This window comes from Diplotaxodon limnothrissa, linkage group LG22 (assembly GCF_057381915.1).
Source record: "Diplotaxodon limnothrissa isolate DT_005_m linkage group LG22, D_limnothrissa_male_GT1.1, whole genome shotgun sequence".
NCBI classification, from domain to species: domain Eukaryota; kingdom Metazoa; phylum Chordata; class Actinopteri; order Cichliformes; family Cichlidae; genus Diplotaxodon; species Diplotaxodon limnothrissa.
In genome coordinates this window covers 16,363,481-16,430,430 of record NC_140616.1, presented here as the reverse complement: position 1 = coordinate 16,430,430, position 66,950 = coordinate 16,363,481, and the positions used below count along the sequence as shown (strand labels likewise).

Below are 66,950 nucleotides of genomic sequence, written 5' to 3'. Positions count from 1 at the left end.
AAGTGTCCTTTCGCCTGTTAAGTATGGAACTCCAAAGTGTTCAAAATTAAATAAATAAATAGGTCAAGATGAAATAAATAACTATGTGAATAAATAAGACACAGATATGTAATGTGAGAATGATATTGTGAAATAATGGAACACATTTTGAAAACAATGCTCATTATTGTGAAACATATTACATTCTGCTATATATATTTTCTTATTATTGTGAAATATTATTTCATGGTCATTATTTTTCACAATAACAGAGATTATCCTGAGGCATTTTATTTATTTCCAGCCGTTTATATTCCAAAATGACCTTTTTTCAAAGTCAGTCTTTATTTCAAAATCCCGTTTTTCCCGATGGTCTATTTATTTCATAATGCGACTTTTCAGCAGAATGACTTTGTCTGTCAATCAAGAAAGACAGGGCGGAGCCAGTTGTGTGATTGGTTGCTCCTTTACTCAGACGTAAGTAATAGCACATGAATTGTCGATTTAGGTTTAATGGTGCAATGCATCTCCTATGCAGCTGGCGGCAGTATGCAGCTCAAAATAAACTTAAGGCACCGACAAATGCAAAACACTGGGCGCGAATAACGTTACAGGTGTATCAATTCTTGTGAAGGGCATGGCTGCAGGAAACAAGTCCGTTTCTGAGTTACTCAGAGAACTTGCTAACCGCTTAGATTGAACGTCTTCACCTCAGTCTGCGTATTGCAGCAGTGTACTGGAGATGAAGTGGTCCCTGGTCCAAGTTCTCATCACAACCGCACAGTGTTAACGTTAGCAAATGCTAACGCTATCACAGCTAGCTCCACTCCACGAAACGCTGTTCAGGGTAAGTAACGATATGTTATTATTGCTTGGTTAGTCTGTCTGTCTGCCAAATATGAGCTTTTTAAACAGTTTAGTCACAGATTTTTTTTAATACTGTTTTTTATCATAGCAAAGAATTCTATAAATTAGGTAAGAGAAAATAATTGTCTTCTGGGTTAATGTCTGTATTACTATTTACATTGTTGTAGGTAATAGTTATTCATGACTGTTTTAAAGTGGCTTATCTTCTGTGCTAATATGGAAGACAAGTAATCTATGTGAAAGAAAAGAAAGCAATTTTAGTTCAACGTAGTGATTTTGTAAGTGGGTATAATTTGAAAATGCTTTTACTAGTACAGTGGATGTTCTTTAAATATTTAACATTTAAAGTGTGTGTCACTTTACAGACTCCAACTTCAGTTTTGGTTTGGTCTCACCGTTGTAGGTCATAACACAAACAAGTCGTCAAGTCAAGCAGCTGAGGAAAGGGCTTAAGGAAACCATGGTATGGCCGCTTCTGACAGAAAGATCAGACATCATTCCTCCTTTCTTACCAAGGGAATCAGAGACTGCTCCCTGTTGTGAGGTAAGGTCAGGTCACATCTTTTAACATCTGAATAGTAAAGCTATTTGGTTAATTTATGAAGGATGAACATTAATTGTTGACACAAAACACCAATATACTGTTTTGTATGCGTGGGTTAGTTGAACAGCTGGGTTACATGTAATAAAAATACACCTAATGTTGCTGATGCTCTTAAGACTACAAGATAAGTAAAGCTATAAAATGACTGTGGCCTGCCACAGAAGATGAAGATGAGGAAGAAGAGGAATGCTCTCGAGGATAAATGCAGAGTGGCAGGTTACCTTCGGTCCTTCATTGAAAATGGTAAGTCTGCTGCGATAGGTATTTTGCCATTGGTTTTCTCTGATTATACTTTGGTAAATTACATACAGTCCAGTGATCTTGGGTCATTAACAAAGTACACTATAGTAGAGCTGGGCGATATGAGATTTTTTCATATCACGATATTTATTTTTATTTATTTTTTTATAAAAAGGACAAGAGCGGTGAGGTCTATCGCAATAGTTTAATTTTTCTATTGAGAAAAAGTTATTTCGCAATACATATCGTTATCGTTCTATCGCCCAGCTCTACGCTATAGTATAATTTTGTTTTGTTATTTGCTCCATGCAATACATAAGAGTGGTGGCATTATCAGTTGCACTAGAATTGTATGTAGACTACTTTTAGCTTTGTTAACATAAAAATATCTATAAAAGCTACAACAGCAATTTGAGTGGGGCAAAAATGTCTGGTGCCCTGTATGTAAGTGGTCATCTTTTATGGTATTTCTCCATAAAAGATTCAAAATAATGAATATAGGATGTCATTATAGTTTAAAACAATCTTCTGTTGCAGCATCTTGTGCACAACAAAAAGCCCTCATCAAGTTTTGGACAGGATGGGAAGTCTTGCCGAGAAATGACTGTGGAAGTGGTCAACAGCAATCTTCCAAAGTCTTCCACCGGTTTTGAAGTACTACGTCTTCCTGCACACTACTGTACCTATGAGTCATTTCTAATGGACATTCAGGTGTGTCTCAACTCTACTGACTCAGGTTTTGGTCTGGTTTACGATTGATTCCATAACCACATGGTAAAATTAGACCATTTCTTCTTTCTTGCATCACATTACTGTACTCGGTGTTCAAAGAAACGGACAATCTAGTGAGTTCTAGTTCTTTTTAATACACTTGACAGTGAAAAATACAGAGTACAGGTGTGCATTTATGGCTTTTTTAATATAAACTGATGAAGAGTTCAGATATCAAAATCAGTTGTTCACTGTACATTATAAATTACACAATATGTTTTGTTTATACTCGCTACTGATACAAAAAAAATTTCTAGAAAAAATTATTTGAATTAAGATGTTACACTACTCTACTGTGTTCATTGTATTAAATCTGCTCAGAGTTGACATGTACTGTATATCCAACCAAGAAATGAATATCATTAAAGTGACAGCTGTATAAAACAAATCCTGTTTTATAGCCACTCACTGTTTTGTTGAAAATGAAATTGGTTATGCTGTTTTGAGTCAGTATTAGCTACAAAGCTGTAGAAATTAAAAAAAAAAAAAAATCCTCCTGACATAGAAACTGATTAAATGTAATAATGTCTTTCTACAAGTGATTTTGAAGTATTGGTAGCACAGCAGGGTCTTGTTCATTCAGTGCATCTGGGAGCTGAATCTCAGGAATGGTGATCTCATTTGATGGGCAGCGATTATGTTGTCCTGTCCAGTCCACACCATAATCCTCATCAACCTGAAAGAGCATGCACATGTTTTAAATCTAAACTGAAGAGGTGTTTCCTGCAGCTGTTCCTAGATGGACTTATTGAGTCTGCCAGGGCCTATGTGAGTTGCTTAGGCATTGGCTACCAACTAATTATTCATTCACCCATTCTAGGTCAGGATTGGTTCTCTTCAGGTATAACAAATTTAACTTTGTTTAAAGTATTGCCATCTATACCTGACAGGTGGGATAAAAGAGAATGGCTTGGGAGGCGCACAGCAAATCTCAAAGTTTTCCAATTAATGCTGAAAGAACCAAGGATGTAAATGTATTCTTGTTTTAGCTTTACCGAAGACACCAGAGAAAGTATATCTATAATGCTGCTGAAATAGACAAAACCATTTCAATAAACTCGCTATTTAACATCAACCTTGTTATGCGTTATCAGAGAACAATCAACTGCAAACAGCAATGAAACATTCAACTATGTACTATTTAAAGCACTAATGACCCTGTTGTCTAACAAGATGTGATAAGTAAGTAGACTGTGGAAAGCTGGTGGGTCTACTCTCTGTGTAAGAGGTTCCTACAGGCTCCACTGACCCCAGTCTCCGAGTTAACACACTAACAGCTAACACTGCTAAACGTGTCTCAACGCCGAGATGGCGCCGATAGCTTTAGCCGTAGCTGCCCCACTTAGTTTAGACCGTAACAAAAAAAAGTAAGCGATAATAATTCATTGTCAAACGTCATAATTAAGGTCAACACCTAAACAATGCTGTGTACAGAATCACACAGGTGCTCAATTACAGCATAAACTTACCTTAGACCATCCTCCGTCATTTTCCTCCTAATTGTGCCCGGAGACACAGAAAATGTATCGGCAATTACCCCGACGGTTATCCCGGACAGCACTAAAGTCCTGAGTGCTGCACCGGGATTTCTAGACGTGGACGGCCAACATTTGAAGACTGTTCTTCCTCGGCGTATTCCAAACGAACACGGTGCTGAATTGATCTTAAACCTTTGACAATGCTGTCATCGATGCGAACATCTTGAAGAGCAATTATCATCCCAAGCATTTCAGAAACATCTAAACGACTCAAAACAGTATCTACAGGTAAATGATCCCTCTCTATCTGATTTGCTTAAATGAGCAGAACTGGCTGAAGTTCACACCAGTCCGCCATCCTCCGTGACTTTTGACCTAGCACGCTGTTGCTAGCTGCAGTAGCCGTCCGCGGAGCCGGTATCCAGGAAAACTAGTCGATGGTAAACGATAAGCCAATAGGTGCAAAGGTCCAGCCCACTTACATTGATTGACAGACAAAGTCATTCTGCTGAAAAGTCGCATTATGAAATAAATAGACCATCGGGAAAAACGGGATTTTGAAATAAAGACTGACTTTGAAAAAAGGTCATTTTGGACTAAAAACGGCTGGAAATAAATAAAATGCCTCAGGAATAATCTCTGTTATTGTGAAAAATAATGACCATGAAATAATATTTCACAATAATAAGAAAATATATATAGCAGAATGTAATATGTTTCACAATAATGAGCATTGTTTTCAAAATGTGTTCCATTATTTCACAATATCATTCTCACATTACATATCTGTGTCTTATTTATTCACATAGTTATTTATTTCATCTTGACCTATTTATTTATTTAATTTTGAACACTTTGGAGTTCCATAGTTAAGCAAAGGTCAACATTATGAGTAATTAGCAGACAGCATTAAGGTATATATGTCACTAAACTAAATTTAGCATTGCTCAATAGCTGCTTTTAGGTAGTATAATTGACCAGGCTAGTGTGTTTTTAACAAATCCGGTGCACCAGTTTTTTATCCAAAAAGGTCTGTGAACACATGTGTTTTACACCAAATTGAGGCATGCAAATCCACTTTTTTTTTAACCTAATGTGTTCTGTTATAAATGTGTGTTTTATCGTGGATTGACGTTTGTGGATGTTTCACCTGTTGAGCTAGAAAGCACGCCTGCTTTACTCTGAATTGTAAAGTATACATGGTTGCAGTTTTAGACGTTTCTTAAGCCCCTAGTGTATTAGATTGGTATTATACAAACTTCCGACTGCTGCAACGTTGAGTTTGCCCTTACTATTATTATTTATTTTTTATATTCATTCACATTATCAGAATATAACACGAGATTGTAAGACACACATGGAATATATTTGTGTTTTTTGTTCAATTTTGTAAGAATTTGTACTGAAAAATATCCTTTTCATATCATTAAGGATGCCAGCTGTGCATATGAAGTGCAGAGAACAACAGAAGTACATATGTTTTGAAGGCCAACTGACCTACTGATCGTTTTTGGATTGCGGTGAGTAAAAAAACATTAAGGTTTTCAGCGTGTTTCGTAGTGTGAATCAGTCAAGCTTTGATGATGATGTTATAATAGCTGCTATACCAAATGTTTAGGTTTATTTTGTTCAGTTTATTTAATTTCACTTTTTTTTTGCTTGTTCTGGTGTTTATTTCAAATGTGTAATGCAATTGTATTATGTTCACAGTTGCCAAGGAGTTCAACATCCCAAACATATGGCTTCTCTAAGATACTTGATCCAACTGTGAAGGATATGAAAATCCCGGAGAGGGATGGAGTTAAGGTTCCCCCGTATGACCCAGTACATGGAACTTGGTCTTCACTGCCTGTTTGGTTTTGTAGAGACTTCCTTATGTGATGGATGTTAAACAGTCTTGCATTCTAAGCTCATTGCAGTACTTCAATACATGTGAAAATTTCTCTGTTGATATTATGCATGATGTCTTGGAGGGAGTGGCACAATATGAAATGAAACTGATTACGTTACATGATCAGTATACAACATCAAAGGAAGTGGGCAGGAGAATTAAGAGCTTTAACTATGGCTACATGGAACAAAACAACAAACCACCTACAGTGAAGTTGGGAGAGGACTCAATCGACTTGGGGTTAAACGCCATCCAGTCCTGGTGTTTACTTCGGAATCTACCACTAATCTTTAGAGACATAGTTTGTCCAAATGGTCAGCACTGGTATTTGCTACTGCTGTTGCTTCAAATAGTGAATATTGTATTTTCACCAGTGTTATCAAAAGGCATCAGTATTTTCTTGAAACACCTGATCGCCGAACACCACAGGTTATTCAAACGTTTGTTTCCATACAAGAAGCTGTGTGTCTCAATGAGCATTCGAATGGTTTTCAAATTCTGTGCACAAGAGACGGACCTCATGTAATTTATGTCAAAGAGCTTTTCTGCTGTAAAGCATTTGATTTACAACAAGCAGTTACAGTTTTTGTATTGTACCATACTGTTTCCTCCGAATAATAAAGGTGGCTGTTAAAATAAAAATATTTTTTTCTGATTTATTTATTGTACCTTTAAAACCTTGCGGTGAATGATTATAATGCAGTTACATAGTGAAATAAAGTGATTTTTTCTTCTATTTATAATACCATTCAGAGTACAATTCTGTTCTATTTAGAATAAAATTAGTTTTTATTTTATTTTAAACTAAACCAAGTAAATTATCAAGGAGTAAATTTTAAGGAAGAGTAAATTTTACTCCAGTTAGACTGGGATCAAATGCTGTCTTTTTTAGAGTAAAATTTTATTCAATTTGAGTCAGATGTACTCAGTGAAATTTACTGTGCATGGATACTTCTGACACTGTGGATTAGAGCAAATTCAAAATAAATTCAATTTTGTGCACCCAGCTCTTGTCTATTAAAGTCATTAAAGATGTGTGCTGTGGAATCATTACACCCTAAAAACAAATACTTCAAAGAAATCTTTAAAGCCCAGCATTACTATGATATTCATACCCATGATGAGAGGATGTGAACTGCAAAAAGTACTGTAAGGTCTTGCTGTGCTTACAGGTATTTAACTGTAAAGGACAAGCATACCTTAAGAAAAAAAAAATCAAATCAGGGCTTACTGCAGCTGTGTATGCTTCTCTACCCCCGCCCCCCGTTTAGATGATTGGTGCAGGTGTTCTAACCAGATGTTTGCCTGAAAAATGTTGTCTTAAATGAGGTGTTACGCGCTGATTACTAAAAGCAGTCGCCTCTTTTAGTTGTAAAACACGCTTTTCACGTAGTTCCCACACGTTTCCACACAAATGAAAACATTTAGATGTCTTATGTCCACACCACATTTCTGTTTTTCTTTGAGCCTCGGAGGCTGATCGAGAGGGCTCAGGTCTCGTTTTGCCAGTTCTTGATGCACTCAGGGATACGCGAGTGGTCGGCATGGCAACAGAGGAGTCAGGTGCACTGGCACGTGTGCGATATTGATATATGTACAGACAATGATGCATATTTAAAAAGCAGATGGTCGAGTCTAATTTGCTGCATGCAGAGAAATCCTAATCACGCAGGAACAGTCTCCAGCCCCACGGTGTAAAATCTGCTCGTTAAACGCAGTCTTACGTAAAGCTGGCGAAAGTGTGTGCGCAGATTGTGCGCAACAATTTGCGCCAAAACTCTCCATATCGACGAGGGGCGTTTAAATGCGCTCGTGAGGAGGGGGGCGTGTGGGGTGTGTGAAGGGTTTCGCGTGGGGGAGGGGAACCTCTGAGCATCACTCTTGTGAGTGTGTGTGGATGGCGTGGGCTTCTCCTCTCCGTCTCCAAACCGCGCAGCAGCAGCAGCAGCACCACCACCACCATCATCGTCACCACTCGGCTCACAGCGACAGCCTCGTACGCATCACCATCCTCATCCTCCTCCTTCTCATTCTTCATCACCACCATCTCCAAGCTGAAGAGGGACCCTGGCATCGTAGGATTTAAGGTGAGGTGAAATTAATTAGCGTTTAGTGGCTGATGGCGCTGATTCTTTCCCCTCTCCCTCTTCTTTTCTTTCTTTTTATGTTTGCATTAAAACATGAAGAGAGGGGGGCGATGGGTGTGTTTGCTTCACACGGCAATTAGGATCGATTTTGTGAATCGAGACTTGGCCCTATAATCTAATCCAAGTCGTGACAAGCCGATGGCAGTGTGATTTCTAAGAATGGGGGCATATGTCAGGACGCAAGCGAAGAGACAATCGGCTGGTTTCTGTAACAGATTTATAGTTATAATCCATCCGCATTTGTAGGGCTGTACAAATTGGCCCTTTTGGCGACAAGGCCCTTTTTACGGCTTATTATAAATGAAGACATTTACGACCGCACCGAAGGCTTAAATTTGGCCATGTTTAATCCGAGGCATGTATCCACATTGTGAAATATACAAATCGTGAAAGCAGGACAGCACAGTACAGATCTGACAGGCTGACACTGTTGGGAACAGGCCCGTGAGAGGAGAATATCAGGGCTGCAGGAGCGATTTTGGGGATCTCTTTTGACTGTCGTTGAAGCCATGTTATCAGGTGTCCAGATTATCACCACAAAGGAGGCTGGCTGAAATCTCCCTTTAACAACCCTGCAGGAGATGCTGATGACTATCTGCCCTGCGTGGTCTTGCAATGAAGTGATAAACAGCTGCTGACTTATTGCTCACTGGTTTTGGAATGAGGGAATTAAAATAAATAAATAAATGAATAATAAAGAGCTTTAGAGAGCAGTAAGCAATACAAAGACATCCTCCTCATCCTCAGGCCTTCCTCTTCCCTCCAGTGACAGGCCTGTGTGTTGCAGGCTGTGTGAGCTGTAGAGAGGCTGTCAAGTTGACAGCAGTGAGGAAATGTGAGACGAAAGTGGCCTCGAAGCTTTTGTTTGCGTCAGACAAGTCTTAGCATTGACTCTTTGGTTTCTTAATGGAAAAAACACAGAAAGAAGTACCTGTTGCATCTATCTATCTATCTATCTATCTATCTATCTATCTATCTATCTATCTATCTATCTATCTATCTATCTATCTATCTATCTATCTATCTATCTATCTATCTATCTATCTATCTATCCAGACTTTATCTACACAGACTGTTAGTTTTTCAGGGGTCTCATCTATAATCCTCATAACCTTACTATTTTATAAGTGTCCCCTTGTGTGAAGTTAATGTGGATTTTGTTTTGTTTTTTTTTAGCACCAAGTTCTTTGATCTCTCTATCTCTCGGCAGGCATTAGACCCGAGGCAATATTAATGCTATCGGTAACAGTGTTGCATTTTCCTTCCATCAGGAGGCTGTGCAATGATGTGATTATAAAGAGGTATTGATGACTCTCAGTGTCCCGAGAAAAGGTCAAACCAAGTAAAAACATCTGCGCAGGTCCAGCACGGTTGCAAAAAAGCCTCACAATAAAGTGAAGCATTTTTGTGATTTTGTTGCTTGATTTCAGTGTGTTGGTCATACTGACATACAGGCACGCATGCTTGTTTTTAAAGTGCATAGAGATTATGGGCTGTGAATGCGCCCATCCAGGATATTATTAGGTTAGAGTCCTACAGTTTAGCCTGGCTGACCAGGCCTGGTAGGGTTCCTTTGATCAGTGCCAGTAAATCTGTTTGTCATGCTGACATTGATGGATCTGCTGCCTTCTGATGGGAAATCATCTTCTGAATGAAATTTAGAAAAAACAAATCAACAGTGTGTGATTATAACATCCAGGACAGATGCTACAGATGCTGGCATAAACATAAATGTTTTTTTCTTTGTTTTCCCACTAATTAATGGTAGGGGAGAGCGGGGTAAGTTGTCACACTCTTCACACTGACTAACTTTTACTGAGCACCATACATCACAACGTAATAAATGTTTCACCAAATGAAAGACGGAAGTCTCGGGCACATATGATGTATTGATTACATTTTCATATCTTATCTCATTACGGAGTTGTAGACTGTTGAAAGGAGAATGTGCACTTGTGACAATTTGCCCCATCGGCAGGTAAGTTGTCACACTAGATTATCTTAAAATATGAACACAAATACTTAATTATGATTATTGATTTTAATTGTTAAATTCAAACCAAAACTGGAAATTTGAACAATTATGCCAAGAGAATTTGGAAAAAAACAATTATTTCAATCCAATACACATTTTAATCAAAACATTAAGTAGAAAGAAAACTTTAGTTTGAACTTTAAACTCAAATGTTCTCTGGCTTGCACATAAATCCATCATAACTGAATGGAATGCTGCAAATAACTTGCTTTACTTAACATGTTTATACTCTGAACAAAACAGATGCCTTATTTCTGATTAATCAGACTCAACTTCATAGTCACAATTCTGGCACACATAAATTGCCTGGCCTGAGGTGCAAGCATCATGGGCCCATTTGTTGCATTTTACGCATTTTACCCAGGTCTCTTTTGGACGACTGTTTGAAAATGGCTCCACACAGACAAGGCAGAAGCACTCTTCATCATCTGATGATGACTCTTGAATTATTTTTCTTCTTTTAGCTGCGTTGTTCTTCATAGGTCCAGATGTTTTCCCCCCTCGCGTCCCTCTCTTTTGAAACAGCTTTTTGCTAGATTCAGCCTTATTCTTTTCTTTTTCTAGTTGCTGCTTCACTGGCGTGTCGGTTAGAATTGCTGATTTGCGTCGTTTTCTTCCTTTGCTGGATGGTTTTCGGCGGCCAGCTTTTGGATATGGCTGGATGTCCTCTGGAGTTGGTAGTCCGCTGTCAGTAATTGCAGTGCGGTAATTTATGTCAAAATCCTTTGCTGTACTTGTGATTGATTTGTTCTGCATCTTTACCTGCCTGACTGCCTTTAACATAATGTCAGGTGGTGTTCTGCCACGCTCTGTCTTTCATTGATAATTTCGAACCATCTTACTTTCTTCCTTCCTTCCTTAATTCCTGCCTCTCCTTCCTTTCTTCAAAAACCTTATTACAAATACAAATGAATTACAATATCACAATTTTTTGGAGCATTTATTTGTACTGGGGCAAGTTGTCACATGTGACGACTTGCCCCAAAGTTAATGAGACAACTTGCCCCAAACTGACATTTATGCTAATTTTGGCTAAATGTCAGGGTTAGCTCAACATAGCACATCAGCTGAAGTATCAAAAGACACGTTAATGTCTCCTCTATTTTGTGTAAAATAATAATCTGTAACATCTATACCTAACAAAGTTGTACTGAAGAAAATTTAAAGTGATTTATTTTTCCTTTTAGGTCAAAAAAATAAAAAAGATGTGCTCACCTCAGATTAGAGCAGTCTTGACCACATGTGAACAGGAGGTTGACTATAGAAGAAGAAGTCACACAAAGTGGCTATTTTATTTTTGAGATAGAGCCTCTAGTGTTGGAGTTATGAACAGTGTGACAACTTACCCGTGTGACAACTTACCCCGCTCTCCCCTAATCTTGAGCTGATTCGCTTATCAAGGTTAAAGCTCCATTTACAGCTTTCTTTTTGCCACCTACTACGATTTCTGACTCTGTCCTTGGTGATAAGTAACGACGACTGAATGCCATAGATGAAAATAGCTCAGAGCATTCACAGACTGTATACGAAAGATACGCATTCTGGTCTGAAAAGGGAAGACTTGAACCTGCGTGCTTTCTAGTGGCCAGCAGGGGGCGAATCTCATTACAAAAATAATCCAAAATTGCATTTAAGTTTGTTTACTGAACTTTTGCTCTCAGTTAACGTTTTCCTAATAAGTCTCAGTCTCTAACTCGATATCTGGCTAAATCCAACATGGTGTACTTTTTCTAAAATGTTTTCCACATTACAGTCAAAATGAACAATAATCCAGTGAATGCTTTAAGGTGGACCTAACTTTAAATTTTTAACCCGCAGTGAATTTTGAATCAGTCAATCAAGAGTAAAGAAGCTACTGCCTTGTCACAAAACGGTCATCACAGCAGGTAGCGCAGCATTTTTAATGCTTGATGCCCTTCGTAATGCCAGTATTGAACCAGTGACCTTTCACTTGCCAAGCAGATGTGTAAAACATTACACAACCACCACTGATGACGCAAAGCAGCTGTTCCTCAACAGTTCATACAATATCATTGAAACCTTGAGTTAAAGGTAAAAGTCTTCACTTGTGTTGGTGTTACTAATATATTATTATAATAATGTTGGTCAAGGATCAACACTGAAGCTGACCAATCACGTGGCTTGAGCATTCAGCTAGCATTAACTAAGAAATTAGCATTAACTAAGATGTTAGCATTAGCTAAGAAATTAGCTAATGCTAATAAAAACTATTACCAAGAAACCAAAAGGAGTGACCTAAATTTGGCAACAGCAAATATAGCTTTCTAATATATTTACTATCTACTGTATAAAGTAATGACAAAAACACTTAAGATGCTTAACAACTGCTTCAGAAGAGAGTTTTATATAAACAAGAACGCTTTTACTATAGCTAACGTGTCAACTGCGACATTGATCCTAAACCAACTTTAATATGATGATGCAGGAAAAATATCAACATGGGTGATCCAATACACCCACATCTTGACTGTTTGGTTTACATCACCCGTGCTGGACTGTAAAAGCAACAATATATATTTTTTATGTGTAAATGTCCATAAACTTATGGACCTAACTGCACAAGTGAAGAAGATGTTCAAAATGCTCGGTTCATTGCTTTACAGCGAGACGTCATTACTCAAGTAATTTAAACCCCCTGGTTTTGCTTCTGGTTCTGATTACTTGTGTGAACGCAATCATTCAAGAATTATTATTATTATTATTGCTATTATTATAAAACAGTTATATACAGCTTGGTTAATCGTTTGCATTCATTTGCAGTAACTTGCAAAGATTTACAGAGATATTTTTAATTAAATAAAAGCTGTTACTCTTTGCTGTAAGAGTTTTACGCTTTTATATGCGTCACACAGTTTGGGTTTCTGTAGCTGACGAACATGTAAACTATGCCTCAAACCAAAAATCTACCATTGCCATAGTTTAATGATATTTATATTTCACTGGTTTAGTTCAGAAGTATTAAAATAAATGTAAATATACCAGTATTTGATGAAGTACATGATGTGTACTGTACAACTGACAAACACTTACTGCTCCGTGAGGCCTGTTATTACCTGTCAGACCTCGTTTTGGGAGAAAGTGACATCACACTGATGTCTCATCACCGTCTGTCCGTGCTTTCGCTGCGCCATAAATTAAAAGTGACAAGTGGTTTTATTGCACAGTGACCCCGCCTGTAGCGTCTCCCTGCAGAAGCATACGGACCACCTGAACCGAACCTTTAAAATTGTTCTTTAAACAGCACGTTTTCCAAAAAGCAACGTGACACTGTGGCAAAGAATAAAATAGATATCAGTTTTATAGCTTGTTTTTCCTCAATTTCAAGCTTGGTCTGTTTTATCACACGGCTTCCATCCAATCTGCATGTTTTCCTTTTTTTCAAATAAAGAACATTTAGAGATTATATGATTTCAGGTTTTTTCTACAATAGTGTCAGATCCATTTGAGCCATAGTCACACAGAGCAGCTCTTCAGCATACGATGAGGCATTTAGGACATTTGTGCACCAAGAACAATCAATTAGATTCACTGTTTTCAAGGCCTGATGTTTAACCCTGTAATTATTGCTCAGGCCTGTCTGTGACTCAGCAGAGGACGCACACTGAGTGAATATGGAGAGGCAACAGGTGTAGTCTGGATGGGAACCATTACAGGCTGGTTAGATGGTATAAGTGGATAAAAGAAAAGAGAAGCAGTTTAAAGATAAAAACATGACAGGCAGAGATGGATTATGAAACTCAGATGTAAAACACAACGCCGCATCAACAGCAGTTTTTCATTACAGTTTGTGGAAACATTCAAAACTGTTAAAATGAAAAAGGTTAAAAGGTTGTGATTGTGACAATTTATTAAGTGCAATGCAAAATCAAATAAAAAAGAAAGAATTATTAGAATTCTGATACTTTGATCTTGTTTAATGTTTCACGCTGCCTCTTCCGCTTTAACTTTAGACTATAGAAAAACTTGCAGTTTCGGAAGCTGTGAGATGAGTTTTTGCCGTCATCGTCTTGGTGATGAAATGTGATGAGAATGGGACGGGTCTGACTGCGAAACTGCAAGTAATATTCTTGTACATATCAACACTATATTAGGTACAACTTGCTAGCACTTGGTTGGTCTGTTTTTTACTTCAAATCTGCCTTAATTCCTCAGAGCCTTTTTTGTCCATATTGATGTGACAGCAACACACAGTTGCTGCAGATTTGTCGGCACACATCATGCTGAGAATCTCCTGTTCAACCACATCCCAAAGGTGCTCTGCTGGATTGAGATCTGGTGACTGTGGAGGCCATTTGAGTACAGTGAACTTGCTGAGATGATTTGAGCTCTGTGACAGGGTGTGCCAGTCATAAAGGGATAGACCTGGTCAGCAACAATCCTCAGGTTGGCTATGGTATTTAAACAAAGCCCAGTTGGCAAAAAATGTGCCATGAACCATTACATCACCAGTAGCCTGAACCATTAATGCAAGGCAGAATGGAGCCATGTTTTTGTGTTATTTATTCCAAATTCTAACTCTACCATTTAAATGTTGCTGCAGAAATCCAGACTCTGAAACTACAATTCACACAGGCTCATTCAAAGTTTCCCGGTCTAACTTTGAATGAGCCTGTGTGAATTGTAGTTTCAATGTGCAGGTCTTAGCTGACAGCAGTCGCACCCAGTGTGGTCTTCTGCCGCTGTAGGTCATCAGCATAAAGGTTTGAAGTGTGATTGGAACGAGTGGTTATTCGAGTTATTGTTGCCTTCCTATCAGCTTGAAGCAGTCTGGCCATTCTACTCTGATCACTCATGTCAGAAAGGCAGTTTTACCTGTTTTCTTTTTGAGACCATCATCAGTAAACCCTAGAGATGGTCGTGTGAGAAAATCCCAGCAGGTCAGCAGATTTTTAAATACTCAGAACTGTCACCAACAACCATGCCATATTCAGAGGCACTTAAATCATCTTTCTTCCTCAATCTGATGCTCAGTTTGAACTTTAGCAGGCCATCTTGTCTTGATTTGATTTCACCATCTTGATTTGAATTGCCGCAGGTGTACCTAAAAAGTCTAACGAGGGTCAAGCGACACATTTAACTTCTGTAGGGCCTCTCTAAAACGTTCATGTTACTGGACTGCGCCCTGTTAGAATTTAATGTTGAGCTGAGTGAGCCAGTCTCTCTAGAGTTTGTGTTTTTTGTGTCTTTTTGTGGCATCTTTGAATTCATTACACGTCATTTTTTGTTTCTTTCTTGTCACTTAAGCAGACTTGGCTCTGGGTCTACAGGAAACATAAATAGATGCACTGGAAGTATCCGATGAGTCCCTTGCTAACAAAAGCATCTTTCCATTAAAGATGTTTTTGTTACCAAGCCTGACTTGTTATTTTAACCAATGTAAATTCTCGCTTTTGTTGCAGACAGCTTCAACCTGTAACCAGTCAAGCAAATTGGGAGTCAGCTCTGAGGTGTCCTGATCAAACTGAAGCCACAGCACGTACAGGTGGCCTCTCAAGCTAAACCTTTGACCTGTTGTGCGTCTTCTGTACTTCTTTAACATGGAGGACGGCTACCAAAACCGGACTGCCTTCATAAAAGGAGCCAAAGACATTGCCAAAGAAGTCAAGCGGCAAGCTGCCAAGAAAGTGGGTCGCTCAGTTGATCGAGTGAGCGATGAGTACAGCAAGCGCTCCTACAGCCGCTTTGAAGAGGACGATGACGATAACTACCCCATGCAGGGAAGTCAGGATGGAGGCTACTACCGTGGAGACAGCCAGGCAGCGAACGACGATGAGGGCGGCCACAGTGACTCCACAGAGGGTCACGATGAGGATGACGAGATCTATGAGGGAGAGTACCAAGGAATTCCCAGGGCTGATTCAGGAAAAGGTAGCCTTGCTGGGGGTCCAGGATCGGTGGGAGCCGGAGCTCAGCAGTTCAGAGATATCGGCGTGTCCGAGGCTGAGAGGAGGAAGGACCAAGAGGAGCTGGCCCAACAGTACGAGACCATTTTGCAAGAATGTGGCCACGGGAAGTTCCAGTGGAGCCTGTACTTCGTCCTGGGCCTCGCACTCATGGCTGATGGCGTGGAGATCTTTGTGGTCGGGTTTGTGCTCCCCAGCGCTGAGAAGGATATGTGTCTGTCTGAACCCAACAAAAGCATGCTAGGTAGGACTCTGCTCCTTCTGTTGCAAATGTTTAGCAGGCTTATTATCAGTTTTATACATGACAGTGCTGTTAATAATCTACACATTAGTCCCCGTCAACAAACCTTGGCTGTGTATCCAAGGCTTGCTACAACTCATTCCTCTGTGGCATGATCTTTACTTCTCAGCCAAGAACTATTTAAAAAACTAAATGAGTCACACTGTTGCAGCATACTTGAAATACTCACCAGAGCGTGAGATGTGTATCAACTCTGGGGAAAAATCTTTTTTTGTTTGTTTGTTTTTAAAAATGACTGGTCTTCATTTTTTTAAGGACAAACATTTACACACACAAGTGAGGCAGTAACAGGTTCCTGCCAATGGTTTCATGCCACCAGACTGATTTAGATAATGTTGTGTAATGATGCAAAAAAGAAACACAGCAATGCAGCAGCAAAGAAGCGAGAGAGAGGCAGAGCGCTCGGTGGATGCAGCAACGTCTATGTTAAACATTTCATAAAAAACGTTTTGTTTTATGTTTTAGTTTTTAATAAATATTCCAAAGAATAGTTTTAACAACAATGAGCTCTTCAAAGATACAATGAGTGACTGAAACTAGCCTCTTTAACATACACTGCACCACTCCAAAGAAGTTGGGATGCTGTTTGAAATGTAAATGAAAACTGAATGCAATAATTTGCAAATCTCATAAACTCACATTTTATTCACAACAGAGCTGAGAAAACATTGAACATTAGGAAAATGAGGAGTCCACTTGGCTGATTTTTGGAAGTTAAATGTCCCGTTTTTGTCTCAGATAGGGTTCTAGCTGCTCAGCAGTCGTGGGTCGTCTTTCTCGCAATTTTTCTTTCCTGATCCACCAAATGTTTGGTGTTGGGGAAAGGTCTGGACTTTATGGCAGGTCACTTTAGCACACAGACCCTTCTACTATGAATCAATGCTGTTGAAATAGATGCAGCGTGCTGTTTAAGATTATATTATACTGCTCTAAAGCAGCGGTCCCCAACCCCCGGGCCTCGGACCGGTACCGGTCCGTGAGTCGTTTGGTACCGGGCCGCGAGAGTTGAGGCTCAGGTGTGAAATGTGTGGTTTTCAGGGTATTTATTGGTTTTCAGCGTTATTTTGTTATCGTTTTTAATCGTTAACTCGGTTTTCCTGGGTCTTTTCACGTGTGTTATGAATAAATCTTCTTTTTTTCGGTACCGGTACTAGTTTTGATTTTGTTGTATTTATCCGCGACACCTTAAAGGCCGGTCCGTGAAAATATTGTCGGGCATAAACCGGCCCGTGGCGCAAAAAAGGTTGGAGACCGCTGCTCTAAAACATGCAGAATAGAGGAATCCATGTTTTTATGTATTTTATTTCACTGTTTTCTACTTTGTTTCAGTTTATTTTAAATTATTTTAGCTTAAAGTTGATGGTTGAGTCTTTGGGTCATGTTCACGTATGGCTTCTTCTTTACACAACAGTTTAAATCTGCATTTGTGGATGGCGCAGTGAACTGTGTTCACAGACAATGATTCCTGAGCCCATGCATTGTTTCTGCCTGAGCACCTGAAGCATCCTGCATCATTTTCAGCCTCTAAATCGTTTGATATATTTGGTACTATACATGATGAGGTATTTAAATTCTTAGCAATTTTACATTTAGGAACAATATTCTGAACCTGAGAAACTCTGCCTCTTGTCTTAAACCCAATCATGTTACTGACCGGCAGCCAATTATCCTAACTAGCTATTCAGTTTTTATCTTCATTTTATACCGCATCCAACCTTTTGGGGAGTTGGGGTCGTGTATGAAAGATGTTCATACGCACCATGACATCACCCACCGGGTTGGTCAGTTTAAAGTGTGGTGTTTAGCATCATAACTGCCACTATCTTGATTCTTTGGAGATCAAATGACCATATTTGGATGGTCTTTTAGAACAATTACCCACTAGAGTCATATAATTTTAAAGATAAATGCATTAAAATGGCCCCAAAGGCATCATCAGCACAAACATGGTTAAGAGGTTTTCAGTCACTCAGATTACAGTCATGAAACAGTGGTTAAATCTTTTATCAGGAAGTCTGTGGGGATTAACACGCTTTTACAGCCAGCTTCACACTGGCACTTCCATGTTTTCTTCTTTTCTCAGCCTTTCCCTCAGAAGGGAAACAAAAGAAATGTGCATGTTTATCATCAAACTATCAATCTGATTTGAGATATAGTAGAGTTATCATGAGCCGGCAAGTCTTTGTAGTCTGACAATTGAATTTCCTTTGCTCTCTCTGCAGGTCTTATTGTATATTTTGGGATGATGGTTGGCGCTTTCCTATGGGGAGCTCTGGCTGACCGGATAGGCCGTCGGCAGTCTCTTCTCATCTCTCTCTCTATCAACAGTATCTTCTCCTTCTTCTCCTCCTTTGTCCAGGGTTACAGCACCTTTCTGTTTTGCCGCCTCCTCTCGGGTGTTGGGTAATTAAAATAATTATAATAACAAAAATACTTCTGTTGTTTCTGCCCCTGCCATTTAGTTGACTTAAAAAAAAAATCATCATTTCATTTATTGAGGGGCAATAATCTGCCCAAACCTACCCGGACCATCTTTGTTAAATGATGAATTCAAAGTCTCTCGTCTACACAGTCCTCATTTATAAGGTGCTTCACAAACCCAAACATTACAAGCTAACAGCAGTTGCTGCTAAAGAGGCAGACAGGGAAAGTGGAAAGCAAATCTGTGGTTTAAAAATTAAACTCCTTCTTGCAGACAGGAGCAGCTCAAAAGTGTTCCCCTTAAACAGAGTTTTAGATTTAGTCCCCTTCTTCCCACTGAGTTATCGGTTCTGTCACTAGCTAGCTAACATAAACTAAGTCTATTAGCCACAACCAACCAACCACGGTAGACATGTTCTCAAAACTTTAGGCACTTATTTCTTTAGTCCAGCTTCACAGACAGAGTTACAGCTAAGTCTGTATTTGAGAGCAGAAAAAAAAAAGTTGCAAAACTCCTGTCTGATATAAGCGACAGGTTCGGTTTTAGAGGGTTAACCTGAACCTGTCTGACAAAGTGTAGTTCAAAGATCTCAAAAAGGGACACATTATGTGATACGATCTAAAGAAACAGCTTAGAAGCAAAGTCACTGACCTTTATCGGCCTAGAGCAATTTCTAAGGCTTTGGGACTCCAGTAAAACGTGGTGATAGCCATTTCAACAAATGGAGAAAACTTGCCCAGGTGACCAAAATTGGCCTATCAAGAGCACATCGATGACTCATCCAGGAGGTCCCAGAATAACAAATGCAGACCTGCAAGCTTCACTCGCCTCAGTTAAGGTCGGAGATCATGATTTAACAACCAGAAAGAGACTGGGCAAAAATGGCATGTATGGGAGCATCTCCAAGGAACTCTACAAGCTGAACGTTTTGGAAGGTTTGAGTCCCATTAGATCTGACATAAAACTAAAACAGCATTTCATAAAAAGAACGTCATACTAACTGTCAAACACGGTGGTGATAGTGTGATGATCTGGGGCTGCTTTGTTGCTTCAGGGCAACTTATGGAACCATGAATTTTTCTCTCTACCAGAAAATCCTAAAGGAGAATGTCCAGCTATAACTTCGTACCTGAAGCTCAAGCATCAACGACCTGAAACATACCAGCAAGTCCACCTCTGATGTGCTAAAAAATAAATGAATAAGAGTGGGACAAAATTCTTCCACAGTGATGTGAAAGTGCCATCCTCGCTGCGAAGGATGGCACAGGCAGTTCTTAGGTTTAGGGGGTAATTACTTTTTCACTGCACAGTGTGCCATAACTGCAGTATTAGTCCCTTCCCTTTTGAAACTTTTAATTTTTATCCGGCTGCACAAATGTAATTTTAACAGTGAAATCGCACGAGCACAAAATGATTTTGATGATTCATTTAGTTTTTACAACGTGTAGCAAAGTGTTCAAACAGAGTTTCTCAAGTTTAGCGAACTGGCAAATTGAAAGCCTGACATCGTTTCCATTTGGGCTCAAACCAGTCGTTTTCCCGCTGAGCTCCTGTGAGTTTGTTTTGCACCATGGTGATGATAATCACACAAGCACAGAGACATTTAATGCACTGGTTGTGTTAAAGCTTTAGTGGCTAAATGAAACAGCAATTGCTGCACATTCAAGGTCTGAGAGAGCCACGAGTTGGAAAGTTTCGCAAACAGTTGCTCTACTTTTAAAAACAATAACATAAGTATGTTGCTTGACTCTTGATATGATACAGAAGAAAGAGCCCATCTATTCAAACACACATATACATATCAAAAATAGTATCACTGATACAAACACTTCACCTCTAGGCTCAGTTGTGTTCTGAATTTTGCAGAATCGGTGGTTCGATTCCCATCGTCTTCTCGTACTACTCTGAATTTCTGTCCCAAGAGAAGCGTGGCGAGCACCTCAGCTGGCTCTGCATGTTCTGGATGATTGGAGGAATATACGCATCTGCAATGGCCTGGGCTATAATCCCACATTATGGTGAGTACAGTGATCAGAGTAAAGAAAACAGATAGTTATGGATCCTTACTTTCTCTGCCCAGGCTGACTGATCATCATCAAATGCCTATGAGATACAAATAAAGCTCTCTAAATATTATATTACAATCTCTTTATTTTACAATTATTATTATGCATGTACGTATGAACAATCCCACCAAGATGTTAATATTTTTGGAGATTTGTCAGTCAGTTGAAAAGCTCGAGGGTAAAACGTAAGCTGACTTTGTTTGCTAGAAAGTGATCTGCCCAGAAACCGTGCACTGAGGGTGACCTCTGACCTCTAAATTCTGTTTGAGAACATGCTTCATAGTGAGTTTTAAAAACATGTTATTTTCACTGCACTGAAGGTTAACTATTTGGAAATGTGTGCTCACTTCTTTGTGTTGGCTTGCTTTTTCCTTTCAGGATGGAGTTTCCAGATGGGCTCGGCGTATCAGTTCCATAGCTGGCGCGTGTTTGTGCTAGTGTGCGCTTTTCCGTCAGTTGCAGCCATCGCTGCCCTTAACGCCATGCCAGAGAGCCCACGCTTCTACTTAGAGGTTAGCAAATGTGCTTGTTTAAACAGTTAAGTCTTTGTCTTACAGTAATAGCTGCTGATATGTTTCTCATTATTAAATCCATGCCATCTTTAACAGAATGGCAAACATGACGAAGGCTGGATGGTTCTGAAGCAAGTTCACGACACAAACATGCGAGCAAAGGGATACCCAGAGAGGGTGTTTTCTGTAAGTATCAGTGAGAAAACAGCAATGTAAATCTCTCAGAGCGCTCACAGCAGAGGGAAGTGTGGGAGAGGGAGAACAGACGGGGTCTCTGGTCAGATACCCATTGGCTGCCTGGGGTTACGCCCCTAGTTTGGAGTAAGCTGAACAAAAAGACACACTGACTTTGGATCAGAGCCGATGACTTGTGCAAAGGAAACTTGCTGCTATGTGATGCAATGAAAACCACAGAGTATATAAAGGACTGATGTAACCACTATGACATCACCCACTGGTTTGTGGCCTCAAATTTAACCGGTGCAGAAGATGTATTAACACAGGTTTGTTTGTCACATGACATCATGCACACATTGCTCAAGAGTTGCCTGCCATGTTGGATGTGATACACCCTCTGGTTGCTATGGAAATGTGAAATACCCAGCTGGTCAGCAGTGGTTCCTGGAGGTTGCTACCTCTTGCTGGGTGAAATCAGTTTAAATGAAGATGCTGCACCGAACACCTCTCAGGAATTGTCTTGGTAACAGGTTGTTTACCTGTAGCTTTTCATGTTTGTCTGCAAATACTTGCAGACTACTAGCTTAGCTATGGTACAACTTGATAATGAGCAATGCAGAAAGGACATGGAGAAGGTTTACATCAGGGCTACAGCCAACAAGTTTTATGAGGCGCTACTTTTACTTTGAATACTTTTACTTTGAATAGCTACTTTTACTTTGAATAGCTGGCTTGTGTTGCACATTTCTCAGTTTAACTGCAGATGGGTCATTAGGACATTAGGACATGATGTAGATAAGTTCAAAGTATTTTATGTAGAAAGCTGTAAATGTAAACTTGGCCATTTCTGAAATGTGGATTTAAGGCAGTGGTTCCCAAAGTAGGGGCACGCCTCCTGGGGGGGAGGGGGATAGCATGTTAGTAAAGGGGGGCGCAGAGCCATTGCAGGGGGGTGGCGAGTTATGAATAAAATAAATAAATAAATTAAAGAATGCTTGGACACTGCTAGCATAATGGACAGGTTTCTTGACCGGGATCCCACACAAACACAGAGCAGAGGATGAACCATCGCCAAATATGCTTGCAAACCAACTTCCTTCCGAGCTAAAGACTAGAAAATATGATGAAGCATATCTTGCCTTTGGCTTCACCTGCACAACGGCGGTGCAAAGGTAGGTACCCCCAAAAGAATTTGTTTCCCCCGCTTCGGGAGCACGTGCTGGGATCACGGACAAACAGTATCCCACATTCTTAATTTTAAGTTCACAAACACTTCTTATAATGAAATTTTGGCGATTTTAGCTCTTTATACAGTAAATTTACAGTGGGATACAAATAATAACAAACAAACAAACATTATCACAGTTTTTAAACCCATTTTGCACAGAGAGACATTTTTTTGAAAAATGTATTGATACCAGTGTTGAATATTTTTAAACAGTAAAATAAAAAAACAACTATACGTAAAATAATTACACCATAAAGATAGTTTGTTTCGTGGTTTATTTTATTGTGGGGTGTGGAATAAACTGCAATCAAGTTTGAAAACAAAATATGGGTGTGGTTGGAGGGGGCACGCGTTGTTCTAAGGGAACGGGAGTGAGCCTCTAGTGGCTATTTGAGGAACTGCAGTATTTGGTTTCAGTTGATGCTTGATGGACAAAACCTTACATTATTACAAGTATTTTGAACTGCTTGTAAATCATCTTCGAGATAAGCTCCAAGGATTTGCTTCTTTACTTCCTGTTGAGATAAAACCTATTAAAATCGACCCACAAATCATACAAATGTGTGATTTCCCACAATATGTATTCCGGTTAAACAAGTCATGAGAACAGGAACAGAATAAATACATTGTTGTAACAGCTCCCAGTCCATTTAAAGATGCTTTACCCATTACAGAGATGTTCATCAGGCTTATGATTAACAGTAAACGTTATTACAGTCAATGTCTCTGTAATATCTGGTGGTGACTTTCAGAGCCTCTTTTTCAGAAAGTCTCTTGCAGTAGTTACATTATTTTTGAGCCAAAGTCATCTCTAATTTGACTTTGTGACTTTGGTCCAAGGTCACCACAATCAAAACTGTGAAGCAGATGGATGAGCTGGTGGACGTTGGCACCGACACGCCTGCTTGGCAGCGCTACAGACTGAAGATTATGAGCCTCTCCCAACAGGTGAGTAAAGTTAATTAAAAAATACAGTTTACATACATTTTGTCCAGCCTACAAATGTTGTTCTTCTAAACTGGTTGTTTTTTTTTGAGTAACCAGGAAATTTGGTATTTTGGATTTTGTGAGCAAAAGCAGTAACTAAAGGGCCAAGCTTTAACAGTGTGAAATAAAAAAGGCCCCCTCTGGCACCCACCCAAGATCACAGCTTCCTCAAAATTACAGTTATTTTCAAGAGTGCTAAAGCTGAGGTGTTTTACAACTCAGGGCTGGCATTAAAACGCCTCAGTGGATGAAAGCAATGTGCATGCAAGCACAGGTGGAAGTAAATCCAAGTGTAGCTAAAATATTATGTCTTTTCCTTTAGTTTGTCTTTGATTTTTTTTGAGTATATTAAAGGGATAATAAGCTACTTGCTTGAGCATTTATTGACCTGTCCGCCTGCAAAGTTTCTCCCAAATTCAAGTTCTGTGATAACACTCGGCACACAAAGATGATGCATTTTTGAGGTATTGTGTGGATTTTTTGGCTTTGATGTGTTTAAACTTCAGCAGCATGTTGTTGCACTGGGCTTTTATGCTCTGGGCAAAAAAATCCTTCACCAGGCTGTTTGCCTGATTTGAATTTGCACGCAGCCTACGTTCTCCTACGCACACACACGCCTACGCGCTGCTGCTTAATGCCTGCTTAATGCCCACTACAAGAAAAAGTTTGAACAATGAGAGAGTTGAAGCAGCGTTTTCATGTTTTATGTGGAAGCCGCTGTCATGTTGCTTTCAGCTTTTTTGTTCATGAGCTTTGCTCTTGTGTTTCTCCGTGTTCACTTGTTGCAGATACGGAATAACATCCTTGCCTGCTTCAGGCCAGAATATAAACGGACGACCTTCATGCTCATGGCTGTTTGGTTTTCTATGTCGTTCAGGTAATCTAAAAAAAAGAAAACCTCCTTGCTGTCTACTGTTTCTCGTGCTCCGTTTGGGGCTTATTTAATCTCTCTTGACTCCCACAACTTTCCAGCTACTACGGTCTAACCGTGTGGTTTCCGGACATGATCAAGTACATCCAGAAGCAGGAATATGAATCGCGCACGAAGACCTTCACTAAGGAGCGAGTGGAGCACGTCACGTTTAACTTCACCTTGGAAAACCAAGTGCATCGCCAAGGATACTACTTCAACGACAAGTAATTTTTGTTTCAGGGCAACATTAATTACTTTAATGCCAAAGTAGAGAATATTGTTTTTTAAAATATGCAATAAAAAATGTTCCTGATCACAGATTCCTTAACCTGAAGATGAAGTCCATGGTTTTTGAAGACTCCGTGTTTGAAGAGTGCTACTTTGAGGACATCACATCCACGCACACCTTCTTTAGAAACTGCACCTTCATTGCCAGCTTGTTTTATAACACAGGTAAATATGACTCCTCGTGTGCAGGAGCACTAATGAACATTATAAACTTGCTTTCCATGGCTTTCCATAGGTACGTAGCAGATCATGCACTATATGGCCACATCTCTTAATCTGTGAATTCAGGTGCTTTTAGTCTTGTTGCCACCGGTGTGTAAAATTAAGCAAAGCAAAGTGGAAGCATTTAGGAGGTGGTATGAAGTTATAGTGTGGGGTCATCGAGCGCTGAGACACAGAGTGCTTAAAAGTCATTAACATCAGCACCAAATCTGTTCACCAGGAGCTTCATGGCGTGGCTCACCATGGTCGGGCAGCCTCTATCTATCTATCTATCTATCTATCTATCTATCTATCTATCTATCTATCTATCTATCTATCTATCTATCTATCTATCTATCTATCTATCTATCTATCTATCTATCTATCTATCTATCTATCTATCTATCTATCTAACAAATCCTCAAATGTGAGATTCTCTGTTCATTTAGCTGATGGTTTCACCTGACAGATAAATTATGTGAGAAATGCTTACATTTCATCTTAAAGTCAAAACAAAAGGCATGACACGGTGCGAGTGATCGGGCTGTCTGTACAACAGCACCCTGTCAGGAAGAATAAAACAGATGTAAGAATGTGCTGAATGGCTGATCAGAACCAGAAATTCCCCGTGTGCGGAGACCAAATCGTTTAAAAAGCAACTGAGCCGCGTGTGGTTTGGATTTCCGATTGTGCTTTAAATCAGCACGTCACATTCAGACCTGGGAAACGTGAGAAACTAAAGAGAAACGGTTCCTCTGCTAGCATACTGCGGCTATCCGTCTCAAGCTGTGGCAGATTTATTCAGCTTCAGTTCTTCTGCAGCTTTTACGGCAGCTGTAGCTTTCTCCCCGATGAAGCCAGCAACGCATTCTTTTATGTTTGTGTCATTTGTGCATCTAAAATTTTACGATCGTTCAGCACTTTTATTGCAGACTCCGTTTAATGAAACTGTTATTGATTAAGAAGCCTGTCAGAACTAATCCCCTTTATCTTCTACAGAAATGTCTCCTGACCTTTGCTGTCGTTTTTGTGACGATGGGAGATGCTGTCCTGGATGCTGCTTTCATGTTTTGCCCCTATTAAAAACAGATGCTTGTGTGGTGGCTGCTGTAATGTTCTGGCTTCTTTTGCTAAGGGATTATTTAATCCCCTCCTTCCCAGTTTGAGGAAAACTGATCTTTTATTTGGTTTGGATTGGGTCAGACATTCTTCGGGACGTGGCGTAAATCTTTTATATTTTTTATGCTCTAAACAAAAAGTTAAGGTTGTATCTTTTACTTAGCTTTTCTTCTTTAAATCAGAGGAGAAACATGCAGAGGAGTTTCTTTCAGCTGAGGAGAGCTTCTTTACCCAGTGGAAATCACAGATGTTCACAAATTTATGAAGTTATTTAATCATTTTCAATTTTTTTTCCCTCCTTTTATGCCTTCAGATTTATTCAAATACAGACTCGTCAACTGCAAACTGGTCAACAGCACGTTTCTCCACAACAAGGAGGGCTGCATGCTCGACTTCAGCGACGACTTCAACAATGCCTACATGATCTACTTTGTCAACTTTCTCGGCACCCTGGCGGTGTTGCCTGGCAACATCGTCTCGGCTCTATTAATGGATAAAATTGGGCGGTTAAGGATGCTGGGTAGGTTAGTCTAATCTGGGTGGAGGATTCAGTTATGAGTGCAGAGGCGACTCGGTTTAACGTAACTACTGCTCCCTCTTTTTACATAGCCGGGTCCAGCGTCATATCATGTGTCAGCTGCTTCTTCCTGATGTTTGGAAACACCGAGTCGGGGATGATCGCCCTCTTATGTCTATTTGGTGGCATCAGCATCGCCTCGTGGAATGCCCTGGATGTGATAACAGTGGAGCTCTACCCCTCGGATAAAAGGTAACACGAGAGCAGATGTTTCTACTACTGCTGAGGTTTTTGTTTTCTGACAGAGTAATACTGTCTGTCTGGTTGCACTTTCACTCATTTTGTGTTGTTATAAATGCCGTCCAAAAGTGTCATTTCAGGGTTGTTATCCCTTAAGAATTTGAATTTTTATTTGTAGTTTCTTTTCTGGAGAGAGAAGGATCTTTATGGAGGTGGACTCGTTTCTGCTGAGTGATACCAGAATTTTTACCAACAAATCTGCTGTGGATGGCAAAAGTTTGAGACGCCACATCAGTGTTGTTTCTCAGTCACCCAGCTCACGCCTTGAGCCTTGAGAGCTTGAAAAAGAAGGCAGCTAGACTTCTTTAGGTTTGCAAGGATGTTTCCCCTCCCATCCAAGAGGCTTCTTCAGTTCTAAGAAACAGTGCTGAGTCCAGGTCTTTGAAGGGGCTTGTCCTCTTTGGAAGTGATACTGAGGGTTGTTGACCCACTGAACGTATGGGTCATCACATGAGCCAAGGTGTGAAAAAAGGTGTGGGTCTTTACAATCATTGAGGATTTAAGGGTCAAAGCACTCTTAACCCTCAAGGTGAGGTCACCCAAGGCAAAGTGTGAGTAAGGTTTGAGATCTATAAAGGCCACTTAAATCCCCCTTAAGGACCTTTGGGAATCACTTTTAAAAGCACTCGCTCGAGTTGAATCTGAATTGGCTGTTTATTAAAAATATTGAATTGGCATATTTTTTATGAAGCGAAAAGCAAATCAAACATAGTAAAAAAAAGTAAATTAAATGCTTCTAAGACCACCATATTAACCCAAATGCGCATTTATTCAAGGTCTTTAACAATATGTTTTCTTTTAACATCCATCCTCTGCCCTGGGTCCTGGTTGTGGATTTGGAGGTACCAGTTCTCATTCCTGCCGCTTCACATTTTGCTACAAACCGAGCCACTGCATGCTGGAGGCCACCCCTTGATGAAGCCAGATAAACCACTTCATATGCAGGGATTGGAGAGATGATTCTGGGGCCGCAAAACTGGAAACCCTCATCCGCTTGGCTTCACTTAGAAATTATGTCAATAAAATTTATTAGCAGAATCGGTGTTGGCCAGTCCTCCTCTAGAGGCTCTTCATGTCATGTCCTGGTGGGATTCATATAAAAGTGTAGCTGTGTGTGAGAAAGAGGAAAGTTTTTTTTTCACTTTGATTATCTTAAATATGGCCGTAATAGGTCAAATATGAAGCAGTGAGTGATAAATACTGTTAAAAACCCTCCTTACCGTGTGTGTGCGTTCTTGTCTGTGTGTCCCTCTCTTCTTGTCTCCAGGACCACAGCGTTCGGCTTCCTGAACGCCCTCTGTAAACTGGCGGCCGTGCTGGGGATCAGCATCTTCCAGTCATTTGTGGGCATCACCAAGGCCATACCCATCCTATTTGCGGCCGGCGCCCTCGCCGCCGGCAGTTTCCTTGCCACAAAGTTGCCCGAAACGAGAGGCCAAGTGTTGCAGTAAAGCCGACGACCAGCAGAGGGCAGCAGAGTCCAGCTGGCGTGTTTAACAACTAACAACATCCCTGAGAGCTTCAGCTCTGCTGTCACATACCAACAAAAACAGACTGCCATCCCCATTGTAAGCCCAGAATCCTTTGAAATGTGGATTGCATCATTCAAAGAGGAGAACACACAGAGGTAGAAAAAGATGATGTTATATTTATGATCACTTAATTTCCGCTGCTTTGTCAGGTATTCAGAATATTCAGAAAAAGAATCAGATATCTTATGGAAGAGCCACTCTTAGAGGGTGATAATGTGCTCCCACAGATGCTCAGTGACACAGAACGATCACATGATGAGAGGAAACTGATTTAAAAAAGCCATTTCTGAAGGAACGAGAATGATTTAGTCAGTGTATGTGGTGAGTTTTCCGTTTTTCTTTCTCGTCTGTCCTCGACCTCAGTGACTGGCTTCCAGTGCCTCTGTTTAATGTGCTGTGACGTTACTGGAACAGTTCAGTTTACATTTGCATCCAGACTGTTGCTCATAGACTTGCTTGCAAAAGTTCTCAAAATGAATTTCAGGGTGAACATATTTTCTGTTAAAAAACAAAAAAAACTTTCCCGTGACCCTCGATCACTGCCTCCTACTGAAGCCTGACCTGCTGACCGCTGTTATTCTCTACCAAATATTGTTAAAACATTCCAGTGAGGCTGCTGTTACTCAGACACAGAGAGCCGAGGTGCTTTTTCTCTCCCTGAGTAATTCCAGTTCTCTGCTCAGAGCCTCGAAATGCAGGCAGGCGAAGACGCATTTCACAGGATTCTCTGTTGTAAATGGGAATAGTTTGATCCAGTTCCTCTGTGTTTGGTGTCAAAGCTGATGTTTTCCCTCCGTGTCGTGTGTCAGTTTGATGATGTTTTCGAGGAACGTCTGTGGGACGGATTTTGGTCAAGTGCTAAACTGTGAGAGCAGATACTTGTGGTATTTGCCTAAATTAGTGGTGTGTGTATGTGTGTGTGTGCGCATGTTTTTGTTTGTACTCTGATTTATTCATTTACATCTCTGTGTTTCATGCAAATGACAGTGTCATTTGCGTCAGTGGGAATTTTACTTGTCCGGCAGCGGTTTGAATAAGCAGTGTGGCCACACATTATCAAGGTACCTTAGAGGTGTAACTATTGTAAAAACTAGCCTGAAATCTCCACGTAAACACCCACAGTATCCTGCCACAAAAGCATCTTCTCAGTGCCCTTGCTAATGCCTGTAAAAGGTGTAATGTTTAAGGCTTGTTCAGATAACTAATAAACAGCACAATGTTTGTGCGGTACTTTCGGCGGCTACCTTGTTTCCCACACCAGATGGATCTGCACGTTTGATCTGGCACAGATTTTACACCGGATGCTGAGGCTGGGTTTGTGTCTCCTCCGGGTCTCAAGGACAAGGACAGGAATCAACATTGTAGTAATAATTTCAGTTTTCTTTATTTTTTCTTCATGATCCCTTCAGGATAAAGCAATCAGGCCTGCGGTAAAATCAATTATATCTCCATTATTATTATCTTATTCATCCGCTCTAAAGGAAAAGCAACATATGAACCAAAACCCTGGCTTTCAAGAATTTAGATCCCTGTTATCCTTATTGTACATGTAGTGTAGTTCACCTCCAATCCATATGAGAATTAGTCAGAACATAAGTTATCTGATTGAATGGGAAAGCTAATTCTTGAAGTCGAAACAACGAAAGGAGACTGATTTAGTTCTTTTGTTTGCTGTATTTTTTTTGTTGGGGATCAAAACACGCAAACAAAGCAGTCTTCATTTACCCAAGAAAAACTGCATCATAAGCACAAATCAAATGGGAAAAGAAGCTGTTAAAAAAGTGAACAATTAGACAGTGTGGCAAGAGAAACAAGAATATAATTTTATTTTAAGGGCTCCTGATCAGACATTCCTTCACTGCGTCCATTCCCGCTGGGAAAAGATGAAAATTTGTAACTCATTTTTATTTCTTTCGTCTTTAAGGGTACGCAGGCTCTTAGTTTACATGTAAAAACCTGCTGTGACCTCATCTCAAGAATCAGAATCACCCTTAAAGCGAAGCTGATTGTGTACACCTTCATTCTGTAAACATATGACAGTATTTTGTGTACTATTTGTGTGCTGACAATCAGTGAGAGAGTGTGACATTTTGACCGAAAAACGTCCTCTGGATTGTGTGTATGTGTGTGTTAGTGCTGTTATCAGCCCCCTCTATAGTAAACAAATACCCTTGTTCACTTATGGTAGCTTAGCTTAGCAAAAAGGCCTGGACATGATGGGGAACAGCTACACTGGCTTTGCTGTTTCTCCTGTTAAACTAAGCTAAGCTAAGCTAAGCTAAGCTAAGCTAACTGCCTGCCAGCTGTAGCTTCATATTCAGCATATAAAGACATGAGAACATTATCTTCTCACTAAAGAATGCAAATGATACTATCTCTAAAACCTATTTCTTTGAAATCTTTCTTCAAATCTACATGCTGAGGATCATACCTGAGGGGTGTACTACAAGGTCAGGGCGAGATTAGCACATTAGCAAGCTACGTCAAGCTAAAAGTCATCAGTTTGTCATAATGATCTGATAACATTTATGATTGGAGTAGGGAGGACACTCATAGGTATCATTTTGTGCAGAAGAAGAGCTGTACCTGTAAAACCCCCATTTTTATGTTTATGAGTGCACAAAGACCATGAAGCGGAAAGCCCAGCTTACCAGAGAAAGTTGATAACCTCCATTATGATACACATTATCTCCAGCTGGGGCTTAAGCCAAAGAAAGCCTGGCTATGTTTAACTTCCTTTGTAGTACACCCCTCCGTTGTTTGCTGTTTGTGTACAAAGATGTATGTGTTTAATGAACAGATTTGTCCCATCTTGTTCCTGTTGGAAAGACTGTTTGGATGTATGTGTGTCTGTGTGCGTCTGCTGACTAAATCGTCTGTCACATATTTTTCTACTTTTTTCTGTTGCAATTCTGTTTTCATCCCTGTGATGATTACAGCTCAGTTGGGGACCACGGAATACATTTACACTATGAAAAGAAAAAAAAAGACCTATATATGCAGTGTAGAAATCAGTGTGTCGTTCTTCATAACAGACTCGGGTGCTCTTTTGCTGACACAGCCTTTGAAACAAGTCCCTTGAAAGGCAGCCAGAAATAACACACAGTCTGCTCCTCAGTTTTAGAAACACGCAGAAAAGGGAAAAAAGAGAAAGGGATCGCATCTTAAATTCATAAAGACGGCTTCACCCCCTAAACCTTCTGTATTCAAACGACTGTGACGCATGTTCGTTATCGTATTGTCTGACTTTCTTGGACGTCCTGTATGCCAGCTGTTTTTGTCCAAAGCAAGAACTAGTGTTTTCATTGTCGTATGATGACATAGATTTGTTGCTTGCAGTGATTGTTCTTAATCAAAGTGGGGTGAAAACTGGTGAAACTCGAGTATGTGTTCTGAAAGTGAGTTAGTGGTGACTGTGCTCCTTGTTTACCTTGGAACCAGGTAACCTTTTTTGTTTTTATTATATATATATGTGAATATACATGCTTGAATTTCTGAGGAGGTTGCTTGTGATCTTGAAGATAAGCTTTGGCTGGAAAGGGAAGGACACTTTCAATGTGAAGTGCATGAAAAGTGTAATTTGACATAAACTTGTTTGTTTATGTGAGTCTGTATTAAAGGGGGAGGTTTAAGTAATCAAGTCAAACTCAAAAGGACCACGGGTTTGAACTCATCAAAAGAGCGCCCTCTGTCAACTTGAAGCTCCTGTCCAAACTGTAAAAGTTTACGGATTAATGTTGCTACGTGTAGAATTTCATTCTATATAAATATAAATAAATATATATATATATACATGTATAAACTATAAAAAGAGTTGCTGATTTGAGTTTTATCCATAAAGGAAGGCAGAGATATTGGGTGCGGTCAAAATAAAGCAAACACCAGCCTGATACGACTTCCCCTTAATGACGGCAGTCTTTTAAAAAGTGTGGGAGAAACACCTCCCGCATCTGCAGAGAACTGCAAGGATCCATCACTGTAGTTGGAGCGATGGCGTTTCTGTTTGCTTTCTTTAGTTTGACTCTGAGCTGTTTTATTATCTGATAAAAAGTTCTACTCTAAATGTGAGTTCAATTCAAGATTCAGTGTACTGTGTGTAGAAACTGTAGATGTTTGTATGTGCAAGTATGCAAATTGTGAAACAAAAAGATTACGGAAACAGTTCCAAAAAAAGTTTGGTATGACACAAAACTTTATTGTGTGTTGTCTTTGTGTTTTGTAAATCAAGACTGAACATCTTGGTAAATTCAGTATTTATTACTTCTGGATATTGAGAATATTTTAGTGATGCTGAAAAGGTGCTGTATTTATTTTATGTGAGAGTTGTCCATTATGCTGGGTTTTGCACTTTTGTGCTATTTATCCAGTTCTTTGAATAAAATCATAATGGAAATAAAACTTGAAGAAAACCAGTGTCCTGTACTCCATTTCACACCATCAGATAATTTTCACTTCATTTAGACGTTTCTCTTTGTACTTTCAATGTACAGTCCTGTGCTGAGTCTTGAGTCACCCCTTGCTTCTCTGTATTTTGCTGGAAAAGTGGGAAATGGGATTTATTGAAATGTGCAAACATGCATTTAAGTACAGTAAAAACAAGGGCAATCCATGATTGTGTTCCACTGTGCGTTTTTCTATCCAGGTATGGATAGTCACTGTCAATCAGACACTTTACAGATGACGTAAATTCCATCAAATTTGACTAGATCTCCAAAACCTTTGACGGAAACCACGACAGTGTTTCATAGCTGGCTGTATACACACACTGTCATATACAGTGACGACCTCGGCACATATTGATTTAAACCTAAAGAATTTCCTCTTTCGTTTCAGTTCTTGTGTAATGTGGCATGCCCCAGCCTTTTCTCCCCATTTCCCTTCCTTAAGAATGGCTTCTTCACAGCCACCCTTCTATGGACACCATTTCTGATGAGGCTTCAGTGAACATAGATGGAGCATCTCTCAGGCGTGTCCAGTATTAGACATGGTTTTCAGATATTGTTCATCTGTGGTTGATAGGGCTCAAGACCACTTTAAAAACAATGTCTCCTAAGAAGCAAAATATAGTGAAATAAGATTTTAAAATCACATCTTGATGTTTTCATTATTGTAAACATTTTGTTTTGCTGGTAAGATTAATAAAACTAATTTTGCAATAAGCCATTTTAAATGACATTTAAAAGGCAAAACATCAGAAATGAATGTTCAAAATGGCCTATAAGGATACATCAAAAGAAATTGAGAAAAGAAATAGAACAGATTAAGCCATAAATATAGAAAAAGGGTTAAGTACAATTAGTGAAAAGGTGCCCCCAAAAATGTGATACCAAGTCAAAAGCCAATATAAAACAAATATTGAACAGTGTTAAACTGTTAAAAAAATATATAAATTCTGCATCAGTTGCATATATTTCAGCTTATATTCAGATTGCAGAGCTTCCAGCAGCTCAGGCTGTAAAAACTAAAAGAGACCTCTGCAGATATTTAGAATGATGATCAAATACAGCAGAGTTATGAAAAGAGAGAGATCATTAGCCAAACAGATATAAAGAACCCACAGAGCAGAGCAATCCAACAGGAAGCAGACAACAGCTGTGGGTTCAGACACTTGAATTAAGCGCAGCATTATCCTCATAATACCAGATACCTGGAGGTCAAAGCGGTATTGTGATTGATACTTTTTCATTTTCCAGTTGGGAGCAATGCTCTCCATGATGATTTAGAACTAGTTTGTGTCTAATTGAAGAAAAACATTGGCTGGGGCCCATGAATCACTGATGGGGTATGTTTGATGTCACTGCTGCTGGTGCAGGTTCAACATCTGAACTCAGGAGTCCTGTTGTACCTTTTCTAAACCTGCAGTTTAATGGAGCCCTGTTTTACAGAAACTGGCTGCAGTTGAGTCATAGGTGCAGCAGGGGCTGCTCATGAGAGTCAAGAGGATTGTGGATCTAAAGAGCCCATTTAAACTTGCCTCAAGCCACAAAACAGTTTCTTTAAATGCCACATTTATACAATTTGACAAATTGAAATAAAATGAGACTGGGAACTGTCAGCTGGCATTTATATAGCAAATTCCCAGCCTTAATTACTAAAGGGCAGGGAGACCCTGGGTTGACCAGTGTTGTATAATGTAGATCCATAGAAGTGAACAAATTCAGATTTAAATTTATAGCAAATTCATAAAGTTTCCAACATGTTAAGATGTCAGTGATCCAGTTTATTTAAACAAAAAACAAAATATAAAACAAAGACCCAACTTAATCAAACAAAAGGAAAACAAGCATGGTGAGCGATGCCACACTGGTTGTTTCGGTTCCGAGCCATCTTGATGTAGCCTTCTTCTCCAAACTGTACACCCCAGCTACAAATAAAGCAGCTGCTGTCATGAAACTCAAAATTAAAGGAAACAAAGAAACCCAGTCCATCAACCAGTGACTCAGAACAACCTGTTTTTGACGAGCCAGAAGTCCTGTCCTTTCTCTCTGCCGTAACCCACAACCAGCACGCCATGGTTCACTTTCTGGGTACACGTGTTGTCCATGTACACGCCTGTTGGTTACAGGAGGGCAAATATAGGAACTCTGACTAAGATTCAATCTGTGCATCATTTTAATAAAGTAACCAACCACGATGGTAGAAGCGAAACTGTGGCCTGGAAGCATCAACTGCAACAGCGATGGGCCCCACAAGAGCCACTGCCTCCTTCAGTGCAAACTCATCCCCCCTTGGTAAGCAGCAATACCCTGAGCAGTTAGCAGCCCGATACAGTGGGTTGTACTTGCACTGATTATGCTGAAAAGTAGTAGACTCTTTAACATGAGAAACATCTAGGTTTAATCACAGTCTACCTGCAAGTGGAAGCTTGACTCACCTTTCCGATATAGGGGTAAGCATCTTCAGAAGCAATGCCTTGGTTATCAACAACATACTTGAAGGCACGTGCTATTAAGCCACCATTGCACCCCCGGTTGCCATAATCTGTGGTGCAGTCAATCAGGTTTTGAGCGCTGAGAGATCTCAAAATGCCTGTAGACTTTTTAAGTTGCCCCTCAAGAGCTCCAGCCGCACTGAAAGCCCAACAAGCGCCACAAGAACCCTAAAAGAAAGGTTACTCGTGACATGATTAAAAATGTAGAGGTTTCCTGTTACATGTGTGGATATCTGAGGGGACCAGCTAGGACCTCACCTGCTTTTTGACTGGAGTTACCAAGCCTTTATCCCTCCAGTCCACTGAAGCTGGTAGAGAAGCATTGACTTTTATGAAGCTCGCAGCAACCATCTCCAGGTCAGATGGTACCCTAGTGCCCATGAGAGTGCCAGCGATCTCCACAGGGGTCTGCAAGCGTGGAGAAATTACACACCATTCACCATCAAGTGATGTAAAGTTTGAGGAGAATGCTCACCATGTCTCCGAAGTGGTTGATTGCCAGTTCGTAAGTGTGCAAATTCAGTGAGGCTTCCAGGTTGTGAAGATTAATCAGTTTCAAGTTCATTTCCCAAATCAATCTGCGTCCCAACTCCTCAATCTGGAACACAAATGTTACACCAAATCTTCTGTGGCATATATGTGCACCGTAACTAAGCCAGAGTTCAGACATCCAAACAGCTTGATGTTAATGAAACACAAGGTGGGTTCTTGTTCTAAAATAAAGCTTAAACAGACTTATATGCTTAAACTGAACCCAGCTAAACACTTATATAGATGAAGACATGAAACATTCCTGTTAAAGTTACAGGATTCAGCACCTTGGTATTTTTCCACTTTTGTTTTACCTGGTGAGAATATACTTTCTTATGCGTTTTCTTCCATAGCTCCCAGTGTCGATCTGTTTGCGAACTGATATCGGCCACTGCAAATCCACACAAGACTGTGAAAAGCAGGCGCTGAAACATTTTCAGAATCTGGGAAAAGAAGAAGACGGGTTCCAACCACGGTGTGACAAAGCAAACAGCCTGCAGTGTGGCTCCTGCTTTTAAGTGGACTGCAGCAGCAGAGTTTACAGGTGGTATCAATTTACATTTAAAGTCAGCTGAAGTATGTTAGCACTGAGAGGGGCTGTCATATGAGCCATCCACATAAATTGTATGCAGTTCAGATTATTTGACAAACTTGAAAAAACCCCATCAAACCTGCATTCACTGATTTACTCAGGTACTTGGTAAAAAGCAGTGAATGCCTGCCATGTCCATCCCTTTGTGGCCACAGTGCACTAGTGTTGAAAAATACTCCAGTAAAAGTTAAAGTAGTGATTCAACCTTTTCACTGAACTGAAAGTGGAAAAAGTATCGGCTCTGAAATGTACTAAAAATAAGAAGTAGTTCGTTGGAGGAGATTTTTACTGGCTATTTTTATACAAGCTTACTGAACATTGTGCTATATTAATGTATTAATGTAACGATAAAATAATATCAGCTTGATAATAACAGCTTGAATCATTTATGTAGAACAGGATGAGAGAAAAAGAAGAAAAAAAAAGCTCCGTTTTCTTTGCCTCTAAATGGGAAAAGGAGTCCAGTCTGAGGTTAAAGTGGAATCAAAGGGTGGGGGAACTAAAATCAGTTGTAATGGCTCAGTGTGGGGAAGAGAATCACAACTCACTTTTTACTGAGAACTTCAGTAGATTTTCTTTAAAGTACAGGCTGTGATCAGCTGACTAGCTGCTCTTTGCAGATGTACACACCTGAATTCAACCAGATGTGAGCAGATGTTTCATGAGTTGTCCTGGCTGATGCCCGTTCTCTACACTGACTGTATACCGTTCATGCTGTCTGTATACTGTGCACCAGCCACGTACTGATTTAAAAGCATGTGGGCTTACATCTAAGCTTCACATTTCCAGTTTAAAAGATAACACCGAGCAGTCCTTATTTGATTAACAAATGCAGGGAGTAAAAGCAATAAGTTTTCAGGAAAAAAAATAGTCAAGCAAAGTTCAGATACCCCAAAATTCTACTTTAGTACTACTTCTACTTCCAACTTTAATTAAAACTGATCAGTTGACAAAATCTTTATTGTTCTTGAGTGTAAATTTGTGCTTAGAAATGTACAAATAAGCGAATGTGCATAAAGTATTTTTACATGGCACAAAATGTTATGAATCTTTCAATTTTTTCACTTGTCATTGTCACTATTATTAAATCTGTGAGGTTTAACATGCAGAAAGTAAATAAATACATAGAGTACAATGTAGAAACAACACTACTGAATGAGAGCTGAAGTATTTCAGTCTCAGACATGTGTGAGTATGTAGTCAGACATTTAAAGTACAGTGATATTGTTTTTTTTTTTATCAGATGAAAAGTTATTTCAGTTGGTTGGACTTTAAGCATCTTTAGCGGTGATGTGAAATAAAACACAGTGACACTGACTGGTCTTTAATAATAATTTAAATAAACTAAGTTGAGTTAGTGGGCCATATTTTCACACTGTAGGGTAGACTGGAAAGCTGGCGATGCCGCAGAGATTATTCTTGTTCCGGGCAAGCCGAATGTAACCTCCTTCTCCCCATGCAGTTCCCCAGCTGAAAAGACAAAAACATTCACATCTAGGTTCAAAATATCGGAAATATTTTACAGGTTAACAATCGGAGGTACGTTTACCTATTTTTCACCAGCCAGTAGTCTTGTCCTCCATCTGTGCCATAGCCCACGAGCAACACAGCATGATTGATCAGCTTTGGGTTGCAGCTTGGTACGTTGTATAAACCTAATAAATGCAGGCGTGTAAGTTAAAAAAAATACATAAGGTAAAAAATATGTGGTACAGCCGGTCAGTGCTAAGGGCCTCCCAAGGGCTGACAAACCTAAAATTATAGCAGCGGTAATGTGCAAACTTTGCAATGAAAGTAGGAGATGTATGACCTCCCTGAGGGGGCTCCACCAGTTTCAAGTGAATGAATGCATGATTCTGTTTAAGCCACTTAACGAAAATCAAGAGGAGTTATCCCTCTGGGATTGAAGCCTTTTTTCTGGATCAGAGACCAGCAAATAAAGTAAAATTCACTAGAATCTCCTGCACCGTGAAGCTTTTAGCCTCCTCACCTCCACTGTACATATGAAAAGATTCCAGCATGGCATTCACGGCCACGGAGATCGGCCCCACTGATGCCAAAACTTTCTGCAGCATCTTCTCATCTCCTTCTGGAAGGACGCTGAATTTGGAACAGTAGCCAGCCCGGCCCTGGACAGAATAGCGGCATTTCCCATTCTGCAAAGAGAAACGAGACATTTATGAAAAGACAGAAGCACTGTCAGTCTTTCTGTGTTTGTCCACCCTCTTTCCTACAGTTCTCTTTGTGCGTGTCGAGGATGACCTTGTGTTCGTAGGGATAAAAGCTCTCCGAGTCAACGCCTCCGTTGCGAATGACGTAGCTGTAGGCTTTCGTGATGTAGCCTCCTCTGCAACCCAGGTTTCCGTCCTGGGTGCTGCAATCCACCAAGTTCTGCGGACTCAGGGAAACAAGTGTACCAGTGCGCTTCTTCAGCTGGCCCTCGAGAGCTCCCAAAGAGCTGAAGGCCCAGCATGACCCACACAAACCCTTAGAAAATAAAAACAGTACAAAGTGTCACTTTTGTCACGGGATCGCGTTAATGATTTTCCTTTTCTTACAACACCCGATCTCACCTGGTTTCTGACAGGACCCACCAGGCCCTCTTTCCTCCAGTCCACATTCGCAGGTAACGGTGAGTCACTCACGTCCTTAAAAGTGCCATTTGTGAAATTAACGGTCTCCTCCAGCTTCAAGCCGTTCAGATTCTCATTGATTTCCTCAGCTGTCTTGGGGGCAAAGAAATGGCAGCGGTAAATAAAATGAAAACACCATTAAATATCACCTCTGCACAACAGCATTGTTTTCACTTGACACCGAATGTATAAACACAGCACCGATCTCGGGTTGGCTGTGTGTTTGCCCTTCCAACTATCACCTCTGTCTTTGACGAAGAGCATAAAATACAAAAGGTGAACGGTCCAGCTGTAGCAGATAAGGCTCTGTGTCATTTTATCTTTCACAGCAGCTTTAAAAACAGAATCTTTCTCCTTACATGTGAGTGTATTTCAGCTGCCTCACATTATTCACCCAGGCAACTGCAGCACTCTGTCCTCTGACAGCGGGCCAAAAGCTTGCATGTGTCCCAAACATTTCTGCCAGTTTCCTGCAGAGAGCCAACACGCCACGCCCATCCAGGCTTTACCGCTCGGGCTTCCTGGATTTTTAATCAAAAACAAAACCCCTCTAACTTAGAATACAATTCCTCTCTTGTTTCTGCAGTTGTTTTTTAATATTAACAATCCATTCATTCATTTAAAATATTATCCATGCAGGAACAAGAAATCAACACTGTAACACTGACATGTTGCTCTAATATTTTAAGGTTTTTGCACTTTGTGTTTCTGGTCTTTCAATGTGCAAAACATTTGATGAAACTTTTTTCTTGAGATCCTTTTATTTAAAATACAAAGTCCACATAAAATGCAAGGTTCTCAGACATTTGCACATAAGCAAAGTATTTCATTTAATAGTTTATGCAAGTCCAACCTGAACCAGAACGGCACAGAACCAACCAGTTTGCAACCCTTATTCTATATTCTGTTATATATTTCCAGCATTACATAAGGGTCCTTATGTACATAAAAATAAGCATCTTGATTGTCCAGGCTGGCCCAGCCCATACTGGATTAAATTAATCTGATTGTATGAAGGGAGATTAGAGCCGTTTAAATTAAGCCCGCGGGGATGCAGTTTTATCTGCAGATTAACAGTGGTGGTCATTCACGTCCATCTTGCACCAGCAAAAGTTCAATGTGCATGAATGCGCTTGAGGTTCTGATGGCAAACATATGGTTATGTTTACACGGTGTTAAAATGTTTGTATCCACCAGAGGTCTCTCAGATACGCTCCTGTGAGTGATCGCTCCAGTCTGGCGCTGCAATTCGTGCTGTTCAGTTTAACAGAATTGCTAAATGTTTTCAGTTTGGTTGATTCTTCTTCTTGTTGTCAAAATTTCTGCCATCATCAGCACAACTATACAATGATTTGGGAGTGTGATTTGTGTAATAGTTACATATTGGTTAATACATGAGTGAGAAAGACAAGGAGAGAGAGAGAGACACCAATCCCGTCTGTGTAGAGATTTTTGACTTTATACTCGATATGTGGCTCAAAGTGTGGCTGCAAGGCCATAATAGTCATAATATAGACTGGAGGCAACTCAACTCCCTAATATTAAAACATATTTTAAAAACTTGATATTCAAATATGTTCAAAATGTGCCCCTCAATATACTGAGATTAAAATATAACCCAGAGATTTTCCTGTGCAGGGAAATACAGGGAACAAAAATCATAATAATAACTAGACAAATTACTGTTATTATTCTGACCGATTTCAGCTGTACAGCACATGTTTGTTGTAGTGGTTTTGCCACTAAATGCTGCAAACTGAGTGTAGACACTGCAGGGTATGCGGACCACTGCAGAGCAGACTCGGACTGAGAAGGACCAGTAAGATCAGACTAAGATGGATGGTTTTTGTCAGGATGAGAAGACAAATGATGACAATGAAGTTTCTGAATGTTGTTTACAGTCACTGTATGAAACCAGCTGTGGTTAAAGTCAGCAGTTACTACCACAATCGTATGAGCGCCTATTCTGTAGTAGATCTCACTTCTACTTTACATAGAATTCATGGTAATGCCAAACCAAGTGCACCGATCCTGCAATTGTTTGTTCCTCTTCTGTCTTCTACTGTTGCTACAGCTTTGTTCAGCACTCAGATATTTTTCCTGTGGTCACTCCAGACTGCAGATAGTTTTAGATAATTTAATGAAATTCTATCCATGAGCCTTGAAGCTGTTTTAATGTTACTAATGAACGACTGCACAATAACAGATTGTTATCTAGATTTAGAAAGTTTAGACATCCTGTCTTCTCAGCAGCAGCATCCTACCATGTCAGCCAGGTGGTTCAGTCCCAGCGTGAAGCTGTGCTTCCCTGCCGAGGCTTCCTGATTGTGTCTCAACACCAAGTGCACGTTCTTCTCCCATACTGCCCTCCTGAAGTCGATCTCGGTCTGAAACACAAATCCGCGCTGTCTCATTCAAACCTTGCCAGAATATGTGGTAACAAAGACAAAATGTCTGTTTAAGTCCTACCTGATTATCATAAACTTTTCCATGTTTGGTTTTCCACTCTTCCCACAATTTGTTCACAGCGGGCGAAGAACAGGCGAGGACCACGAAGGCCAAAAGCAACACAGCACACAAAGTGTGCATACTGAAAAGGAAGGGGAAAAAAGAAAAGCAGATGTAATCCTTGTTTAATCAGCTAATCACTTCAGTAGTTCAGTTCAGTTCAGTTTATTTTTATTTCAAACATATAGATTCACCAACATTTCATAATATCATTCCATGCAGTTGTTTGAAAAGGAGTAGGCAAAAGTATATACTTATTTAGCCCTACCCCCTCTCAATCATTTCCTCATGATCTAAATTTGAACAACAAAAGCTTGCTGCCTTCAACTTAGGCAACTTGGATTGCATTTTGAAATTTCAGTATCTAACTTTCTGTGATTTGGTGTGCACCTGAGGTTACTTTTGGTCTAAAAATGTTGATAATGATAATGTTTAGGAATAATGCAGTAAAAGTATTTTCCTTTAAACTGAAAGATGTGAAAAGTTGGAGCTCTGAGAAGATCTCGGCTCAGGTTTACAAAACTCTACAAGAGAGTCCCAGTATAAACAGTGCGGGAATGTATACAACTCAAACACAGAATGATAAACTCCAGGTTTCCGTCACCACTGAGCCTGAAAATGGTCACGCAAACATAGTAACTCTTTCATACATGAATTATGACAACCTCAATCAGGATTTTTAGGCATCTTTAGGCATGAAAAGATGACTAAAAATCCTGATTGAGGTTGTCATAATTCATGCATGAAAGGGTGAGAAAACAAAAATTACAATGAAACATGTCATACATCTATAGTAGCATTAAACGACCAGTGGGTGGCAGGGTAAGGAGTGGCACATCAGTGCCCGATGTAGTGCTTTATGTGCAAGTATACCATCAACACTGACACAAATACAAGAAATCAGCCTTTGAATAGCTGTCCACTGTAGTAACCACTATGCGTGAAAGGGTTAAGCATGATTAGCATTCAGTGCACAAAACCACAACACTGCATTTGCAATGAAACACAGTCTGTAAACAAAAGCAGAAGAGCCTGTAAACATGATTCTCATCTACAGAGCAGACGTCTGAAGATTACTCCATCGCAAAACAGAGAAGTTCAAGCCGTAATCTCTTACTGTAATCTCCCAGCTTCTTTCTCAGTAAATCTTTTCCGACACCATATGATTATTCGCTTACATCCATAACCTTAAACAAGCCATTAATTTAACAAGACGTGTAAAAAGAAAAGAGTCACACTCACCTTGTTGCAGAATGACTTCGCCCAGAAAGACAAGTTCACCCGGTTTGAGCACGCTTAGATCTTCACGCCTAAAAAGAGGAAGTTTTATTTCCTGATGCGAGCTTTTATGCATCTGCTCACTGCCTCGTCATGTGAATGTAATTTACGACCAGCTGCAACCACACAAACTAGGCTTCCCGTATGAGAGTTGCGTGTGGAGGGAAATACGCGCGAAATGAAAACGTTTCAGAATAAACTGATAGAAATGAAACTGATTTTGTAGTTCAGGGAGATTTTTTTATAATTAATCACGACTTTGAATCATATTTTGACGTACTGTAGCTGTTAGCTGAAATGAGAAAAGGGCACATGAGCTTAATTTATTATTCTGCCACAACCAAAAGCAAAATCCAGATTTACTGCCTAATGATGCTAATTTAAATCGAATTACACAGGGTCAGAGCGAGTCTGTTTTGAAAGCTGCAGTTTAATCATCAGGGCTCTTTGCCTTCAAACATGCTGTGGATTTGTAGAAAACTAAAAGAGGCGTATTAAAAAAATGCTCTTTCTTTCTGGATTCTTGTTTTGAACGTCAAGCCAGAACTCTTGATCATTCTTGTTCAAATGTTTTTCTTTTATTCTTGAATTTGACGTGAACTTCCTCACGTCTTGTTTTTGTATACAAGTGGAAACAACCACCGGATGCACCATGATCCAGTCATTCAATCTGATGTGGTCTGTGTTGTATCTGTGCGGGTCTCCAAAAAGTATACTGGTCCTTTCAGTGCAGAGGAGCAGCTTCTCTACTCTGACATGCAGCAGCCATTCATCTAAAATGTGACTTTTTCTAACAACTACTGGGATACAAAAGAGAGAAGAGTTGTAAGACTACCACAAATAACCGCAAGAAGATGACAGGTTCTCCTTTTCCTCTCATGCTTGTTGTATTTACTTCTTGAGTGTACTTGGTAAAGTTGTATGTAAATAAAGCTGTGGATTCTTAGCTCTGACAGGTTGGGGAATCAATCCCAGCAAGAAAGACTGATGGATCAGCCGATCAGTGAATTCCCTGCTGCACATCCTGCTGTCAGATCTCATGGGGCATGCTGTTTGATCCATTTTAGCTTGCAAGTAGTTGCCTCTGCAAGACACTTTGCAACCCACCCAACCTGAGCTTCTCCATTTCAGGCTGCTTATGCTTCTTCTGTGAGGTGATCCTGTTGCTGACTTTTGAATGTCCAGAAGCCATACAAGAAAAAGTAAATTACTGAATTGCTTCATTCACCCAGTCACACCCACATTCATCCATCATCATTTTTTTCTATACCTAACCACCTTGTTTAAGATTCATACACACACTTTTATATAGGCAGCCCAGGGTACAACATCGAGCACACTTCGACATATAGACGAGAAGAGCCAAGGATCAAACCTTCAGATTAGTAGAAGACTGCCTCTTTCTGCCTCCTGAGCCACAAACACATTTAGTCCTTATTACATCTTGAACAACACATTATAGATATGTTTTTCATGGTTCTTGGGTCTAAGGTGTCCACTGCCTAAGAGGCATTTTAAGTGCATTTTCAGAGATGCAAAAAGGGTCAATGTGAGACCACAATTTAAAACAAACATAAAAAGGAAAAAAATCCACATAGAATTTTTTTTATATGTTAGTGTGCTCTGCTTATTTTTGTGCATTGACCAATTAAAGTGTTATTAGCAGATGCGAGCTGATGCTGTTGATGATTGTACATTTGTTGGTAAATAAATAGCGTGCCACAAAATCCTCTTAAGAAGACAAACGGATCAGAATGTAAAGAACAGATGTGAGCTGATCATCATCAACTGCAACGTGAATAAGTGGATAGTAAACCAAGAGAAGAGGGATTAGTGGTTTGGAGACTGTGGCTATATACCGTGATCTGCTGGTCACCAAGTTTTTAGCCGTCTTCGCTCTCATTTCCTGTCAGCTTTCTGTACAATATTGTAAAAACCCAAAGGCATGGCAGCGGTCTGCACAGCGGAGAGCTGCAATGACGAAACTCTATGAAGAGAACTGGACAGAAGGACATTATGCAACGTGGAGATCTGAGGTGGCCTTTGCTATTTTTGGTCTCCATCTCTGATCCGGCCTCTTCCTGAATGCCCGGTTGGACGGAGATTTGCTGATGAATGCAGGTTCCTTAAGGTAGCAGATGGTAAGTTCCTGACTCAGCACAAGCTCTTCTTCGTTGGTGATTGTGCATGTTTTGCATCATTACATCTCACAATCATGCAGCTGAGCGGAGAGGGAATTCAACCCCCGACTCAAACACCTGATCGTTTTGTTGGCTTTCGCTGAATCCGGCGGGAGTGCTTTCAAATTTCAGCAAGTTCTTTGCAAAGTACAATTAAGAGTGAGGGCAGCGTAGGTGGCTGTTAGCAACTAAAACTCAAAATGCAGAAAATCATTTACACCTGTTATGTTTTCCCAGTTTACAGTCGATTAAAGGAGATTTATTCAGTTACAGAAGGGAAAGGAAAACAGTCGAATCATCTTGCCTCTTTAGCAAGTTTAAATCAGGGAACATGTTATAGTCCACCTCTAATAGTTAACACCAAATAATGATAATAATTTTGAATCTGCTTCTCTGGCTGCTCGGGAACCTGTGTCACTTCTCATTTTCAGTCTAGCCCCTCCTAAACAATGCAGAACAGCTTGTTATGTAATTGAACCGACCATTGAAAAACAGGATTTTTATAATTATAGTGAGACTATAATTAGTTTATTAAATCTAACCATGCAAGTGTCGATTAGTCTTAATTATTGGTTCAATAAATGCATTTAGCTGCTTAAAGTCTCTGCAGAGCTTTTTCTGTTTTGGACATGAAACAGTTGTTTACTGTGATGATGATATTGCTACACTAGTTCTTCGTACTTTCCCGCCTGGTCCCAAAATTTAGCTTCTACCACACTTATAAACAGAAATGACTCTGTTGTTCCAGATCACACTAAACACTTCTCTAACCCTACACGGGTTACTTCAAAAAACGACTTATATACCCCCTGGGATAATTATTGGAGGTCAAGTAATAAATAAAATAACTGAATTAGGAAACACTTAATGTGGGAACTTGATCAATGAAACATTCAAGATGACAATCTTTACTGACATACAAGCAAGCAATGTATGGAAATAAAAACACAGACCTTTGACTTTCGATTCAAAGTCTCACCAAAAATCAAAAATAAAATTGAACTAGTTTTTTCTACATATTCTAAGGCCAAAAAATTGGCCAACATAAACATAAAAGGCAGTGAGAGATAAACAGTTACACAGTTTCTTCTGGATTTTAAGCTGTAATATCACGAGACGTTCTGAACTAAGTCAAATACCAGAAAAAAACATTAAAATTTAAATTTTACTCTTAGATTTTAATTGGAATTTAAGGAAAATGAAAACCTCGGTTAAGTATTGCCACCACGGTATGTAACATCTAGCACTGCTGCCTCACAGAAACAACATTGTGCCTCATGGCTTTAGCTCCACATGTGAGGAAAAAAAATAATCCTTGTGTTCGAAGCAGCACGCAAACATCAGTCCACTGTATGAATGAATGGGAAATTACATGAATGGGCACCTTATTCATACTTTTGTAGCCTGCTTTCTTTGAAAGGCCTGCTTTTCCCGCTTTACATTAACATACAAAATTGTCTCCAGTTGTCAAGACAACAACTTAAAAGACAAAGCTCAAGGTTGCAGTTTAGTAACAGCAGCAGTTACAGTCCTGCTTGTTACAATAAACCTGATTTTCTAAGAGTGGCCATACAAGGTTTGGTTGATTTGCTGAGTTTTTGAGTCAAACTTGCATTAAATTTTAATACTAAGCTGTACATTTACATTTCCCACCTGCTAGAATGATATAGTGTGATACAGGGAACAGCTGTGGGCAAACTGAGTCTGATGTGGAAAAGAAAGCATGGTCATTACACCGTCTCATGGACCTTGACCAATCAACTGTTAGAAATCCCACCTTTCCTAATGTCCCTCCTTTTTCAGGAGTCTTACATTAGTTTTAAACTGGATGAACAGCCACAGTGTTACAACCACAGAGGAACTTGTGGTTAATGTCTTAATCAAACTTTTAAGAAGCCTCCGATGGGGCAAAAGAGTTAAAAAGATATTCCTTTATTTCCAAGTGTGAGTGCTGAAATTCATCCCCATCTGGTGTTACACATAAATCTCTGCATTTGGCTGACCTGTGCCTGCCTCCCGTCATCCAGTGCACTGTGTTGGATGGAGTCCAGGAGCTAGTGCATATAATCCCCCAGCATGCACCAAGCGCCCGCGCGTCCGCTGCCAGGTTGTTGTTGCCATGAGGACAGCGGAACAACAGGAGGACTGAGCTACTGCATCGCGCTTCCCTCAGAGTTTCAGTTTGAGGAATGGGAGCATGAAGCTTTTTTTTTTGGTGATGTGTTTGATTGCTCCGGGAAGTTTCTTGGTACATTTGGATTGGATTTTTGATCAGCACTGACGTAAGGAGGAACTGAGAGACTGGCACATCTACTTTGGGTTTTTTTTAGTTCTGTTTTCTTCTATTGGTATAAAAGTAGAACAATATAAAACAGAACAATAAAAAAAAGAACAAAGAGCACAAGAAAAGTCATTTGCATGTAAAAATGGAGCTATTACAATGATGAACCCATCAGTCTGAAGAGAAGGTGAGTTGGCTGCTTGCTTTTCCTTTGATTTCTTTACAAACTACTGCAACTCCCTTTTTTGCACCACCATCCTGAGTTTTTTAAACTGCCAAGGCACACCTGTAAACTATTCTCAGTCTCAAGCATGTGCCCTCCCAGAGGAATTCAGGAGGAGTACTCCTCCGTGATTCAATGCCACCGGGAGCTGCCGTCACCACCAGCAATCAGACTCCGCTCCCAAGATCCACGCAGACACCAGTGCTGATGTAAAATTACCTGAAAAGTAGATGCATGCACTCCACTGTGGCGTCTTTATATGGATGTATCATGTGGAAAATGACTGAGGAAATTCTAAGAAAGCAAAGATGACAAGCGTAAAATCAGGATCAGAATCAGCAGGAATGTGAAAATCAGTGCGGCAAATGAACCTTTTTAGGTCCAGCACATACGAGTACTTTCTTATCTGCAGTCACTTTTGTGAGAGATGTCACAAACATAATGGACATCGTTCTTTCTTTCACACCATCTCTTCTCTTACATGTGCCACGCTCTGTGCAGCTCAGCACAACAACGTGTGAGCCGAGCTGCCAAAACAGAGGGTGGCTTCACACTTGAAGGTGTTGCTTTTTTATCTCTCTCTCTTTCTCGTGCTCTTGGGAATCCAAACAGCACATTTTCTGATGAGCTGCAACGTTCGTCGTATTTACCGACGTGCAACCAAAGTTTAACAGGAATACAACTGTTTACATGTTCACATGTTCAGCCACAGAGCCACCATTATGTGTTTACTGGCAACACATTAAGACACTACCTTGGCAATACTTATGCACCAAGCCTGTGGACAGTGTTTCCTCTAGGCACCGAAATGCTTTTGCTTTTTCCGCCACCTACTGGCGGATGTGGCAAAGTAAAATAAAAATACATAAAACGAGCTTATGATGATTTGAGATTGAAAATATTTTAGTAGCTGTAATAGGCGTCCTTCCAGTCATGCATGTCTCTGTTATGTGATCACAGTTCTAGGAATAATAAGATCATGACCTTTGTTTTCCATAACTACTGGCACTATGTTTGCTACTGTCTTCAATTATGTAATGTCTGATTGACAACCTTTGCACAGCAGACTATTGTATTTTCTGTGTTTTGTGAAAGCTTTGCGAGACTTTCTGTTACAAACATCTTAAAGAAAATTATAAATAATCAGAATTATTTGTGATCCATAATTCAGCGGCTCTGAACTTTACTAAACCTTTGCCAAAAAAAATTAAAAAGACACTGACGTAAAGTACAGCCACCTTCTAATCAGCTTTCACCAGTCCTTCTTTACAATCTTTGTAAATAATAAACCTTAAATGAGTTCCATCATTTGTAGAAACTGAAGAATGTGCACAATAATAACAATAATAATAATTTAAAAATCTAAAATAGTCATTGTAATACTGGCCAGGGAGTATGTGCTACTCTCACATTATAATCTTGCCCAGAGAGGCATGTAACCGAGGAACTACAGATAACTCTCGTACGTGATGCCTCATGTGGTGCCGGTTTACTCTTTCTCCCTCTATCCACAAAAATCAAACAAAAACAGTGAGCGTGCAATCTGCTCTTGTTTTTCTGGGTGTAATTTATTCCGAGTAGAGCTTTGAAGCTGAAATAAAATTATCCACAGGACTGCAGCCTCTTAGAGGAGAGGTGCACCGTGCTTTTGCACGAGCAACCTGGAAGGGGCAATTCAGGTCAGCGTGATGCAACTTTTGTCTGGTAACACTCAACAGATAAAGGAGAAGCGGTGAAGCGATAATCTCATACAGAGATGGATTCTGTTGAATGAACTGCAGTATCGGTTCACCGAGAAGTTAAAATCTTAATTTAATATCTTTATTTTGTCGTTGGTTGTTCACATTAGAGGGGAATGTGTTTCTTAAACTAATCCACAGTGTGGAGGTTTGTCCCTGAGCTTTGAGAACTGTAACAAAATAATGAGCTCAAATTTTCAACTCCCAGCCTCCCTCAGTGAATCGCTCAGGTGTCGAGGTTTCAGACGGATGATTTTGGAGAGCACTTCAGATGTGAATCTGGCTTAAATGTCACATCAGTGAGGATAAAGGAGAAAAATGATGAAACTGATGAATGAAAGGTATTATATGAGCTGAAATTATTAACACTTAAAGTCAGTCAAAAGCACATTTCCCAATATTTGTAGGTCTACAAATAAAGGAAACTCTATCAGAACACATGAGGTCCTGTAAGGTATATTTTTAAATCTTGTGTGAAATAAACGACAAAATATCACCTTACAAGGCTTCAGGGGTACGAGCTGTTTCCATATACACGTCCTGTTTGTCAAGCAAAAGGATCACATTATTAAATAGTGGGTTTAGTTATGATTCAACAAACTTTTGCCACGTGTAAGAAATTGTTATTTTTCTATATACATTAAAGGTCTTTGTTTAATGTTATTATGGCTTGGATTTAAAATTATAAATCTTTTTCTCCACATTCATCTTTTTTGGCTTATCTAGTCAAAATGCATGATCATGCAGGAGAGATCATTTTTCCCATAGAAGACCACAAATCGTATTAATTGTGTTCTCTTCATATTTGGGGGAAGGGGGGGGGGGGGGGGGACGGTGGTGGTGTCTAAAACGCTTAGACAAGCAAATTAATAAGTGCTTGGCAACCATATTGCCACATAACTGAGGATAAGTGGCTTCTTTCAGCATCGTGACTGAATCAAATATTCACATTTGCTGTTTATCCTAATTAGAGCCATTTAGTTAATCTTCTAGAGAGGGAGCTGGAATGGAGATGAGCAGAGAAAGAGCTGAATATCAAGTTTTATTAAAAACACACACACACACACAAACAACAAAAACACAAAAACTGTTGGAGCCCGCCTGACACTATACTTAATGTTGTGTAGGAACAACGTTAAATCTTTTAGCCATGGAATTATGAGAGTGGGGAAGCTTTGTCTCCTTCCACTGAAGTGGGGCACTTTAATACTTTCCTTGTTGGTGTAAATTCTCCAGGCACATAGATCTCAAAGGGCCTCGGGAGCTTTAGAGAGTAAATCAAAGAATGAGGATCAAATTAACATCTGCCACATTCATCGCTTGTGTTAAACAGGTTTTGTAAATTAAAGTGTATTGTATCTAGAGTTTAAACAGATTTAAAGTCAGACAGGCATTAGATAAAGTTAATTTAACCCCATCAATGGATCTCTGCCACCATCCATCTGACAAGTTGACACCCAATTCCTCTTTGCTCTATTCCTAACTGGCAGTGGTGATACAAAAATAATCATTTACGAGTAAAGAAATGTATACAGAAAGACCCGTGACTCCTTTCACCTGTGATTCACTTTATCTATCCCCTCACTCGTGCACACAGGTCACCAGATGTTCGAGAGGAGCGCCGTCCACCAACGGCTGTGCTGGGGAGCTCTCTACCTGTTGGCAGCAGGGGTGGCACTGACATCTGAGACGCGTTGGCTGTGTCCGCCATCCTGCCACTGTAATGCTACGGTGCTGGAAGTCAACTGCTCTGGTGGCCAACTTACCAGAGTTCCTGATGGTCTCTCACAGGAAGCCAGGCTGCTAAACTTAACCCACAACACGCTTAAGACTTTGGTGCGTCAGCAGTTCCACACGTTGACACAGCTGTCGGACTTGGATTTAAGTGACAATCTTTTGGTAATAATTGAAGTGGAAGCCTTTCTTGGCTTGCAGAGTCTGAGAACTCTGCGCCTTTGTCGCAATCACCTGAAGATTATCCCAGTGGGAGCGTTTGCTGGCTTAACAAACCTCCAGTTACTGGATGTAAGCAGCAATCAGCTTCTTGTTTTCCTCGACTTTACTTTCAGTGAATTAACTTCCCTGCGGTTCATGAAAGCTGCAGATAATGACTTGGTTTATGTCTCTCATCAAGCTTTTACAGGACTAATCAGTCTGCAGGAGCTGCACCTTGATGGCTGCAACCTTACTGCTATGCCAATGGAAGCGCTCACACAACTTAGCGTGCTGAGAAGCCTTAGTTTTCACCGACTGGGCCTCACTACGCTGCCAAACTACTCTTTCCGCCACCTAGTCCACCTAAAGGAACTTGTCATTTCTCATTGCCCCTGGCTGGAGAGTCTGTCAGGGAACAGTCTCTTTGGCTTAAACCTCACATCACTAACCATTAAACACGGCAACCTAAGTGCCTTCCCCTACATCCCCTTACATCACCTTGTATATCTCGTATACCTTGACCTTTCTTTTAACCCCATCACCTACATTCATGCAAACCTTCTCGGAGACTTGCTCCGGCTCCAAGAGTTACATCTTGTTGGGGGATCGCTGCTTAGGATTGAAATCGGAGCATTCAGGGGTTTGGCCCACTTCAGATTGCTGAATGCATCCAGAAACCGTCTTACCACACTTGAGGTTGGAGCTTTTTATTCAGTGGACACCCTAAGAACTCTGGGGCTTGATAACAACCCACTGGCATGTGACTGCCGTTTGCTTTGGGTGGTGCAAAGGCGACTATACATGGACTTTGGTGAAAGTCCGCCAACTTGCATTACCTCAGTCCAGCTGCAGGGCTGGAATTTTCTGGATTTCCCTGAGGTTGAGCTGCCGGATTTGCTTACCTGTCGGCCACCTCGAATTCTTAACCGCAAAGCTCAGGTGATGAAAGTAGATCAGGGACACACAGTGGTGTTTCACTGCAGTGCCGAAGGTGACCCTCTGCCATCTGTCAGATGGCTAAACCCACAGCTAAGATCTTTATCACCCATCGGCAGAGTACGAGCTCTGTCCAATGGCTCGCTGGAGGTTCGCTATGCTCAGCCTCAAGATAGTGGCAAGTATCTCTGTGTGGCATCAAACGCAGCGGGAAACGACAGCCTGCCCATTAGCCTTCATGTCCAAACCTTTCCATCATCTTCTAAGAAACCATTTCGTCTTAAAGGTTGGTCTGCCTTTCCATCTGCTGCTCCAGGTGTGAACGGAAATCAGAAACTCAATTTTGATGTAAAGACCCTACTGATAGCAGCAACCATAGGGTTTCTCTCGTTTTTCAGCTCTGTGAGTGTTTGTTTCATTTTCATGTTCTTCTGGAGTAAGGGCAAAGGTCAGATAAAACACACAGCCACAATCGCGTATGTGCCACGAAGCGCCATGTCGAGCAGTAATGGAGGGACAAGCAGCTATATGGAAACGGGGAGGTTTACCATGAAGCTGTTATGAGTCAATAAGCAAAGAATATATTCACCTGATATTAGTAGGTATCAGTGAATAAACTGCAAGATGCTTCAATTTATTTGTTTTTTGCTTGAATCTGATAATAATGAGCATGTTGTCTTAATTAATAATATTTTAAATTGCATTTAAGAAATGTGACCTGACAAACCATGATCATGTTTATCTTGCAACACAAAAAAATAAGGAAATGAGGATAAAATAAATTAAAGAGTAAACTTAAAATAACAATTACATTGGACTTCAGGTGGACTATTTGGACTGATGAGATATGGAGAATCTAACAATAGCGGTATTAACCTTATATTAAGGTTAATGTGCAGTTTATTATGCAGCTTCTTTTCTGTAGCATGTGATCTTTTCTTGATTAATTTCTGCACTGTTTATTATTTAATAAATGTGTGAAATGCAAGTTGGTTGTTTTTTGTTTTTTGTTTTTTACATTTTTCTATCCAAGAACTTACAAAAATTAAAGTGATTATGCTTTCACAAATTTGGTGTACTTACTTAAAAATTTACAGCACTACAGCATCCAGTGAGGAGCAGCACACACAGCACTTGGTTTAATGCGTCTAGATGTGAACTGCAAGGTTTAAAAAAATCTCCATAAGCAGTTTTGTACTTACATTGTGGGCGAGTAGACCGTAATACCAGAGGTGTGGACTCGAGTCACATGACTTGGACTCGAGTCAGACTCGAGTCATTAATTTTATGACTTTAGACTTGACTTGAAAAAATGTTCTAAGACTTGTGACTTGACTTGGACTTTTACACCAATGACTTGGGACTTGAATTGGACTTGAACCGGTTTACTTGAAAAGACTTGATATTTCACCCCAAATATAAAATTTAACATGCATATTATATAGAGATTGAAAATGTGACGTCATTCACGGGTAGAACCGCAAAGGATTCTGGGAACTCGTGGCAAGCGGTACTAGCGCACGCAGGCTTTCAATTAAAATCAGTCACACAGCGATAAAAAGAAACACAAAAATGTCAAGAAGCTGTTGTATTATTAACTGCAATAGCCGGTCGCATGACAGCCACGGGAAGCCGACGGGTAAAGAGATCGGTTGTTATCGGATTACGTCGTGGAAGAGAAATTGTTCAGCCATGTTTCCGAAGTAACAAAGATGCGACTGGATTGCAGCCATTCAAAGATCAATTATAACGTCCCAGAACACTCCAGCTCACAGGTTAGTCTGCTCCAAGCATTTACACAAAGGTCAGTCTGCTGTTGTAGTTAATGCGTCATTTTTCTTAACATAATTGGTGATATAGGTTACAAGCAAGTCTGGCGCTGAACAGAAATTGTCGCGCTATGCTCCTTTATTTATTGTGCATAAATAGTAAATTATCCTGACACAATATTGCGTTTCGCTTCTGTTATTATGGTACATTGACAAAAACATATACTTTTATTCACAGGATAAAACAGGTTTTTTGTATCACTAATTGCCCAGTACGATTACAGCATACAATATTATTGTCACTGCTACATTTCTGTGATGGGTACCAGAAATTATTTCCACTACTAATTAATTACCGTTGAGCTCAAAGGTCCTATTAATAAACGGTTAACGAATGTGTATTTATGAAGACGATTTGTGAGACTGGTAAACTTATGATACGTACGATGGTCTTTCGTTCTACACGGTGCATTTCAAGGTCCTGCACCCATCCGTCGGTAAACTGTACCTGGGCTTGTTGCAGTGACCTGAAGTTACTAAACTTCATGAGTGTATGCACTCACTCCAAGAACCGTATAATTATAAATATGCATATAAATATGCTAAGATGAGATAGCTGACTTCATCTAACTAGCAAATGTTTTCCAGGCTACGTTGGTGATACAGTTTTTTTTAATGTGTATGATATTTTTGTCATGCGATTTTAAAGCTGGTCCTACAACCGCATCCAAGAATAACATGCAGCGTATCTCAGAACTGTCGGTGAAAATTATTCTTGGAGCTAAGTTTAATTGAGCTGCATTTTAAAGAGGTGCAATTTCACAATTTGTGTATATTTTCTAAGTTCACTATTTTGTATGTGTTGAGAAAAACACAGATTTTAAAATTACATGGTCTAATATTTACATTTAGCATATAACTGCAACATTATTTTTTCGTTTGTTTTTTTTAAAGACTCGAAAGGACTTGAAATTCAAAGTTTCAGACTTGTGACTTGACTCGGACTTTTACACCAGTGACTTGAGACTCGACTCTGACTTGCCTGACATTACTTGAGACTTGACTTGAGACTTGAGGATAAAGACTTGAGACTTACTTGAGACTTGCAAAACAATGACTTGGTCCCACCTCTGCGTAATACTTATCTTACCTTCACCGGTGAGTGGAGCTGGCTGCATTAACTGACAGCTAAAACGGTAAGGGGTGGATATAACAATAAACAAATATAATAAATAAATGCGTAATAAATAAATGACTTTAACAGTAGATAGAGACTGCTGAGTAGTGCAGTCATTATCGTGCGCTAAAATTACAGAGTTGCCATGACAACGCATACGTTTCTCGGCGCAAAAGAAGACCTCGGTTTCATGAAACAGTTATACAATTTTTGAATAGAATATTTTCTAATAGAAGCTTCGCATTAACTGTGTAATTGATTATATTTTCCTATGTCAAGCCAAACAACTAAAATAAACTTTTAGTCCGCCCGCTAGCCCGGAAGTAGATCAACAGTCCCGGATATGGTTGCTTGCTAAATGAGCGCTAGCGGTCAGTTGTACATTTCATTTGTCAGTGTTTATCGTCTCTTATAAGAAAAATTATAAAGTATCCCTTGAATTTAAAAGGGTCTAAAAAATATGGGCACCAACATAAAATTAAGCAAATATACTGAGTAACGACGAGGTCAAAGAGGTTCCCGCAAAACGATCTATATCTTTTAGCGTAACATAACGAGCTAAGTAGCTTAGCATTGATTAGCATATTTTGAAACCACAATCATGAGCCTCGCAGTTGGCCGCGAACCCAGAAAGACTGCGGGAAACCGTATGTCCAAACTACTGGATGCTGAAGAAGAGGATGAGTTCTACAAGACCACTTACGGAGGCTTCAACGATGTGAGTAACCAAACTGATAAACAGAGCGCGATAATAAAGAGTTAGCATTAGCCGGCTCCAGTGTTAATAACTAGAGCCTGCAAAAAACAAAGTTTATTGTTTTTTGCAATGCCTGAAATACTGCTGCTCAATTTTGGGGAAATTGGTTCATACCTATTTGCTGCCCGACAATGAAGCCGGCAGCCAACTCACTTATTTATATTATTTACACATTAATACAACGGAAGAATTTAGTTTCTGCCAGGCTACTGACCATGCACTAGTACAGGAGACATCTCTCACTATTTTGAGACTGACATGACTGGGAGTGGGTCTCACTGATATAAATCAGACTCTCACAGCATTACACGATCCGGACCTTTTAGACAAGCCAGCACATCTTCACACGTTTATTTTAGTATTAAATCCTAATGAGAGTATCATATATGGCAGGGCCGCTGCATTATACTTCAATACTTTTAAAGAGTTTGTCAGGAAGCTCTTGACTAAAGGGTTATGTGCATCATGTAAACAGCAATTTTAAAAGCTATTTTAGTTTTATCATGTTCTTGTTAGGGCAGATCAATAAAATGTTTATTTATTTATATTTGTTGGGGTTTATTGGGTCTTGTATCATAAATTTAGTAGTGCATTGCTGAAAGCACTTACTTCCTCTCTACTAGGCTGAGGTTGTGGTTTAAAAGTTGATTAACTCTCACTGGTAATTGGGGAGTCGTGTTTGATTGTGATTTTTAACAGTAACCATTCCTGCCATCATTTCCGTAGTAATGTTGAAAAACAATCTCATCAGATTTTGGATTTTGACAAGAGCGAAAACTGAGTGTGAAAGCGAAGCTGTCGATTTTACCAGTCGATCTGTGTTCCTACCCTCGCTATGACCACGAGCTGTGGGTAAGAACGAGATTGCAAATGCAAGCGTCAGAAATCAGTTTCCTCCAAATGGTGTCTGAGCTCGGCTTTAGAGAAAGAATGAGGAGCTCAGTGATTTGAGTATAGCGTCTACTTTACATATCAGAAGGAGCCGGTTGGGGTGGGTCAAGAATTGGAATATGATGCCTCCCAGGGGAGGTGTTTTGAGTGTGTATTAGCAGGAGGTAGCCCTGGAGCAGACCCAGTAGAGGGAGGTCTGGGGCTTCTCTACTTAGACTGCTGTGCCTATGACCTGGACATGGATTAGCAGCACAAAATGGAAAGATAGATGGAGAAAGCTCTTCATCAGGCTGGGGTTCTCACATCTGAGAGTACAGTTTTGGAACTATAAGAGAAATGAGGTGAATTAAAAGGACACATCTAAAAATGAGTGCGTCTTGCCACTGTTCATTCGAAATGGTGACCGTGACTTAGTTTAGAGCTGGCCTTACAATTATAGTTTGAACACCAGCTGTAAACAGAGCTTAAATGATGCCAGCTTTTCCCGCTTCACGCTTGAAGAGAGAAGAAAGTTGTGTGATATTGTTTGTCAGAACATTTGATGCTGTAGCAATCTCACACGTTATGGTTTGCTTTTGAAGATGCTAATTTGTTTCCTCAATTTACAGTGTGGCTAATTTTCTTCAAACAGCTGCTGGTTCAGGGGTCACCTTGTGTAGGGGGATTTGGCAGCGGCAGCTCTGGCAGTTCTGACAAGAGTGGCTTCATAAAAAAATCACAAACAGATCCTGAGATGCCTCAGTCATCTCTGCTGGGACTTTGATAAAGCACTGTGAACGTGCCTGTGTGTGCAAACGCTTCCTTTATCTGTTCAGTTTTCAGGGATATTTTTGTCTTGTGCTGCTTTCTAAATCTTTACTGTCGTTGGATGTTGGGTTTCAAAATGACCCACATTTATTTTAAGAAATGTGAAAATTCACATTGTTAGTGCACATAATGCATTTGTGTTATTTTATTTATCTTTGCACCTGGTTTGGGCTTAAGGCTGCTTGTTTGAGTTTTGTGATGTAGCTTTGACAATGAGGGGAAACATCTTTATTAAAAATAAATAATCTGTTTATTACTGAATCTCTTAATGGGATGTGACTTTGCATACATAGCTACACACTTGCCAGATACAAAAGTGTAAGATTTTAATCAATAGGCCTGAAGACTACACTTAGAAAAAATGCAGAGGAAATTTGGTGTTTGGTGTCTTTGCTGGTATGTCTCGGATTACTTGCAGATGGTTTGTTCTGCTGTTCTTTTCTTTTCCTGATTTTTATTTATTGCTCCATTTGTTTGTCGTTCAGGAATCGGGAGATGATGAGTATCACGGAGAACATTCAGACACAGAGGACGAGGTTGACAGTGACTTCGACATCGATGAGGGTGACGAGCCGGACAGTGACCAGGAGGAGGACGCACCTCGAAGGAAAAGTCGGGTTGTCACCAAAGCTTACAAGGTAATGCAGGACCAATCAAACTTTGAGCTAAGCTGAATTTAATTGCCCTAATACCTTGTGTCATCATGTATCACTTTGCAGCGGACTTGAAAAACAAAGATGGAAACTATTTGTTTTTCCCTTTAAAAGAAAAGGAAAAGGAAAAGTACTATTTACCACCTTTTTTTAATCGCTGTGTTGTCCTTCAGCCCCACATGGGTACAGTTGCACACATGTGCTCCTTATCCCTCAGGTGAACAAGCTTTTTAGCAACTAATGGCCAAGTCGGACCACTAATGTCCCCATTATATTTTACACAGAAATACTCTTTTAAGTGGCTCTGTTTCTGTTTGTGCCTGTTTCACCTTTGCTGTTTCCTTTATCTGTGCCAGATATTCTAACATATAATTAATGATGTTTTATATTTTTATGGTAAAAGGAGTTAAGCCTCTTATCTCTGTCAGTTTCGCTGTTTTCCACATCATATTGGCATTAAGTATCTGCCTCAAGGCTTCTGCAGCAGTGAATCGGAGTACTCAGTGAGATTAGAAAAGTGGTATCTAAACAGTACATTATCCTTGGCTCACAGATGGGCCAAATCCTTTAAAAATCTATGAAGAGCTGAAGGACAAAATCATTGTAGGAAAGATTTTTGATTTAAAAATGTCATACTGACACATATAAATGACCTCAGTCAGTCAGCCGAAGGTTAAAACTGCTCTGCAGCTCCACAGAAGCCACTGGTTGTCAAATGACATGTATTAACATTTGTTAAAAACAAACTGATTTAAAAAAAATCCTTTAACATAACAGTTTGCATTGTTTTTAATATTAATATATTTTTTATTTCCTGGCATGAACATGTTTAATGTGTGATTATAGCATAACATTTAATGTTTTTCATCTTCTTCCTCAAACTGAATGTCAGTGAAACAGATGCGAATTGAAAATGCTCTCTGTCTTTGTTTAATCCAAGGAACCAATAAAAGTGCCAAAACCCAAACCTAAAAGAACAGAGGAGCAGAAGAAGACGGAGAAAACTAAAGTGGAGCCAAAAAGGAGGATTCCACAAGAATTCCAAGATTTTGCAGAGAGTAAGATTTCTCTAAACCTCCTACTAATGCTTCCATAGTGTTTTCCTTTTATTTGAAAAGAAGGATGCATAAACCTCCCAGTTGTGTGCATTCAGTGAATGGATCATAATATTGTGGGAAAGTTACAAACATGTTTAAAAAGTTTTATTCAGCTGGTTTTTTTTAACACTGCATTTCTTAATTCTTGTGTAGCTCGGAAGTCTGTCCGACAGTCCACCAGTGAACATACACGAAAGACGAATCTGCGCTTACAAGAACGCCAGGACGCCCCGCGAAGGCGACGAGGCGCTCATCGTGACCGACCCCTCACCCAGGAAGAGCTGCTGGCTGAGGCGAAAATAACAGCCGAGATCAACATTCGATCACTTGGTGAGAACATGTTGGAGAGTTACTCTTTAAATATCTGCACAAACTTTGGGTAATTCAGGACTCTTGGTTATCTTTCCTGTTATGCAAAGAGAGAACCAATGTCGAGATTAGTGTGTCTTAGCAGAAACATAGAAAACAGAAATGATACCAGACAGAAAGCATCCTGTTAAGCACTCCAGGATGTGCGAGTACTGAGTATCACGTTGCCAGTTATGTAAGCTGAACATTATAATTATCTATTAATCAGGATTGGAAGAGCCCGTGATTGTAATGTAAATCAGTATAGTTCCACCAATACTTTACCTAAAGCTGTTTGTGCGGTATAACAAAACATATCAGTGTTGCTGATTTTTACTTCACGTCTTCAGAAAACTACGAACGTCTGGAGGCAGACAAGAAGAAACAAGTCCACAAGAAGCGGCGTTTTGAAGGACCAACCATCCGTTACCATTCAGTCCTTATGCCCCTCGTCTCAAACCCAGTCCTTAAAGAAGAAAATGTTGATGTTGAGGGGTACGTAGAAACTCGATGCTACCTGGTTTTTCTTTTGATTCTGTTTTGGAGTAATCTGCTGCTTAAACATTGACCGAACGGGGTCAGTTGGGTATTTTCTGTCGTTCTTTTCATATAAAAAGGGCAAACACAACAGCTTGATAATAAATGGCTTCACCCAACCACTAACTATGAGTGGAAAAAAAAGTTTTTGTATTATAATTCGTATTCTCTGAAAAATGGCCGAAAATCATAAATTCTGCCAGGACATGTAGACTTATGAGCACAACTGTCTGATAATTATGTTTAAAAACATATATTCTTGGTTTTGTCATATTCCCAAAGGTTGGACCAGGACGTTCCCCAGACTGCACCGCAGAATCCCACCACACCTTCCCAGCAGTCTGCCGGAGGCCTGTGCTCCCGCACTTATATAACATTCAGTGACGACGAAGCGTTTGAGGTCGCCTTCCCGCCAAGCTCCCAGACGAGTCCTCAAGTGCCCATCCAGGAGGTTTGTCCTGTTACCCACAAGGCCGCGCTGTACCGAGACCCAGTCACAGATATACCGTACGCTAACGCACGAGCCTTCCGCATCATCCGGGAAGCATACCGCAAATACGTGGCCGCTCATGGATTTCCGAACACTTCAGGAGGGTCGACGGTACTTGACTCTTCAGCAGCAAAGGGCGCCCGGCAGAAAATGGTTATGAAACAGAGTGCGGCTGCTACATAGATTAGTTTCAAAAAGAGGATAAAGGATTGGTTTCTGTTTGAAATTCTCAGTGAAATGATCGAAAACACTGTTTTTATTTCTGTCCTTACAGCTCACGAGGAGTCTAGTGGAAAAAACTGACATTTTGGGTTTGAGCTGTCACTGAGCTGCTAAAAGGAAAAAAAACAAACAGTAGTAGAACCAAAACAGCTGCCGCATGGCCTTAAAAGGTAAAAAGTCTTATTTGTGAAGTCTGTGTGGAAATCAGCTGAAAAAGGCGTGCATCTGCACAGTGGCAGCTGTGATTGTTCTTTTTATTTAGTTTGTTTGTTTTAGATTTATGGGTTTTTTTTACTTTTGTGTTTGCAAATGTTCTCATCAAAAAAATAAATTTTGGGAACTTGTAATAATTGAGAGTTAAACGAGTTCTGCTTTATAATAAAAAATGGGACGTCTGCACAGCGGGAACCACAGGAAAAACTGGGAAAATAAGCCCATCATCATAAAATCCTCTTTGTTTTCACCAGGCTAAAATCCATTTAATCTGTCATGCCCGTCTTAATTTACAGTTTAGTATTTGTTTTTTTTTTTGTTTTTGAGTGATAGAAGGCAAAGAACTAAATGTCATGTTTTGGTTTTTAATTTTCAGTCCAGCACCGTAACTAAAAAAAACATCAGACTGTTTTGGAAAACCTGGGCCCTGGAGTTTAATTAATTGTCTGCGTCTGACAAATCACTGAGACACTTTTAATTGATCAAAGCTTTAAATCCTCCCTCCTGTTATACATTTTAATTTTTAACACAGAAGCAAGCATAAGATATTCTCTTTTATGGGTGAGAGCGAGGCAGTTTCTTCCACATTTATCTCCTGGTTCTTTCTTAATGTGTAGTCTGATAGTTTAAATTTTATTTTATTTCCTCTATCTGCCTCTATGCAGACAGGGCTGTCTCATCGAGCATTCAGAGTATATTCTAGTTCATTGTGAGGCTTTTATAAAAAAAAATTTTTCTCCTCTCTGAATTGTTAATGGCAGAAAATTGCTTGAGCTTCAGTCTCGAACAATACTGCTTTGCTGATCCCTTTGGGACCTTAAATTAGCTTTTCTATATTTATTCTCTGTGTGTAATCACAGAGAGACAGAGTAAGCCCTTAACACAGCTGAGTGCTTGACTAGTGTGAAACCTTTGACCCCTTCTACACCGAACTACTCCCCTGCACAATGTCCCATAGTCCCAGCACTCTTAAACCCCCCCAAATACAATTAATTAAGTTTCAAGGCCTCAGATAATCAAAGGTTTCACATTTATTTTATTAGAAACAGCAATTTGTTTTGTTTTTTAGCTGTATCACAGGAGATTTACATTCAGCCTTCACCTGGGAGCAGAATCGATGACTGGTGAAGCCGTCTCTGATCTCGTTTGGAGTTTCAGGTTCAGGCAGATGCTTTGCCTTTGCAGGAAAACTTGTTTGTTTCAAGCAGATTCTTACCTGTGTTTCCAGTAAATGCCCTGATGATGTTGAGCACAGCATCTCTGAACAGTCTGTGTTCTGGTGCATAAGTAACCAGGCTTCTTTGTTTTCAGCTCATCTCAACTCTGCACAGCAGATATTACTGCATATTTGATTTGGCGTAGATTTTACACCAAATGCCCTTCACAAAGCTACACATCCATTTATCTGGGCTTGAAGCTGGCACTAGGAATACACTAGCGTCCTACCCCTTAGACTTGGTTTGTCTACTCCCAGTCTCAAGCTGTGGGTCATTTGTGTGTAAGTTTGAAAACCACTGACAACAAAACTCATTCATTTGCTTCTGTACTGACGCATTAGAGTAACCTGTGAACCTATGAGGTACTGATAGTTCAGAATGTGTAAATCTTTAATCGCCTGATGACATTCATTATAAAAATGTTTCAAAATTTTAATAATCTAAAAGCAGAACCTTAGTTATCTAGATAACGTGACAGAGCCAAATTCTACCACTGTAAGTATTAAATGCTGTGTTCTAATATTACACACTCTAACAACACTTTATTTGGTACACATTGCCAGTGCTGGTTTGACCCCCACCACCATCCTGCCCCCCCTTTGCTTTAATTCTTTTTGGCATAGATTCAACAAGATGCTGGAAACATTCCTCAGAGATTTTGGTCCATGTTGACATGACAAAAATCACACAGTTACTGCAGATTTGTTGGCTGCACATCTATGATGTGAATCTCCTGTTCCACTAAATCCCAAATGTTCTCTGTTGGACCGAGATCGGGTGACTTGTTAGAATTTGCTAAGCTGTGTGAATTCTAGCCTTAGTTTCCTGTTCTTTAGCTGAAAGAAATGGCAGCTAGTGTGGTCCTCTGCTGCCTCAGCGTGCATTCAGAGATGCTCTTCTGCATTCCTTGGATGTCACGAGTGGTTGTGAGTTACTGCTGCCTTCCTATTGATTCAAAAACAGTGTGACCATTCTGCTTTGACCTCTGGCGTCAACACGTGGATATTTTGTCCTTTTTGGACCACTCTCTAGAAATCCTAGACATGTCTGTCTACATGTCTAAATGCACTGGTTGGCTTATACTTGTAAACGAGCAGTTGAATAGATCTACATAATGAAGCTCAGCCTCCAAAAGAAGCTGCTTAGAGCTGGAAAAATGAAACACATTGAGGGAACAATAAATAAATAATTGGTTTATAAAGTGAACAAGAAGAAAAAGAGTGCCTATAAAAGTACATTGTGCATACTCATAAGTATGTATTGGAAATGAGAACAAGGATGTCACCTTTCCAAATATCCCCTCCCCCCCCTTGGATGTGTTAACTGATCGGAAACACTTGTGTAAACTGAGACCTTTTTAAAATTACCGTCACCTGATGAAAGATGGTGCATTTATTAAGGCAGTGATCTACTGAAGTGAATAATTCATTACTTAAATGTCATTTACATACACATGAATGCTGATTTAAAGTTGCCATTAAGACCAAAATGTCACATTTACAAAGAGAGGAGCGAAGAGAGTCAAGTCACCGTAGAAACGAGTCAAAAAAGATAAAAGCTCCTCCATTGTTCAGATGCTCTCAGTCGAGATGCAAACAATGTCGCATGCAAAGTGAGGAAGCAGAAGCAGATCAGCCATCTGTAAGTTCTCCCAGCAGGCCATCCGACAGCCAGGCTTACTCGCCCTGTGTTTGTCATATGCTGAGCTGACAGACTTACTGTACCTTGCATTAATCATGAGAGTAAACCAAAAAAAAAAGATCCCTCTAAACTGATGTGAGGAAACAACAAATTGATTCATGTTTTTCAGCTGTACTGCTTTGGGAGGTAACCAGCCAGTTTTGAGAAAACAAAATGAGTCCACAAGAGGGATATTCAGCAAGGCAGAGCGAGGATTCGGTGTATGAAGTAATGTCCCTAGTTATTTTCTGCTTAAACCCAAATCATAACCAAGCACACCATGTGTGTGCACGCTTTGTGCATTGTCATATTCGCATTGTTGCCACAAAGTTTTGCAGTAACACCCCGAGCCGAACTGCATTCAGCACTTTCTGAGGATGCAAATTTCAACGATGACGTTGCACGAAAAATGTCACTTCACATTAACACCAACAGCAGGAACCAACACAGTCGGGGAGACAGGAAAAAAAAATAAAGTCATTTTATTGTGCTTTTTCCAATTCTATCAACCTCAATGCTTGCTCTTTGAAAGCGGCGTCTGCCCACACACTGCCACTTACATTGGTGAAGAAAAGAAAAAAAACAACAACCTAACACATTTATTCAAGAATAACAAGTTATCCCTTAAAGCGACCATGATGATGAATTCAGTGTCGGGCTAAGCCAGCGTCTCTGGTGGATAGACCGATGTAATCTATGCAGTTAAGATTTTTAGCCTTTAGTGTTGTTGTTTCATATTTTATTTTACAGCGTCGCAGTTTAACACTTCTAACCGTTCCTCGTATTATCTGCAACAGCGCACGAGCGAAAGCTTTGTCTCCCACATACTGCACAGGGCATATGGTACCAATTGAACAGTTTTCAGAATAGGAAGAGAGGGAACTGCATTATCACTCATTCTAGTGTGGTAGTTGCCATGGAGACGAGTGTAGGTGGTGTACTGTGCTGTACTCTGCTGTACTGCTTCTCTTGTCCTCTCCCCTCTTCTAATGCCCACCGCCTCTGTTCTGCTATCCGCAACATCCGAGTAACTTTCATTTGTTCGTGTTTACTCAGAAGGCTTCTGCTGTTTGTCGTGTATCGATGCTTTATGCCTCCCCCCCCACCATCTAAATCAAACACACAGTCTGAAATGGACAAGCTACTTAAATTATGTAATTATTATACATTACAGCTGGCCTAATTTTGTGTTTCCTTCCCATTTAATGAACCCTCTCTGCTTAGATCCTATAAAAGTTTCCCTTTTTCCCCCCCCTACCTATAAATGTTTTTCACGCTGACCGCCCCAGTTCTAGTATATGTTATGCTTTGTCAGTCTTTTTGCACACCACCTATTCTTTTAACAGTTTCCATGGAGATGTGTTTGTGCATGTGAGTGATTGAGGAAGGGTTGAGAGTGAAAGAGTAAGGATGTGTCACTTCCACTTCGAAGGGCTTTTTTCCCCCCGGTTGTTGTTTTAGTGTAATTTGGAAGACGGTGTGTCCCTTCCGGTGTCCCGAGATAGACGTTCAGCAGCGTCAATGATTTTTGTTTCCTGCTTCTTGTACTTGTCTTGTGTTTGCTACAGATGCATTACACTTTAAATCCCAATAAAAATGTAGAGATATTTCACATAGTGCTGCTGTGCGAGTCTATGTTAACGCAAAGGTTTCATCATCTTTGTTGTCGTATTTGGAGCCGATCAAACTTTTGCTGATTCATTCAAACGTTAATTATGATTAGGAAAAATAATTATTGTTTTGTATTCCCAGTTTACCACCAGCCTCGTTCTTGTGGTGTAGAGAGGGGGGAAAAAAACCTAACTGGGTTAAAATTCTTTTTCAGGATTTATGTAACACAGTATTTATATATGCCCACGAAATGATCTATGACACATTCAGGATTTAACAATTAGCAATACATATTTATGTAACATGTTTACATCGCAGATTCAAAAGGAAAAAAATCCTAACAATTGTTGCCTCCACATGTCTGGACCTATATGGAGAGGTTTGATGGATTGGCTTTTTTCCCCTTTCCCAGTGATCAGAATAACACATTACAGGCTATTAAAATCCAAATGAGTCACATGCAGACATTGATTTTACTGTTGTTTGGACTACTGGTTACTGTGAAGGCAAACAAAACATCACGGTGGTCTTTACAGGGCAGTTTCACTTTTTTCTAAAATAAATGTCTGTCTTAAACATACAGGGAGTGCAGAATTATTAGGCAAATGAGTATTTTGTCCACAGCATCCTCTTCATGCATGTTGTCTTACTCCAAGCTGTATAGGCTCGAAAGCCTACTACCAATTAAGCATATTAGGTGATGTGCATCTCTGTAATGAGAAGAGGTGTGGTCTAATGACATCAACACCCTATATCAGGTGTGCATAATTATTAGGCAACGTCCTTTCCTTTGGCAAAATGGGTCAAAAGAAGGACTTGACAGGCTCAGAAAAGTCAAAAATAGTGAGATATCTTGCAGAGGGATGCAGCAGTCTCAAAATTGCAAAGCTTCTGAAGCGTGATCATCGAACAATCAAGCGTTTCATTCAAAATAGTCAACAGGGTCGCAAGAAGCGTGTGGAAAAACCAAGGCGCAAAATAACTGCCCATGAACTGAGAAAAGTCAAGCGTGCAGCTGCAAAGATGCCACTTGCCACCAGTTTGGCCATATTTCAGAGCTGCAACATCACTGGAGTGCCCAAAAGCACAAGGTGTGCAATACTCAGAGACATGGCCAAGGTAAGAAAGGCTGAAAGACGACCACCACTGAACAAGACACACAAGCTGAAACGTCAAGACTGGGCCAAGAAATATCTCAAGACTGGTTTTTCTAAG

General features: G+C 40.0%; 4 protein-coding genes and 1 pseudogene across 4 annotated transcripts; 3 read left to right on the top strand and 2 right to left on the bottom strand.

The window, feature by feature from the left end:
• The first annotated feature begins 15,570 nt into the window (after positions 1–15,570).
• On the top strand, positions 15,571–28,419 carry LOC146609678 (synaptic vesicle glycoprotein 2A-like). The gene is made up of 12 exons (XM_085345803.1): positions 15,571–16,180; positions 18,460–18,640; positions 20,526–20,677; positions 21,104–21,237; positions 21,334–21,423; positions 23,483–23,590; positions 24,418–24,506; positions 24,602–24,766; positions 24,862–24,995; positions 26,464–26,670; positions 26,760–26,919; positions 28,235–28,419. Exons 1-12 carry the CDS (start codon positions 15,571–15,573, stop codon positions 28,416–28,418), a joined length of 2,214 nt encoding a protein of 737 aa, XP_085201929.1. The 3' UTR covers position 28,419.
• A 6,344-nt stretch (positions 28,420–34,763) lies between these two features.
• On the bottom strand, positions 34,764–36,395 carry LOC146609677 (cathepsin S-like). The gene is made up of 7 exons (XM_085346241.1): positions 36,276–36,395; positions 35,906–36,028; positions 35,689–35,838; positions 35,374–35,598; positions 35,129–35,294; positions 34,949–35,051; positions 34,764–34,863 (listed from the first exon to the last, which is right to left on the bottom strand). The coding sequence occupies exons 1-7, from the start codon at positions 36,393–36,395 to the stop codon at positions 34,764–34,766; spliced, it is 987 nt and encodes a 328-aa protein (XP_085202367.1).
• A 1,528-nt stretch (positions 36,396–37,923) lies between these two features.
• LOC146609676 (cathepsin K-like) lies at positions 37,924–42,999 on the bottom strand. Its single transcript, XM_085346240.1, has 8 exons — positions 42,937–42,999; positions 41,656–41,776; positions 41,451–41,573; positions 39,127–39,279; positions 38,816–39,040; positions 38,544–38,709; positions 38,103–38,208; positions 37,924–38,023 (listed from the first exon to the last, which is right to left on the bottom strand). Exons 2-8 carry the CDS (start codon positions 41,773–41,775, stop codon positions 37,924–37,926), a joined length of 993 nt encoding a protein of 330 aa, XP_085202366.1. The 5' UTR covers position 41,776; positions 42,937–42,999.
• Positions 43,000–51,000: 8,001 nt separating this feature from the next.
• Positions 51,001–52,830, top strand: LOC146609675 (leucine-rich repeat and immunoglobulin-like domain-containing nogo receptor-interacting protein 1 pseudogene; annotated as a pseudogene).
• Positions 52,831–55,585: 2,755 nt separating this feature from the next.
• vps72a (vacuolar protein sorting 72 homolog a) lies at positions 55,586–61,291 on the top strand. The gene is made up of 6 exons (XM_085346421.1): positions 55,586–55,930; positions 58,153–58,305; positions 59,261–59,378; positions 59,571–59,747; positions 60,116–60,260; positions 60,585–61,291. The coding sequence occupies exons 1-6, from the start codon at positions 55,814–55,816 to the stop codon at positions 60,973–60,975; spliced, it is 1,101 nt and encodes a 366-aa protein (XP_085202547.1). The 5' UTR covers positions 55,586–55,813; the 3' UTR covers positions 60,976–61,291.
• The last annotated feature ends 5,659 nt before the right edge of the window (positions 61,292–66,950 follow it).

Bases quoted from the DNA above. Each gene is read 5' to 3' on its own strand.
- vps72a (XM_085346421.1), top strand. From the start codon at position 55,814: ATGAGCCTCGCAGTTGGCCGCGAACCCAGAAAGACTGCGGGAAACCGT. The intron at 58,306-59,260 runs GTAATGCAGGAC...GTTTAATCCAAG, and splicing joins TTGTCACCAAAGCTTACAAG to GAACCAATAAAAGTGCCAAA. The intron at 60,261-60,584 runs GTACGTAGAAAC...ATATTCCCAAAG, and splicing joins GAAAATGTTGATGTTGAGGG to GTTGGACCAGGACGTTCCCC.
- LOC146609676 (XM_085346240.1), bottom strand. From the start codon at position 41,775: ATGCACACTTTGTGTGCTGTGTTGCTTTTGGCCTTCGTGGTCCTCGCC. The intron at 39,280-41,450 runs GTAGGATGCTGC...TTTGCCCCCAAG, and splicing joins TGAACCACCTGGCTGACATG to ACAGCTGAGGAAATCAATGA. The intron at 38,024-38,102 runs GTAAACGTACCT...TTGTCTTTTCAG, and splicing joins TACTGGCTGGTGAAAAATAG to CTGGGGAACTGCATGGGGAG.
- LOC146609677 (XM_085346241.1), bottom strand. From the start codon at position 36,395: ATGTTTCAGCGCCTGCTTTTCACAGTCTTGTGTGGATTTGCAGTGGCC. The intron at 36,029-36,275 runs GTAAAACAAAAG...TTTGTGTTCCAG, and splicing joins AGAAAGTATATTCTCACCAG to ATTGAGGAGTTGGGACGCAG. The intron at 34,864-34,948 runs GTTGTTCTGAGT...CTTTATTTGTAG, and splicing joins TTCTGGCTCGTCAAAAACAG to CTGGGGTGTACAGTTTGGAG.
- LOC146609678 (XM_085345803.1), top strand. From the start codon at position 15,571: ATGGAGGACGGCTACCAAAACCGGACTGCCTTCATAAAAGGAGCCAAA. The intron at 24,507-24,601 runs GTAATCTAAAAA...ACAACTTTCCAG, and splicing joins TGGTTTTCTATGTCGTTCAG to CTACTACGGTCTAACCGTGT. The intron at 24,996-26,463 runs GTAAATATGACT...TTATGCCTTCAG, and splicing joins CAGCTTGTTTTATAACACAG to ATTTATTCAAATACAGACTC.